Below are 60,948 nucleotides of genomic sequence, written 5' to 3' on the forward strand. Positions count from 1 at the left end.
CAAATAGGGGAGTGGAAAGGGGCAGTAGAGTTCTCTGGTGATAGCTCCTCTTGCCCCTGCCCCTTCTGGTCTCCCACCCCTTGTCTGACTCCTCTAGTCCCAGCCCCGTTGGCTTAGAACCAGAGTCAGGCAAGTGGTGGGTCAAGAGGTGGGTCTGGCAGTCACAAGGGGGTGGGTGGTCCAGGAAGTGATAGGCACCAGGGCAGGTATTACCGACCTGAGCAGGAAGGGAGGGGGAAAGGAAGTATTCTGACGGATATGATATGCGGGGGACAGGAGGTGACAAAACAGAGTGAATAGGGGAATAGAGGCAGGAGGAGGTGGTCCACTTCTTGGAAAGGAAAGAGACTGCTGACTGCACTCTCCTTCCTGGGGATTTCCTGGGGAAACAAGCAGCCAGAGGATGGGGTGAGCAGAAATTGCCCCTGCTTCTGAACCCTTCCTTGCCTTGAGAGTTCACACCCAAGACCTCTTTTCCGAGTTCCCTGCTATCCAAAGCCAAAGGAATAATTTGCTTCTTTTCCCTAACACCACCTCTTCCTCCCCAGCCACTTTCCCCACCCCAGGCAATGGATTTCTCCCAGTACCCTAATTTCCCTATATGCACAATACTGTCTCCACCCTCTCCCTGCCCCAGGGAGAATTAAAAAGAAAAGATTACTAGATATTCCAGGAACCACTGGGTTCTCAGAGCAAGGTGGGGTGGATGGTGGGAGCCAGGTGGGGATTCTCCCAGATTGATACTGGGTGAATCTGGGTTCCTGAGAGCAAGTCTTGCCTATGCTGGGGGCTGGCTGACTTGAGGCTGTGGGAGGGTTTAGGGCAGTTGGGAGTGAGTAGGAGCAGGGCCAAAAGCCTGGGGGAAGCTACTGGGAGCTGGGCCAGGGAAATGGGGAGTCAGGAAGTGGGGAGGGGGAACCCTGGGGGGAAATGGAGGCGGAATGGCTGTTCTGGGCTTTGGAGGGGGTGGATAGTGGTAACTCAGGAAGGGGGATCCTGAGGGAGAGAAGGGACGTTAGAAAAGAGGAGGTGCCACCCTGGATCCACCTTCTATAAAAGGAAAAGTCGTTAACCCCTCCTGCCTTGTCATCTGCCGCCTCCGTATGTTCATTCCAAGCAGGATCATCCTACCTTTGGGCAGTCAAATCCCTGATCACTGTCTCCTTGCCTCCCCCATTGTTCTGCCTTTTTTACTCTTCCCAGCTGTTCAGTTCTATCCTGAGCCATATCAAGCTACCTCTTTTCTTTGTTCTTCCCTCTTGATGCCTCCTTACCTGTTCCCTACCCTCTTTTCTCAGGCAGCTCACTCAGTCCCCTCAGCCCTGGAAACCAGCCACTAGGGCCAAAGGGCAGCATGAGGGAGCCTTGAGAAAAGAGAAGCCATGGTAGGTTAGACTATAAGAGCAGGAATTCTCCCAGGATCGTGATCCTATCTGTGCGTGCCGGCCAGGCCCTTTCCCTCACTCTCTGCCTCTCCTGGGGCTCTGTCCCACCAAAAAGGGAAAGAGACAGCTGAGGGCTCATTGTGGGGTTTGGGAAAAGGCTATGTCATCAGCTGGCCCAGTGCCTATTATCCATTCGGCTGCTAGAGATTCCCCTCCCCTGGGCAAGTCCCTTTTTTTTGGGAAGCAATGATACACCCATCTGAGTCCCACCGACAGAGCTCAGCTGAGTGGCTTAGAGATCAGCCAATCAATTGCAGAGGCTCACCATGCTTAAAAGAGCTGGCGCGGAGAGAGGCTGGGGAGAACCCACAGGGAGACCCACAGACACATATGAACGAGAGAGACAGAGGAGGAAAGAGACAGAGACAAAGGCACAGCGGAAGAAGGCAGAGACAGGGCAGACACAGAAGCGGCCCAGACAGAGTCCTACAGAGGGAGAGGCCAGAGAAGCTGCAGAAGACACAGGCAGGGAGAGACAGAGATCCAGGAAAGGAGGGCTCAGGAGGAGAGTTTGGAGAAGCCAGACCCCTGGGCATCTCTCCCAAGCCCAAGGACTAAGTTTTCTCCATTTCCTTTAACGGTCCCCAGCCCTTCTGAAAACTTTGCCTCTGACCTTGGCAGGAGTCCAAGCCCCCAGGCTACAGAGAGGAGCTTTCCAAAGCTAGGGTGTGGAGGACTTGGTGCCCCAGACGGCCTCAGTCCCTCCCAGCTGCAGTACCAGTGCCATGTCCCAGACAGGCTCGCGTCCCGGGAGGGGCTTGGCGGGGCGCTGGCTGTGGGGAGCCCAACCCTGCCTCCTGCTCCCCATTGTGCCGCTCTCCTGGCTGGTGGGGCTGCGTCTGCTACTGCTGGCCTCTCTCCTGCCCTCAGCCCGGCTGGCCAGCCCCCTCCCCCGGGAGGAGGAGATCGTGTTTCCAGAGAAGCTCAACGGCAGCGTCCTGCCTGGCTTGGGCGCCCCTGCCAGGCTGCTGTGCCGCTTGCAGGCCTTTGGGGAGACGCTGCTACTAGAGCTGGAGCAGGACTCCGGTGTGCAGGTTGAGGGGCTGACAGTGCAGTACCTGGGCCAGGCGCCTGAGCTGCTGGGTGGAGCAGAGCCTGGCACCTACCTGACTGGCACCATCAATGGAGATCCGGAGTCAGTGGCATCTCTGCACTGGGATGGGGGAGCTCTGTTAGGCGTGTTACAGTATCGGGGGGCTGAACTCCACCTCCAGCCCCTGGAGGGAGGCACCCCTAACTCTGCTGGGGGACCTGGGGCTCACATCCTACGCCGGAAGAGTCCTGCCAGCGGTCAAGGTCCCATGTGCAACGTCAAGGCTCCTCTTGGAAGCCCCAGACCCAGACCCCGAAGAGCCAAGGTAGGCATTTCTGGAGTCTGTGTCCTGCGATGTCCTCCCGCCATGTCTGTCCTACTGACCCCTATTCACCCTCTCTCCACCCACTTCCACTTCTGGCCATTCTGCTTCCCTCCCTTCTGCCTGCCTTTCCTCTCTCCATGAGCCTCCTTTCTTGGTAAGACTCAGGCCTCTCCCCTTCACCCTTCTCCTAGCCAGACCCACCGAGGGTTCTCAGAGGTGGGTCACAGACTCTGGGCTGGGAATAACTGCTCCCCCTCCCCACCCCACCCCTTCCTGGCCATGGCATCTCCTACTGACACAGTCCCCAGCAGTAAAGGTCTCCTAACAGCCCCTTGGCCTTGGCTCTTTTCTCTGCCCCAAATTTGATTTTCACCCCCCACTCCCAGCTAAAGGAGTGAGGTTTGAGGCCCTAGGGCTTGGTGTCTGGCTTCTGATGCTGCCTTTAAAATCACTGTGGCAAACTGCAAACTAGGGCAGGAGTGACAAGAGAGGGAGGGTATCCCATACCTCCTTCTGGTCAATCCCCTTCCCACACTGTGGCCAGACTGCGAGGCTGCCTGAGGCTCCATCCTTTCCTCCCTCCCACTCCTGGTCTCCCCCTTCTTCCCTTCCCTCCTCTCTCCTCCCTCTCTAGCTTTAATCCAGACCAGACGCTCCCTCCACACCCGCCACGCTGAGCTCTGGCCCTGGCCCTAGCTGCTGACTGAATCGTTCCGCCAACCACACAGGGCAGACACGTTGCAGCCCAGCCCTCTAGCCCTGGTCCCATAGGCCCCAGCCACACTTAGGCCTGGAGAACCCCAAAGTCCCTCCTGACGGCAGTCCAGGCTGCTTTCACCTCTGGGGCTCCCACAGCCCTGGGATGTGGCATACCCTTCTCCTCCCCTTCTTAGAACCAGCTGCTGACTCCTCAGAGTTACCACAAAAGCCCTGAGATTTGGCGTTGGGGGAAGGGCCCAACCAAGACCCGTCAGGAGTCAGGAATCCCGTGGGGTGTGTGGGGCCCAGCTGACTATGCTGAGTTCCAGACCCAGGAAGTGAGGGATTGGAGAATCGACCGACTCATGGGTCTGAGAGGCTATTTCAGGATCTTCCTCTCCCTTTTTCTCTCCAGCGCTTTGCTTCACTGAGTAGATTTGTGGAGACACTGGTGGTGGCAGATGACAAGATGGCCGCATTCCACGGTGCAGGGCTAAAGCGCTACCTGCTAACAGTGATGGCAGCAGCAGCCAAGGCCTTCAAGCACCCAAGCATCCGCAATCCTGTCAGCTTGGTGGTGACTCGGCTAGTGATCCTGGGGTCAGGCGAGGAGGGGCCCCAAGTGGGGCCCAGTGCTGCCCAGACCCTGCGCAGCTTCTGTGCCTGGCAGCGGGGCCTCAACACCCCTGAGGACTCGGACCCTGACCACTTTGACACAGCCATTCTGTTTACCCGTCAGGTGAGGCCCCAGTGAGCACCGCAGGCCATGCACTGCACAATTCTAAGAAGCGCCACTACATAGACTATAACGCAAATGATGTTCCTGGAGTTGTGTGACATGACGCCTTGCCCCAGCCACACTGCCATGTGTGGCTACCTAGGCCCTGACAGTGCTGGGTCCTCAGTGCCCAGGTCCCCGGGAATCTGGATCTCAACCCAATGGACCCAGGTGTCTTGGCTGTCTTATGCACCTTCTATGGATCCCCCCCTCCCCTCCTCTCCATAGGACCTGTGTGGAGTCTCCACTTGCGACACGCTGGGTATGGCTGATGTGGGCACCGTGTGCGACCCGGCTCGGAGCTGTGCTATTGTGGAGGATGATGGGCTCCAGTCAGCCTTCACTGCTGCTCATGAACTGGGTAAAGTGGGGGTGGATGAGAAAGGTATTAGGGAGGAGCAGGTGGGGGAGGGGTAGCAAGTTCGCCACAGTGTTAATGGGGGTCCCAAGGTATTCTTCCCCCAGGCCTAGGTATAGGGCTATTAACTCCTGTCTGCTCCAGGTGTAGACATATATTTACATTTCTTTTTTTTTGTTTGAGACGAGTCTCGCTCTGTCGCCCAGGCTGGAGTGCAGTGGCGCGATCTCAGCTCACTGCAAGCTCCGCCTCCCGGGTTCAGCCATTCTCCTGCCTCAGCCTCTCTGAGTAGCTGGGACCACAGGCGCCCGCCACCACGCCTGGCTAATTTTTTATATTTTTATTAGAGACGGGGTTTCACCGTGGTCTTGATCTCCTGACCTCATGATCCGCCCACCTCAGCCTCCCAAAGTGCTGGGATTACAAGTGTGAGCCACCATGTCCAGCCTACCCAGCCTACATTTTTCTATTAAATAAATTAGTTGGTCGAAACTACTGTGAACTCTCTCTCTCTCTTTCTCCGTGTGTGTGTATGTGTGTATTTGGAGGGGCAGTCAGAGAGGCAATGGGTGGGGTTACAGTTGGGAATGTTGGCTATAAGGAAAAGTGGATAGGGAGGGACCCTGAGTATATTTTGGGGAAGAGGAGACAGAGAAAGAGACGGGGCTACATACTGGGAGCCCTGAGAGTACCAGAAAGGAAGGGACTGGGGGCAGGGTGAGGTGGGGAATGGATCTGATCATCCACAGCTGCAGCCAGATTTATGATGGAGTCCCTCAGGGCATGGGGAAGGGACCCTCAGATCCTATCAGGGCCTCTGCTCCCACAGGTCATGTCTTCAACATGCTCCATGACAACTCCAAGCCATGCATCAGTTTGAATGGGCCTTTGAGCACCTCTCGCCATGTCATGGCCCCTGTGATGGCTCATGTGGATCCTGAGGAGCCCTGGTCCCCCTGCAGTGCCCGCTTCATCACTGACTTCCTGGACAATGGCTATGGTAAGCAGATGGCACTTACCTTTCCCTGGGTAGCACTCAATTCCTGTCCTCCAGGGCACTCTCACTTCCGCTGCATTCTGCATGGACCAAATTGACTCCCCCAAGTGTGCTTCCTCTGCAGTGTGGGAAGGGGTGAGAAATGCTGCTGTCTTTGTGTAGTTCTCACTTCCTCCCAGAATAAATAGCATAGCTAGAGAAGGCGAATTTTGGCTCAGTAGAATTAGAACTGACCTTCTGAGGGCCAGAACGGTCCGCCACTGGAATGGGCTGGCTGTGAAGGAGGTGATTACCTTGTCACACAGTGAGGTATGCAAGAATAGCAGGATGACTGCCACTAGGCAGAGATGTTGATAAGAAGCAAACTCAAATATTCTATAGTTGGTTAGAATAGGCAGAATTGAGTTCCTATCCTTATTCTGGTTTTTTTTGTTGTTGTATTTTTTTTTTTTAAATACAGATGAGGTTTCACCGTGTTGCCTAGGCTGGTCTGGAACTCCTAGGCTCAAGCAATCCTCCCACCTCAGCCTTCCAAAGTGCTGGGATTACAGACATTGAGCCACCATGCCTGGCCACTTATTCTGTTCTTTAAGCAGGTGTAGATGTGTGACTGTAAGTTAACTTCACCTCTCTGTGTTTGTAGTTGATATGTCAGATAAGTGTAATAGCAGTACCTATCTCATGGGTATTTGCCATGATTGAATACGTGCTGGTCAAGCATTTAGCCAATGCTCATCACATAATAAGCATCTAATAAACTATAGCTGCCCATTAAAGCCTCTTACAGGGCTAGGCACAGTGGCTTACACTGGTAATCCCAATGCTTTGAGAGGCTAAGGTGGGAGGATTGCTTGAGACCAGGAGTTTGAGATTAGCCTGGACAACATAGCATGACCTTATCACTACAAAAAATTCCAAAAAATTAGCTGGACATGGCACATGCCTGTAATCCCAGCTACTCAGGAGCCCAAGGCAGGAAGTTTGCTTGAGCCCAGAAGTTTGAAGCTGTAGTGAGCCATGATCATGCCACTGTACTGCAGCCTGAGTGACAGAGCAAGACTCTGTCTCAGAAAAAAAAAAAAAAAAGTAAGTAATTAAAGTAAAAATTATAAATAAAAAAAATTTAAATACTCTTATAGTCCTAGGATTGTTTTTCTAGGCTCCATCAGGCCCCAGGGAGCCCAAGTTTTCTGCTGGCAATCCTGAATGCTCCCCTCAGCCCATTGCTGACTTTGTGCCCCAACCCCCTTCCCAGGGCACTGTCTCTTAGACAAACCAGAGGCTCCACTGCATCTGCCTGTGACTTTCCCTGGCAAGGACTATGATGCTGACCGCCAGTGCCAGCTGACCTTCGGGCCCGACTCACGCCATTGTCCACAGCTGCCACCGCCCTGTGCTGCCCTCTGGTGTTCTGGCCACCTCAATGGCCATGCCATGTGCCAGACCAAACACTCGCCCTGGGCCGATGGCACGCCCTGCGGGCCCGCACAGGCCTGCATGGGTGGTCGCTGCCTCCACATGGACCAGCTCCAGGACTTCAATGTGAGATCCTAGGGCAGGGGTGGGGTAAAGGGCCCAGGGGTGTGGGGACCAGCCCTAAGCCCGGGAGAGAGTTCACTTATGCCCCACTTCCATTCTGTGCCTTTGCAGATTCCACAGGCTGGTGGCTGGGGTCCCTGGGGACCATGGGGCGACTGCTCTCGGACCTGTGGGGGTGGTGTCCAGTTCTCCTCCCGAGACTGCACGAGGCCTGTCCCCCGGAATGGTGGCAAGTACTGTGAGGGCCGCCGTACCCGCTTCCGCTCCTGCAACACTGAGGACTGCCCAACTGGCTCAGGTGAGGAGTAGGGGTGATGGGAGCCCTTGGGAGGGGACAGTAGAGCAGGAAGGACTGTCCCTTGAGGGCAAGACCAAGGGGGTATTGATTCCCCTGCTGTTGTGGGGTGTGCCTTTAACATCTGGGAATTGTCCTTGGCTGTCTGCAGGGAAGAGCAGAGCTGTGCTGTCTAGAGCTCTCAGGGGCTGGGTGGAAGGGTGTAGGGTGATGTGAGGAAGGAGGGGCTCTGACTGTTTTACCCCCCCAGCCCTGACCTTCCGCGAGGAGCAGTGTGCTGCCTACAACCACCGCACCGACCTCTTCAAGAGCTTCCCAGGGCCCATGGACTGGGTTCCTCGCTACACAGGCGTGGCCCCCCAGGACCAGTGCAAACTCACCTGCCAGGCCCAGGCACTGGGCTACTACTATGTGCTGGAGCCACGGGTGAGGGTCATGACACCCCCAGGCCCTGTCTGTGGTCACACACCCCCCCAGTGCTCCCTCTGCTTTCTGATGACAAAGATCCCCCAAAGTAACCCTGTTCCCACAGCCATGCCAGCCCAGTCCAGGATTCCACTCAGACTTATCTGTACATGGGTATCAGGAAAACGAGCCCCAGACTCCAGATACATGGCCGATAGGTCCCTCTAGCCTATCCTATTTCCCGTGGTTTCTTTTCCTCTGACTCCCCATCTTCTAGTGCTGCATTTGGTGAGAATGGAATGTGTGGCCTTTGGGGCAAGTCCTTGACCCCTCTTCCACGGGCTCCTCTGTCAAATTATAGTGGTGGCCTCATTCAGCTCCTGGACAGCCAGTCCCTCAATGGACAGGCTTCCTGGAGATGACTGAAGTCCCTATACTCCCTCTCTGTGATAGGGTAGTGGGTTGAAGGCTGCACAAAGAAAAACAAGCCCTAGCAGCATTTTGCTCCCTTCCCCCCTCAACCTGAGAATTTCTACAGGCTGGCTGCCCTCTAGTGTCCATTCAGGGACAGTGCAATCAAGGTTTAGGGCTTGGTGCTGGGACCAGACAGACTGCACTTCCCATCTTGGCTCCTCTGCTTGCCATTTTTGTGGCTTTTGGACAGGTTCTTTAACTTTCCTAAACCTCAACGTTCCATCCCTAAAAACCTCAAATAGTGGTGGTGAGATTTACGTTTTTGTTTGTAAAATACTTAGCATGCTGCCTGATTCATACTCAGTGTTCTGAAAATGCTGGCTAGATATTATATGTGATAATAATTATTATTGTTATGATTATCACCCACATGGTGGCTGGCACTCACCCATCTACATCCCCTACTTCATCCAACTTTTCCGACATTGCTTCCCTGATGGGACATGGGTCTTGTTTGATTTGCCAACCCCTTTGGACTTAGGAGGAACCTTCGGCATTGTTCTTTCTCTTTTCCTCAGGTGGTAGATGGGACCCCCTGTTCCCCGGACAGCTCCTCGGTCTGTGTCCAGGGCCGGTGCATCCATGCTGGCTGTGACCGCATCATTGGCTCCAAGAAGAAGTTTGACAAGTGCATGGTGTGCGGAGGGGACGGTTCTGGCTGCAGCAAGCAGTCAGGCTCCTTCAGGAAATTCAGGTTCTTTCACCATTATTCCTCCCTCTACCTTCCTGGACATTCTGGGTCCTGGTGATGCAGAGGGGAACTCAGCACTGTTTCCACTCTCAAAGAGCTCACAGTCTAGCGGGAGATAGAAGAGTAGGCAGCTACAGTGCGGTGTCCCATGTATTCATCCGAGGTCGGAGCAGGGTGTTGTGAGTGCCCTTGTGGGCATCAGGGAAGGCTTCCTTGGAGGTGACCTCTGAGCTGAGTCTCAGAAGGAGGGTAGGAATTAGACAGGTACCAAGGAAGTGGGGCTTGGAAGGGCACCTCAATAAGGGGGCAGTGGGTGTAAAGGTCCAGAGATAAGAGGTAGTAGGGCACATGTGCATGTGGCTCTGATCCAGACTGAACAGCTCACATAGGATTGGGGTGACAACCATCTACACACATGTACACACATACAGTCACATAAACACAGCTCAGAAGGCTGAGGGGATTCAGGTGATCCTGAGCTCCCTGTCTACTCCTTCCACACAGGTACGGATACAACAATGTAGTCACTATCCCCGCGGGGGCCACCCACATTCTTGTCCGGCAGCAGGGAAACCCTGGCCACCGGAGCATCTACTTGGCCCTGAAGCTGCCAGATGGCTCCTATGCCCTCAATGGTGAATATACGCTGATGCCCTCCCCCACAGATGTGGTACTGCCTGGGGCAGTCAGCTTGCGCTACAGCGGGGCCACTGCAGCCTCAGAGACACTGTCAGGCCACGGGCCACTGGCCCAGCCTTTGACACTGCAAGTCCTAGTGGCTGGCAACCCCCAGGACGCACGCCTCCGATACAGCTTCTTTGTGCCCCGGCCGACCCCTTCAACACCACGCCCCACTCCCCAGGACTGGCTGCACCGAAGAGCACAGATTCTGGAGATCCTTCGGCGGCGCCCCTGGGCGGGCAGAAAATAACCTCACTATCCCGGCTGCCCTTTCTGGGCACCGGGGCCTCGGACTCAGCTGGGAGAAAGAGAGAGCTTCTGTTGCTGCCTCATGCTAAGACTCAGTGGGGAGGGGCTGTGGGCGTGAGACCTGCCCCTCCTCTCTGCCCTAATGCGCAGGCTGGCCCTGCCCTGGTTTCCTGCCCTGGGAGGCAGTGACGGGTTAGTGGATGGAAGGGGCTGACAGACAGCCCTCCATCTAAACTGCCCCCTCTGCCCTGCGGGTCACAGGAGGGAGGGGGAAGGCAGGGTGGGCCTGGGCCCCAGTTGTATTTATTTAGTATTTATTCACTTTTATTTAGCACCAGGGAAGGGGACAAGGACTATGGTCCTGGGGAACCTGACCCCTGACCCCTTATAGCCCTCACCCTGGGGCTAGGAAATCCAGGGTGGTAGTGATAGGTATAAGTGGTGTGTGTGTGTGTGTGTGTGTGTGTGAAATTGTGTGTGTGAAATTGTGTGTGTGCTTATGCATGAGGTACAACCTGTTCTGCTTTCCTCTTCCTGAATTTTATTTTTTGGGAAAAGAAAAGTCAAGGGTAGGGTGGGCCTTCAGGGAGTGAGAGATTATCTTTTTTTTTCTTTCTTTCTTTCTTTTTTTTTTTTTGAGACAGAATCTCGCTCTGTCGCCCAGGCTGGAGTGCAATGGCACAATCTCGGCTCACTGCATCCTCCGCCTCCCGGGTTCAAGTGATTCTCATGCCTCAGCCTCCTGAGTAGCTGGGATTATAGGCTCCCACCACCACACCCGGCTAATTTTTGTTTTGTTTTGTTTTGTTTTGTTTGGAGACAGAGTCTCGCTATTGTCACCAGGGCTGGAATGATTTCAGCTCACTGCAACCTCCACCACCTGGGTTCCAGCAATTCTCCTGCCTCAGCCTCCCGAGTAGCTGAGATTACAGGCACCTACCACCATGCCTGGCTAATTTTTGTATTTTTAGTAGAGACGGGGTTTCACCATGTTGGCCAGGCTGGTCTCAAACTCCTGACCTCAGGTGATCCACCCGCCTTCATCTCCCAAAGTGCTGGGATTACAGGCATGAGCCACCGCGCCTGGCCACGCCCAGCTAATTTTTGTATTTTTAATAGAGACAGGGTTTCGCCATGTTGGTCAAGCTGCTCTTGAACTCCTGACCTCCGGTAATCCACCTGCCTCGGCCTCCCAAAGTGCTGGGATTACAGGTGTGAGCCACCACGCCCGGTACATATTTTCTAAATTGAATTCTGCTATTTATGTGATCCTTTTGGAGTCAGACAGATGTAGTTGCATCCTAACTCCATGTCTCCGAGCATTAGATTTCTCATTTGCCAATAATAATACCTCCCTTAGAAGTTTGTTGTGAGGATTAAATAATGTAAATAAAGAACTAGCATAATGCTCAGCATCTAGTAAGTGCTCAACAAATGGCAGCTGCTGTTACTTACTATTATCAAATTTCTGTCCACATCCACTCTCCATATGCACTTGAAGGTGGCAAAAATCTACATCCATGGTGCTTATCCTCAGGGTCCATTCCTTTGGTTGGCAGACCCCTATCCTGGGTTCTGAGAGACCAACAGAGAAAGGAAAATTCTAACCCTCACCTCTGGAGGTTCCCAATCACAGGAAGGAGACATAGTAAGCACGTGGCTACAAATACAATTGACAAGAACATGAAGGTGCAGGATAACAAGAACAAATAACAAGAACAACTACATCAACACAAATGGTGCTTAGTAATAAGGGTGATAGTTGAGGGGTCTGGGTTTCACAACAGTAGAAAGAGCACTGGAGTGGGAGCCAGCAGGTCTGGATTCAATTTGGGGCTCGGCGTCTTATTAGCTGGGTGGTGTTGGGTAAGTCACTGATGCTGAGCCTTAGATTGCTCATATGGGACTAACAGTATCTATTCCCACAGAGTTGTTCTGGGAACAAATGCTAGAATATTTTCAAAATAGTAAAGGTTATAGTTATGGCCATGTGAGAGGTTACCCCTGTGACTACCTGAAGATGGAACGGAGTCTCCAGAATCTGCCAGTGTAAACCCAGCAGAATGCCTAGAAGATGTGAGATTAGAATAAAATTTCATAAAACAAAAACAGCTAGGCACGGTGGCTCACGCCTGTAATCCCAGCACTTTGGGGGGCCAAGGTGGGCGGATTAGGAGGTCAGGAGGTTGAGACCATCTTGGCTACCACAGTGAAACCCCATGTCTACTAAAAATACAAACCCCCCCCCAAAAAAAATTAGCCAGGCATGGTGACAGGCGCCTATAGTCCCAGCTACTTGGGAGACTGAGGCAGGAGAATGGCGTGAACCCGGGAGGCAGAGCTTGCAGTGAGCTGAGATCGCGCCACTGCACTCCAGCCTGGGAGACAAAGCGAGACTCCGTCTCGAAACAAAAACAGGATATGGTTTCGCAGGAAATAGGCAAGAAGGCAAAAAGAATAACCTGGAAAAGGATCCGAGGTGAGGGAGCCAGGTGCCCCCAAATGGCAGAATACCTGATGCCTGAGGAGAGGGAGGGACTAAAACATCTGCATTTTCCCCTCTGGGCAAGGCGCCTTTGCTTGAGAAAGAATTTTGGGCTGGATGAGATGGCTCAGGCCTGTAATCCCAGTACTTTGGCAGGAGGATTGCTTGAGGCCAGGAGGTTGGGACCAACCTGGGCAACATAGAAAGATTCCAACTCTACCAAAAAAAAAAAGATTGAAAAATTAGCCGGGCGTGGTGGCACCTGTAGTCCCAGCTACTTGGGAGGCTAAAATAGGAGGACTGCTTGAGCCCACGATTTCGAGGCTATGGTGTGCTACGATCGTGCCACTATACTCCAGCCTGGGTGAGAGACCAAAATACCAACTCAAAAAAAAAAAAAAAGGGCCAGGCATAGTGGCTCACACCTGTAATCTCAGCACTTTGGGAGGCTGAGGTTCAAGACCAGCCAGGCCAACATGGTGAAACCCCATTTCTACTAAAAAAAAATACAAAAAATTAGCCAGGTGTGGTGGCAAGTGCCTGTAGTCCCAGCTGCTCATGAGGCTGAGGCTGGAGGATCGCTTGAACCTGGGAGGTGGAGGTTGCAGTGAGCCGAAATTTGCACCACTGCACTCCAGTCTGGGTGATAGAGTGAGACTCCATCTCAAAAAAAAAAAAAGAACTTGGGCAGTCCTGCATGTGTCATGGATGGAACAGGGATGGGCAAGGGTGGTAGGTAGACCCTGCAAGAATTTGGAGTTTTGAGAGGCAGAAGCAGGACTGCTAGGGGGAAGGTACTGGATGTGGGGTTGAGGGAGAAACTATAGGTAAAGAAGACCCTGAGGTTGAGGTGGAAGAGTGAAGAATGGGGGAACCAAAGGCACTTCACTCTGCCATAGCAGCCCTTAGCTGGGATGCCAAACACTGCTTGGAATGTGAAGCTGGGATTATGGGGTTGAGGCAGGCCTGGGAGGTTGTAGTGGTTATATGTGCTATGCTCACTGGAGCTGGGCTTTGCTAATCAAGTTCTGTACCAGGCAGTGCCTTATACAGCACCCTGTACTCTACACCAGCCAGCACAGCGCCTGCTTCCTCTGCAGCAATGAGAAGACTGCCCACACTCTCTTCTCTCCAGTAAACACGGTTCCCACTGCTAGGCTTGGCCCCCTGGCCCTTCCTGTGGTCCTCCTACTAACCAGGCTGAAGAAGATGGGGACAAGACAAGAGTGATCTTTACTCGTTTCATCTAGTTAGCAAAATGAGACCACAGATAGTATGTTTATGGACCTTGATACTATGAGTTGATGGTACAATGAGCAGAGTTCTGTGATAAGTAGATGTAAGGTACAAATACAAACAATATATATGACTGTCCTAAAGGGGTTCACACTGCATTCTGGGCAGGGGAGGTTGTATACTGCTCCCACTCCACCTTCCCCGCAAAGAGAAGCAATGGAACAGTAAAAGGGACTAGAAGATAAGAGCCTAATGAGCCCTGAACTGAATGGACTATGAGGGCTATGGAGGGCTACCTTGGGCTGGGCCCTGGAGAACAGGTCATCATGATAGCCCTTCTCACCTTCCTTTAATGTTCACGGAGATACACTTTTTTTTTTTTGAGACAAGGTCTCCCTTTGTTGACCAGGCAGGAGTACAGTGGTGTGATCTTGGCTCACTGCAGCCTTGAACTCTCAGGCTCAAGCAACCCTCCCACCTCAACCTCCTGAGTACCTAGGACTACAGGTGTGAGCTACCACACCCAGCTAATTTACTTTTTTTTTTTTTTTTTTTTTTGGTTGAGACGAGGTCTTATCATATTGCCCAGGCTAGTCTTGAACTCTTGGCCTCAAGGCATCTTCCCGCCTTGATCTCCCAGTGTTGGGATGACCAGTGTGAACCACCACACCTGGCCTTTTCTTTTGAGGCAGTCTCGCTCTGTGGCCCAGGTTGGAGTGCAGTAGCACCATCATAACTTACTACAGCCTTGAACTCCTGGGCTCGAGTGATCCTCCCACCTCAGCCTCCTGAGTAGCTTGGACTACAGGTGTAGATTCACTTTTAAATCACTTTTCTGCCTGTTATTTTAAGAGAAAGCCCTTCACTCACCAAGTAGGGTTCTCACTGGCATAAGTAAGTTTTTCTGAGAATAAGACTGAACTTAGGGGCCACCTCTGTGATTGGGTAAGTGAGCAGGAGCTAGAGTGAAAGAGGGGCAGAGAGAGCTAGCTCATCAAAGAGAAGTGATGGGCATCTCAGCCCTCAATCCCAGGCAAGGCCTGACCCCTTTCTGGAATGGTCTCTGCCTTACCACACCTCCAAGACCCAGGTTGTAGGTAGGCTTTACCTAATAGGAGTCCAACAAGTTCTTGCTAGGGATGAGGTTGTGGGGGGGCACATATCTCCCTGTAAGAGCCACAGTGAGCTCTGTTTCCCATCTGCCTACTTATTGCCCTCATGGGCCTGAGCTGGGGTGTAGATATATAAGGAGGAAGAGAAACAGTAATAACAGGAAGTAAGGAGGCACTGAAACAATTCAAGTATCTGGTCCTGGAGGTGAAAAGAGGAAATGGAAAAAGAAAAGGCATTGAATGACAAGTAAGTGAGAGCCCTGTACCTAGAGAAGTTCAAGAAGAGTTTGGACAACCATTTTATGAGATGGCAAGTGTTGTGCATGAGTATGTGTTTGAGGTGGGGGAAGAAGTTGAAGCAATAAGTTGGGCCAGTTTCCTAAAGCCCCTTCTGCCCCTGAGATTCTCTGCTTCTGTGGTTCGAACAGAGGAAATCTGGGCATTTGTGCAGCCACTATTTTTGTAATGGAGGTGGGATAGCCAGGGTTTCTGGAGGGTGCTGTGGAAAGGGCATTTACACTTCTATTCCATCTCTAGTCCCATTTCTGTAATCGTAATACAGTATTACAGTATTTTGTTTTCTAAAATACCAGATTGGCAGTAAGTGACAAAACTAGCATCTCATTGGTCAGGGCTTGTGGGGGAGGAAGGGAGAAGAAAGTGGATTTCAATGTATTAACATTTTATTGGCTGAGAGGACGTTTCTGAACCAATTGAATACCTTCCCCATCGACTGTTGCTGGGGCCAAGCCAAAATCATTGGCACCACGAGAAACCAGATGACAGCTGGACGAAACCACGAGTGCTAAAAATGCTCAGAAAGAGGGGGGTCAGGGAAGGTGGGGGAGCAACAACACTGAACAACTTCCCCAGGCAGGATCTTACATGGGACAGACCCAGGGTACTTAAGTAGCATTAGGAAGGAAAGGGAGGGGAGGAAGTAGATTTAGTATCCCTCACAGTCTTGGGACAACAAACAGGCCCCATACACCCACACCAACAGTGACACATTGACATACACACATCCAACTTCATAGAGACACACTAGCACATTCTCTTTTTTTTTTTTTCTTTTTTTGAGACAGATTCTCGTTCTGTCACCCAGGCTAGAGCGCAATGGCATGATCTCGGCTCACTGCAACCTCCACCTCCCAGGTTCAAGTGATTCTCCTGCCTCAGCCTGCTAAGTAGCTGGGATTACAGGCATGCATCACCACGTCCAGCTAATTTTTTGTATTTTTAGTAGGGATGGGGTTTTCCATGTTGCCCAGGCTGGTCTTGAACTCCCGGGCTCAAGTGAGCTGCCTGCCTTGGCCTCCCAAAGTGCTGGGATTACAGGTGTGAGCCAGGGTGCCTGGCCAACACATTCTGCTAATAATGTAGATGCAAATAAGTAGTAGGGAGCTGAAAATATAAGAATTTTCACCTGAAAATGGATCTGAAGAGTAAAAGATATTAATTGACCTAATCGTGCATTGAGAATTGACTGTTTATCCCATTTATTTGTTCAATAAATAAGCCAATGGGTTGTAAACATTGTAAACATTCCACAGCGTGTGGAAAGGACATGGATTTTTGGAGCAAATCTAAGCCTTGCTACTCACTTACATGTAATGATGCAACCTTAATTACTCGATCTCTGTAAACCTCAGTTTCCTTACCTACAAAACGTTTGTACTATTACCTGCCTTATAGAGAGGTCCAGACTTAAGAACATGATGATGTAAATGTTTGGCACTGTGTCTGGCTTTTAGTAAGTGGTCAATAATGGCCAATTCTCCTTTCCTTGTAGCTCGTCCTTTGTCTGCTCCCCGACTTCTAACGCCTGCATTAGTGTGAGAAAACAGTTATATCAAGGAACTGTCTAGGTCAGATCTAAGGGCCATTTTGTAAATTTGTGCAAAAAGTTCTGGCTTACATTGAAGGGATGATAAAAGGAAAGACATGGTCCTAATCCTCAGAGAGTTCACAATCTGGTGGCTGAGACAGTCAAGTAGGACAAAAATTTCAGACTTCTGTGATAGGTGCCATGATCAAGGAGGGGCACCTAGCACAGAATATGAGGCCACAGAAGTGTTTCTGGAGGAGGTGTCTGTCTCTCCTTCTAGAAGTATGCAGTAAGGCTGGGCACAGTGACCCATACCTATAGTCCCAGCACTTTGGGGTGCCAAGGTGGGAGGATCACTTGAGGCCAGGAGTTCAAGACCAGCCTGGGGGACATGATGAAACCTGGTCTCTACAAAAAATACAAAAAAACGCAGGGTGCAGTGGCTCATGCCTGTAATCCCAGCACTTTGGGAGGCCGAGGCGGGTGGATCACGAGGTCAGAGTTCAAGACCAGCCTAGTTAGAGAATCTGGTCTCTGGTTCGAGACCAGACCAGGAGTTCGAGACCAGCCTAGTAGATAGATGATGAAATCCCATATCTACTAAAAATACAAAATTTAGCCAGCGCGGTGGTGGGCGCCTGTAATCCCAGCTACTTGGAAGGCTGAGGCAGAAGAATTGCTTGAACCTGGGAGGCAGAGGTGGCAGTGAGCCAAGATCACGCCACTGCACTCTAGCCTGGGCGACAGAGCAAGACTCCATCTCAAAAAAAAAAAAAAAAAAAAATTAGCCAGGTGTGGTTGTGCACGCCTGTAGTCCCAGCTACTCAGGGAATGGGGCGGGGGCTGAGGTGGGAGGATCACTTGAACTCAGGAGGTGGAGGCTGCAGTGAGCTGTGATTGTGCCGCTGCACTCCAGCCTGGGTGACAGAATGAGACCTTATTTCCAAAAAAAAAAAAAAAAAAAAAAAAAAAAAAAAAAAAAGCTGTAAGACTGCAGGGAACCCATGGATGGTGGGAGGGTGTCGGGGGACATGATTTCTGTTTGCTAGGTCAGGTTCAGGTTCTTCTACGTTATACAAAACCAAAGTGAGGTAAAGAGGTAAAGAGAACAGACCAGAAAACCAGAAACTGGAGGATAATATGGTAAGAGAAAGAGCTGAGTGGGAGAGAGATCTGGAACAACAGTGTGGGCTGAGGGGAGTTGGAAGGGATAGTTTTGGGGAGAAATACCATCCAAGTAGAAAATGTTGAATGGAAGAGGGAGAAGAATTTTTTTTTTTTGCAACAGAGTCTCACTCTGTTTTGCAGGCTGGAGTGCAGTGGCACCATCTCCACCTCCAAGGTTTAAGCAATTCTCCTGTCTCAGCCTCCTGAGTAGCTGGAATTACAAGCATGTGCTGCCACACCCGGCTAATTTTTGTATTTTTAGTAGAGACAGGGTTTCACCATGTTGGTCAGGCTGGTCTTGAACTCCTGACCTCAGGTGATCCGCCTGCCTCGACCTCCCAAAGCGCTGGGATTACAGGCATGAGCCACTGTGCTTGGCCGAGACAGAGAATTTTAAAGACACTGGGCTGTCCATTAAAATGTGCTCCTAACCCACTGCCCCTTTCCCGTCTCTGATATTTCCTTGAGAAATTAAGTAGAGATTTAAATTAGTTTTTGATTACTAAACTGGGTTTTTCTATTGTGTTATGTGTCATGACTGGGCCAGTGTGGGCCCCAGGATTTATTCAGAATATAGAAAGACAGGATGTTGTGGTGGAAACCAGCATATTAAAATTTAAGTTTTCAGAAACATAACAGTTCTAGGTGATGACTAAGTCCAGGATGTGGCCAGGGTGAGACAGAGCAGAAGTGAAGGTTCTTGAAAACAGGGAGCTTACAAATTAATGTAAGGGAATGGTCAGAAGATAGTAGATAGGCCTTTGTGGTGGCTCACAGGAGGCTCACTTGAGGCCAGGAGTTCAAGACCAGCCTGGGCAACAGAGTGAGACTCCATCTCCACAAAAAACTAAATTAGCTGGGTACACACCTGTAGTCCTAGCTACTTGAGAGGTTGAGGCAGGAGAATCACCTTAACCCAGGAGTGCAAGGCTGCAGTGGGCTATAATCAGGCCATTGCACTCCAGCCTGGGTGACAGAGTGAGTCTCTGACTCTAAAAAAAGAAGATGGTTAGATAGAGAAGGAGATAGAAAGTGAAGGCTGGGCGCAGTGGCTCAAGCCTGTAATCCCACCACTTTGGGAGGCCAAGGTGGGCAGATCACCTGAGGTTGGGAGTTTGAGACCACCCTGACCAACATGGAGAAACCCCGTCTCTACTAAAAATACAAAATTAGCCGGGCGTGGTAGCGCATGTCTATAATCCCAGCTACTTGGGAGGCTGAGGCAGGAGAATCACTTGAACCCAGGAGGCAGAGGTTGCGGTGAGCTGCAGATCACGCCACGGCACTCCAGCCTGGGCAACAAGAGAGAAACTCCATCTCAAAAAAAAAAAAAAAAAAAAAAAAAGAAAGTGAGGGTCAGTCCTGTAAGACAGGACATGATGGAGGAGCAGAGGCTCAAAGGAAGGGTCCTCTGGGAGAACCACATTTTCTCTCTTTCTGTCTTTCTTTTTTCTTTGAGACAGGATCTGGCTCTATCACTCAGGCTGGAGTAATGCAGTGGTGCAATCACAGCTCACTGCAGCCTTGAACTCTTGGGTTCAAATGATCCTCCTACCTCAGCCCCGTGAGTAGCTGGAACTACAGCCATGAGCCACCATGCCCAGCTAATTTTGGTATTTTTCTTGGAAGGGAATTTTGCCATATTGCCCAGGCTGGTCTCAAACTCCTGAACTCAACTGATCCACCTAACTCAGCCTCCCAAAGTGTTGGGATTACAGGCGTGAACCATGATGCCAGGCCAAGAACCACATTTCAATGATCTGTTTAAGTCTGTCTTTTCCACTACACAGTGAGATTCTTAAAAAATCAAGGCTTTTTGAGTTATACTATATCAGAAGCTAAAAATAATAATAAAAAAAAATAAAAGTAAAACAAACAAAAAATCAAGTTTGGGAGGCCATGGTGGGAGGGTCACTTCAACCCAGGAGTTTGAGACCAGCCTGGGCAACATAGTGAGACTGTCTCTTTAAAAAAAAAAAAAAAAAAGATAATAAAAAAAATCAAGGCTATGTCTTGGCTTCTATTTGTGCTCAAAAGTTTTCCATAGTTCTCACTAATGATCACAAAACCCCTTAAGACTAGAGTTCATTTTACAGATGAAATCCAGAGAGTGTATTGCTCAGTACACAGCCAATGGGTTTCAAAGTTGGTATTGTATTTAAACCCAGCATTATCTCATTTTGAGCCTTCACAGGCACCTCAAACTCATTATGTCTAAAGTTTGTCGTCTCTACCCCTTCCCCAAAATGTTCTTCCTAAGTTTTGTTTCTCATTAAATGGCACCACCCAGTGGTCCAAATTAGAAATCTGGGTGTCCTCTTGGAGTCCAATTCCCTAACTTGGCACATCCAGTCAATCTTCAAGTCCTGTTTGCCTCCTGAAAGTTCTCAAAGTTACTTTCTTTCCTCCAGTCCCACGGGTATTACCTATTCTGCATGAGCTTCATCTTATTCCTGGATTTCTGCAGTAACTTTCTAAATAGTCTCCCTGCCTCCGGTCTTGACCACTTCAATTAGTGCTCCACATTTCCTAAAGTTCTGATCATAGCACTCTCTATTTACAGCACTTTAATGCCTTCTTCTTGCCCTCTGGATAAGACCCAAACTCTTTTAATGTGGTTTGTGGAGTCCTTCATTATTTGGCATTTGCTTACCTCTACAGTCTCATATCTCAACATTCCCTTCACTCTACTGTCCAGCCTTGTAGGCCCAGTTTTAATTTCCCAAACTCCCTAATTTCTTCCTCATTTCCAGAATTTTGCACTCATGGTTTCCTCTGCCTGGAACACTATTCATCTGTTAAAAATTAATTTTCTAGCTGGGTGTGGTGGCGCATGCCTGTAATCCCAGCTACTTGGGAGGCTGAAGCAGGAGATCGGCTGAACCCGGGAGGCGGAGGTTGCAGTGAGCCCAGATGGTGCCATTGCACTCCAGCCTGGGCAATGAGAGCAAAACTCTGTCTCAAAAAAAAAAAAAAAAAAAAAAAGGTAATTTTCAAAAGAAGGTAAAATTATGACCCTTAAACTGTTGAAGAAAAAAATTATTCTGACACTTGTTAAAACAGTAAGGAAGACTACTGCAATAGTCAATGAGCAGAATCAGAGTCAGTGGATGGAAGGAAAATTACATTAAGGCTAGAAGGATTCTTGCTAAACCGACCTAACGGGATCTTTCCTGAAGGCAGGTGAGGGTGATCAGATAGATCAGATATCAAGAGTGGAGAAGTGGGCAGGGAATTATCCCTAAACTGATTTGGCAGGATTCTTGCTATAACTGGCTAGGCAGGCCCAAGACAGAGCATAAGGACAAGACCTAGCCAAAAAGAGGTCTCAGAGGAGCCTGTTGAAAGTTTGGTTAAGGAGATGGTCTTTGTCAATACCAACATAAAAATGAACATATAGGCCGGGTGCAGTGGCTCATGCCTATAATCCCAGCACTTTGGGAGGCCAAGGTAGGTGGATCACGAGGTCAGGAGTTCAAGACCAGCCTGGCCAAGATGGTGAAATCCCGTCTCCACTAAAAATACAAAAATTAGCCGGGTTTGGTGGTGGGAGCCTGTAATCCCAACTACTCAGGAGGCTGAGGCAGGAGAATCGCTTGAACCCGGGAGGCGGAGGTTGCAGTGAGCTGAGATCGCGCCACTGCACTCTAGCCTGGGTGACAGAGCAAGACTCCAACTCAAAAAAAAAAAAAAAATTCTCCTTGAAGACTGGGTATTTGGGGAAAAAAAAAAAGGAAAGGAAAGGAAAAAAGAAGGAAGGGAAGGGATGGGAGGGAGGGAGGGAGGAAGGAAGGAAAGAAGGAAGGAAGGAAGGAAGGAAAGAAAAAGAGAAATAAAATTAAGAGGCCTGATGCTGTGGCTGACGCCTGTAATCCCAGCGCTTTGGGAAGCCAAGGTGGGCAGATAGTTTGAGCCCAGGAGTTGGAGACCAACCTGGACAACATGGCAAAACTCTGTGTCTTCAAAAAATACAATTAGCTGGATGTGCTGTTGTCCCAGCTACTCCTGGGGCTGAGGTGGGAGGATCCCTTGAGCCTAGGAGGTTGAGGCTTCAGTGAGCTGTGATCTTGCCACTGCACTCCAGCCTGGGTGACAGAGTGAGACCCTGTCACAAATTTTTAAATTAAAAAAAAAAAAAAGTAAAGAAAAAGGCCAGGGCCGGGCGCAGTGGCTCATGCTTGTAATCCCAGCACTTTGGGAGGCCGAGGCGGGCGGATCACGAGGTCGGGAGATGGAGACCACAGTGAAACCCCTTCTCTACTAAAAATACAAAAAATTAGCCGGGCGTGGTGGCGGGCGCCTGTAGTCCCAGCTACTCGGAGAGGCTGAGGCAGGAGAATGGCTTGAACCCGGGAGGCGGAGCTTGCAGTGAGCCGAGATTGCGCCACTGCACTCCAGCCTGGGCGACAGAGCAAGATTCCGTCTCAAAAAAAAAAAAAAAAGAAAAGAAAAGAAAAAGGCCGGGCGTGGTGGCTCACACCTGTAATCCCAGCACTTTGGGAGGCTGAGGCGGGTGGATCACCTGAGGTCGGGAGTTCCAGACCAGCCTGACCAACTTGGAGAAACCCTGTCTCTACTAAACATGAAAAATTAGCCTGGTGTAGTGGCGCATGCCTGTAATCCCAGCTACTCAGGAAGGCTGAGGCAGAGATTGCGGTGAGCTGAGATCGCGCCATTGCACTCCAGCCTGGGCAACAAGAAGGAAACTCCGTCTCAAAAAAAAAAAAAAAAAGTAAAGAAAAAAATTAAGAAAAAAATGAACACGTGTTGATTTTACTTAACTCATGAAGAAACTAGCAGATGTTATAATTAATACAAGAGAAAATCTAGAGAACGGACATATTTATGGATCAGGAAAACAGAAATGAATATCAAAAACGACACCAAAACTGCTTTTTTTCCCCACAGTGTGAGGAATAGCAGGTTAATTGAACCTGTACCAGACAGGACAGAATTTGCATACAGATCAGTTACCTACATGAATTGTAAAATAACTCCCATGAAAACAGAATCTTTAAAGCAGAAGGATATGCCATAGACAAGTCCTTCAGATTTCCCATTAGCCGTCACTTCTAGGAAGCCTTTCTAGAATCTCCACGTATGAATGAGTTGCCACTTCTAGGCCAGCATATTTATCACGTTATATTTTATCATATTTATCATGTTTTATATGTTTACATCCCTCCCTCCATACAAGATACACAAGACCATGGGCTTTTTGGGGCGGATTCTGTGAGTTATTCAAGTCTCTGATTGTTTCTTCAGCGTGAACATCTGCTTCTAAGGAACACAATATGCTAGGGGGTAGTGTTTGTCGTAAGGTAAACATATTGCATGTTAACGGAGCATCCATTTTACTCTAATATCTGGGGAAACACAATTTGACTTTAAAGAAGACGCTGTCTTTCCCTCCACATTCAATGTTTCATTGTTTTATTAACTAATCGCTTTTTATTTCCATGCCTGCGGGATACCACGGGAATACAAAAATGCGCTAGAGCGGTCCGCAACGCTGTAGCCTGCGTGAGGAACAATTGATACTAAGTGGCACTAGGCTGCAGGGGGTGCCACTGACACACTGGGAGAGGGCTCAGCCAACCACAAGGTGATAACGAGGTCAGCGGAGCACCAGAAATCGGCTCACTAGCCTCCTGATCAGTCTCGGCCCAGAGGAAAACGAAGGGCTTGAGCTTCTGCTTTTACAAATCTGAGGGGCAGGAAATGAAATCCCACTATCAGTCTGCGTAGTGGAGTTGAGCCCTCGCACCCGCTCCCCAGGGGGTCGCCTACAACGCGTTCCAGGCGGGCAGGCTCGGGACCCGCTCCCTCACAAGCCCCCGGCCACGCGGTGTCTGGGACCTGGTGCCTAGTCAGCCCGGGTGGCTCCGCCCCGAGGCCCCGCCCCATGACGCGAGACCCCGCCCCCGCAGCGCCCGCTTCCAAGATGGCGGTAGCGATGCTTGCCCGGCTGTTGGGGTGGCGGTGACGACAGGCAGCAAAAGACCACGTATGTGCGCTGGGGAAGCGTCGGCACGGAGGCCTGGGATAAAGGTTTGGGCATTCGAGAGAGTGAGAAGTTTTGGGTAACGCCTGGAGACGAGCCTGAGCAGGAACGGGGTCCTAGGTGGAAGTATGGACGGGGGCCGGGCGGGCTCACGTTGCTAGGTAGGGCAAAAGCAAGAGACTGGGATAGGATGGGCGTGCTCCGAAAGAGCTGGGTTTTAACCCCCTCTACAGCGCGGACCACGCCCCTCCAGGTGAGCCCTTCCAGCCACCCCTGTCTCTGCCCCTGCTCTCCCTCTCCCCTTCTCTTCAGCAGTAACCCTCCTCCCCACCCCCGCTAGAAGAGGGGAAAGGTAGAAAAGGTAGAGGACGCCACCCCCACCCTACCCTCCGCCGAGCTCTGGGGCTTTTCGCTTACAGCCCCCAGGTGGTCACGGTCCCTGCACCTGAGGAGCTGGCACCCAGGCACATGAAGAATAGAAGGAGCCTGTTTCCTACTTCGCCCTGGGTACTCCTTAGGCCACTCCACGGTCCTGTCATGACTCTGTCGCCACTTCAACGGGTTCTTGGTCTGGGGGAAGACAATGTTTCCATTAGCTCTCCTGTCCCCACTCCCTAATCTGTCCTGTTGGGGTGGGGGTACGGGGGTGGTTAAGTATGAACCTGACACTTATCATTCCAGGGTAGCACGGGAGAGAGGCGAGGGACCTACCATCTCCTGCTCCTCCTCTTCCTTTCCAACCACTTTCCTTCACTTCGCCTGCTGGGAAACCAGCTTCACCCTGATCCCGATCTCTGGCGGTGCAGGTAGCTAGTTATCCTTTACCACTTCTGTTCCAGCTGGTCCCAGATTCGCTGCTGGAGTGCTGGATGGAGTCTTTCTCTGCCCTCTGTGACATTTCCAATTTTAGATAATGCCTCACATCTCTGTCCCCCCGGGACGCCCTGGAGCCCCCATGATCCCTAAGAAGACAGCTTGAACCTAGGTGAGTCTATCTCTTCCCTTCTAAAATTGGAAGAGGGGTTCTCTAGAGACTCTTCTGAAATGAACATGAGATTTGAATGATGTAAACATTTTTGGGGGTGAGGACTGACAGTAGATGGTGGGAGTGGTTTGGGGGGAGGTAGAGGAGAGCGAAACTTGGGCTGAAGTGACAGGTGGTAGGGTTACTGATGGTTACATTCTATTTTGTTTCCTTGCGTGACTGTGCACCTGTGTGCTCCCTTCTGTGACTTTGTTTTCTGCTTTTTCCTCTTTACCCCGGCACCACCTTCAACCCTACCTACTGACCTCTGCTGGCTTGCTCTCTTCCTGCCTACCCCCAGAATTCCCCTCTCCCTCCCTAGATCTCACCCCCAGGATGTTGCGGAGGCTGCTGGAGCGGCCTTGCACGCTGGCCCTGCTTGTGGGCTCCCAGCTGGCTGTCATGATGTACCTGTCACTGGGGGGCTTCCGAAGTCTCAGTGCCCTATTTGGCCGAGATCAGGGGCCGATATTTGACTATTCTCACCCTCGTGATGTCTACAGTAACCTCAGTCACCTGCCTGGGGCCCCAGGGGGTCCTCCAGCTCCTCAAGGTCTGCCCTACTGTCCAGAACGATCTCCTCTCTTAGGTAAGTGCAGGAGGAAGGAGGTGGTGAAAGGAAGGACAAGGTGCGGGGACAGGGAGGCTTGGGGATAGGGAGGCATGGAGTGGCAGAAGTGGAACTTAGGATAATGGACTCTGCAGGTAGGCTGAGGTTGAGGTAGAGGGCTGAGGTTGAGATAGAGTGGACTCTGAATTCAGAGTTTAAACTAGACTATTGGGTTTCCACTTTCTACTGCTTGCCCCTTTATGGGCTCTTCCTGCCCCAGGCTAGGAATTGTTTTCCTTGTAGATGAGCCCTGGTTTAATTAGTTGCAAGTCTCTTCAGCCTTTAACTATAGCTTCCAACCCTGTAAGACAGGAGAAAGTTATGCAACCCTAAAATAAGAAGAGAAGGCTAGGTAAGGATCCTGCACCTTCCAGCCTTCGTAGAGCTGTCCCAGTGATAGGTAATCCAAGGCATGTGAGATTTCTGAGTGAGCCCTGAGAACTAAGCCCCAGAACCAGACTGCCAGTGCCAGAGGTATTCCCAGACCCTAGTTTGATTCTTTTCTCTTTGCCCCTCCGATCCCTCTACTTGCCATTCCTTCCCAACAGTGGGTCCTGTGTCGGTGTCCTTTAGCCCAGTGCCATCACTGGCAGAGATTGTGGAGCGGAATCCCCGGGTAGAACCAGGGGGCCGGTACCGCCCTGCAGGTTGTGAGCCCCGCTCCCGAACAGCCATCATTGTGCCTCATCGTGCCCGGGAGCACCACCTGCGCCTGCTGCTCTACCACCTGCACCCCTTCTTGCAGCGCCAGCAGCTTGCTTATGGCATCTATGTCATCCACCAGGTACCCCCAATCTCCACCTCATTTTGACTTATTTTCTTCTAAGGAAGCCTCAAGCACATGCCACTCCACTTTCATCTAATGGGTCCCTAGAATAATTTTAAGAAGGCCAGACTGTTAGAGTGTGGAGAAGCACCTGGCACTGCTCTTCCAACTTTGTTAGTCCCATACTTCTCCTTAATCTGCTTAGGTTATTCCCACTGTCCTACACTCTTCTGTGATTTTTTCTTTATTGAATGGCTTGTGCAGAGTTGGAATTGGACACAATAGGGCTAAAATTCTAGTTCCATCACTTGTTACATGTATGACTCTGAGCAAGATACTTAAACATCTAATATGAGGAAAGAGCAGAAGATAACTACCACCTGTTCCACACCACACCATTGTTGGTTGCCAATTGTCAGGATTAAATGTTAGACAGCAGCATCTAAGTATCAGGCCCATACCAATACACAAGCAAGATTTGTCAAATGACTAAGTGGAAAAATGAAAAAGATAGTCTTTCTTTTTTATTCTCCTTGCCCTCCACCCCACTTTGATTTCCCTCTTTTCACTTTTATTCTTTTTTTTTTTTTTTTTTGAGATCTCCCTCTGTCGCCCAGGCTGGAGTGCAGTGGCACGATCTCAGCTGACTGCAAGCTCCACCTCCCGGGTTTTACACCATTCTCCTGCCTCAGCCTCCTGAGTAGCTGGGACTATAGGCGTGCACCACCACGCCCAGCTAATTTTTTGTATTTTTAGTAGAGATGGGGTTTCACCGTGTTAGCCAGGGTGGTCTCAATCTCCTGACCTTGTGATCTACCCACCTTGGCCTCCCAAAGTACTGGGATTACAGGCGTGAGCCATCGCGCCTGGCCTTCACTTGTATTCTTTAGCCCCCTTTTCTCCGTGCCACCTACAGACATAGTCTGACCCCCCTCCATTATCTTCCAGGCTGGAAATGGAACATTTAACAGGGCAAAACTGTTGAATGTTGGGGTGCGAGAGGCCCTGCGTGATGAAGAGTGGGACTGCTTATTCTTGCATGATGTGGACCTCTTGCCAGAAAATGACCACAATCTGTATGTGTGTGACCCCCGGGGACCCCGCCATGTTGCCGTTGCTATGAACAAGTTTGGATACAGGTAGAGGGCATGGAAGGGTACTGGGAAACAGAGAAGCCTACTATCCTGTGGAAGGAGGAGAGCCAAGGGGATTGTGGTTGGGGATGTCTCCCCAGAAGACTCGGGGTATGCAAGGATCTTTCTCTCCCTAGCCTCCCGTACCCCCAGTACTTCGGAGGAGTCTCGGCACTTACTCCTGACCAGTACCTGAAGATGAATGGCTTCCCCAATGAATACTGGGGCTGGGGTGGTGAGGATGATGACATTGCTACCAGGTCAGACTTCCTGCCACTTCCTCCCTCCTGACCCCAGTCTGGGTCCCTGTCCTCTAAGACCACCTCTGGCCGTAGCCCTTCAACACTAACCTTTAGCTCCCTGGTCCTGCACTGAGCCCATTCCTTTCCCTTAGTCTTTTTAGGATACCCAGGTCAGGCTTGCATGCTACTGCCCATTGTGTCATCCTTCAGTCTCCTGGTTAGTTTGTTCTTGGGAGAGGACATAAGATCAATAGGAAATAGTATCGTTGGATTCCAGAACTGGAAAGGGGCCCAGAGATAGCTTAGTCTTGCCTTCTGCTGGAGTTCCAGCCAGGCCACTTCCTATGGGGTTAGGAGAGAGGGGCTCTGCTCCATGTTCCCAGAATCACTTTGTAAAAGGCCTGTGCCATTGGCACAGGGCCAACTCATTTTAAGCATGTGAAACATTCTGACCTTCAGCCTCAGCTGACCCAATTTCATGTCTGTGGTATGAATATTTGGGCTTGGTATGCTGGACCAATTGCCTCCGTTCCCCCTGTGTCCTCTGTGATGACATCTCTGTGAATTCTCATCCTTTGTATGTGTGTGAAATACCCAGTGAATTGTAAATATACATAAGTATTCTTCTAGTTTCTTCCCAGGCCATCTGCACTCCATACTTCTGTGTGTCAGAGGTGGAGTTTGTTTCTTTTAAGGTCCTGATTACCTGGTTCTACCCTTTTCTTTTCTTTCTTTCGTTTTTTTTTTTTTTTTTCTTTTTCTCTAGAGACAAGGTCTCATTATTTTCCCAGGCTGGTATTGAACTCCTGGCCTCAAATGATCCTTCTGCCTTGGCATCCAAAAGTGCTAGGATTGCAGGTGTGAGCCACTGCACCTGGCCTACCTTTTTCTTAACATGGGGGATGTGGGAGAGAAGCTGGGGTAGCTCAGTCACTATTCTAACTAAGATTCTTAGCAACTCCCAGTCTTTTCTTATTCTTCTGACAGAATGGCCTTTCTCTGCGTCCTTCCTAGACTGCAAGGGCAGCTCCTAGGAGCCCTTTAGGAAGCCAAGGGAGTAGGTTGCCAACGGTTTAAAGGCCCTAGGGTGACTGGCACTGGGCCCTGAGGATTTGGATACATCCAGCTTTTATATTCTCTTCAGCCATTTCCTTCTTTCTGTTTGACTTCTGTCCTGGGCTTTTTTTTTTTTTTTTGCCTACTGAGTAATAGTTGTTTTTTTTTGTGTACAGAAACATTTAATCCCTTCCTTGCTTTTCTCTACTCTGGATCCCCCATGATCCCCTCACTTTTCCCATAGGGTGCGCCTGGCTGGGATGAAGATCTCTCGGCCCCCTACATCTGTAGGACACTATAAGATGGTGAAGCACCGAGGAGATAAGGGCAACGAGGAAAATCCCCACAGGTAGGAAGGAAGGAAGGACTGCCTGGGAATTGTTACTGGATCCTCAGGGTTCTTTACCCCTAGCCAGGAAAATCCTAAAGGTCCCTAGATTTCTGGCTGTTTCTTTCTGGGTCTTAGTCTCCAACCTCTAACCCTCAGATTTGACCTCCTGGTCCGTACCCAGAATTCCTGGACGCAAGATGGGATGAACTCACTGACATATCAATTGCTGGCTCGAGAGCTGGGGCCTCTTTATACCAACATCACAGCAGACATTGGGACTGACCCTCGGGGTCCTCGGGCTCCTTCTGGGCCCCGTTACCCACCTGGTTCCTCCCAAGCTTTCCGTCAAGAGATGCTGCAACGCCGGCCCCCAGCCAGGCCTGGGCCTCCACCTACTGCCAACCACACAGCCCTCCGAGGTTCACACTGACTCCTCCTTCCTGTCTACCTTAATCATGAAACCGAATTCATGGGGTTGTATTCTCCCCACCCTCAGCTCCTCACTATTCTCAGAGGGATGTGGGGGAACTGAACTCTGGTGCCGTGCTAGGGGGCAGGGGCCTCTCCCTCACTGCTGGACTGGAGCTGGGCTCCTGTAGACCTGAGGGGTCCCTCTCTCTAGGGTCTCCTGTAGGGCTTATGACTGTGAATCCTTGATGTCATGATTTTATGTGACGATTCCTGGGAGTCCCTGCCCCTAGAGTAGGAGCAGGGCTGGACCCCAAGCCCCTTCCTCTTCCATGGAGAGAAGAGTGATCTGGCTTCTCCTGGGACCTCTGTGAATATTTATTCTATTTATGGTTCCTGGGAAGTTGTTTGGTGAAGGAAGCCCCTCCCTGGGCATTTTCTGCCCATGCTGGAATAGCTCCCTCTTCTGGTCCTGGCTCAGGGGGCTGGGATTTTGATATATTTTCTAATAAAGGACTTTGTCTCGCATCTGCTCCTGCTTTCTGCATCCCAGGCACACTTTGCCTTTGTGCTGCCCCGCATTCTTATGCCTATAGGTGATAGAACAGCCAGACCAAGCCAAGTTCCAGCAATTTTTATTTTCATGAGTGGGAGTTGGGGATCAGCTGTTAGGTTCTGTGCCCAGGACACTGACTGCTGCCTGGCGCCCACTCTCTATACAGTCATTAACAGCAACCCCCTCATAGGAGGCTCCAGCCAGAGTCAGGGGCAACCTGTGTGCACTCAGGAATTGCCTAGCTGACTCTGGAAGGAAAGGATGAAAGGAATGTTTTAGCTGGGGCTCTGATGCCCTTGGCCCTCAGCCCAGCTGTTTTCCCAACTTACCTAGTTTTTGCCAGTGACCTAGTGTATACTGGGGGATGCAGTTCTGAGAAGAGAGGAGAGGATGCAGGGAAAAGTTTATTATTGATGTCCTAGGCCTTGGCTGACATACAGTGACAAATGTTCCAGTCCCTGTCTTCAAGGCCTTCAGTGGAGAGCTGAGGGAAGTTTATCCCAACTTACCTTGTGTAGATGGACCAAGCAGTGGCTTGGCATCTCCTTCAGTCCTAATTGTGTAGCAGCTGCTTCCTGGGCCCTCTGTTGAAACAGCTCCTGAGATAAGACACAGCCGCTCACCTCCAGTGTCTGTAACCAGGAACCTCCCAGCATCACCTAGGGAGGGAATATAGCACTGATCAGTCTGGCCTTGCCTACATTGGAGTACAGAGGAGCCCTCTGGAAATGCCACTAGGCAAAGTTTCCTCCTCCTCACAGTCACTCTGAGGCCAGGGGGGCTCCCATCCTGCTCAGGGAAAGCAACTGAGTCATACACGATTCCCAGGACGCCTGGATCTTCTGAAGATGGCACCAAATGTCCAAATCCCTGGAGAGAAGGACATTCATGCGTCAGAAGGAAAGGGCTCTAGCTGAGCCTGTCTCTCCTTCCCGTTTTTTTTTTTTTTTTTTTTGGGCGGGGACAGTCTCACTCTGTCATCCAGGCTGGAATGTAATGGCGAGATCTCAGCTCACTGCGACCTTCACCTCCTGGGTTCAAGCGATTCTCCTGCCTTAGCCTCCCGAGTAGCTGGGATTACAGGTGCAAGCCACCACACCTGGCTAATTTTTGTATTTTTCGTAGAGATGGGGTTTCACCGTGTTGGCCAGGCTGGTCTCAAACTCCTGACCTTGTTATCTGCCCACCTCGGCCTCCCAAAATGCTGGGATTACAGGTGTGAGCCACCATACCCAGCCTCTCTGTCCCTTTATCATACCTGGACAGGCAGATGGGCTCCTCGGTACTGCAGATTCACCACAGCTACAGACACCGCAGTGATGGCACTCAGGGCACGAGCCAGAGGGGCAGCCTCAGCAGGGAGCAGCTCACTGAGCACTAGAGATCAGGCAGAGGCCTGACTCAGAAGGCATTCCCATTACAGTTGTCAATCCTCTTTGGGATTAGACTCCCATAGAGATGACCAGTTCACGGGCATGGTGTGGTCCCGCTGACCCAGGAAGGTACAGCTTTTGCCTCTCACTGGTAGGGGTTGGGGAAGGGGAAGGTGGCTATCCCATTACCTGAAGCTGGAATGGCACTAATAACGTGGTCAGCCTCCAGACTGCTGTCCCTTAGAGATACCTGAGAGCATGAAAACATTTGAGAGACCCAGAAAATGAGAATTTGATGAGTGAAAAAAGGCACCCATGTGGCCAGGGAGACTGTGTACTGACCCATGATAAGAGATTGGGTGACTGTGTAGACTTCACAAAAAATCATTCCTCTGTGTACTCCAGGAAGTGGACCACATAGGCCAGTGTGGCTGTTCTGAAATGTTCAGTGAAGCTGGGTTCTTTCCCCTATCTCTAAGCCACTTATAAGTACTACTTCTATCCACAGACTTGCATAGGCTCTTTGAGGAAGGTTCACAAATAGGGCCTAGGATTCTGGGGTAGCCCATGTCTAAGTAGCTTCTAAGGCACAAAAACAATGAGGAACTCCAGTCCTATCGGCCCTGGCCTAGTTAAACCACTTGGATAAAGATGGAAACACTGACAGGTTCATTACACTCCAGGGGTTCCCCTACCTTCCAGCGCCCTTCTGCCTGGAGGCTGAGCCCACAGACCGGCTGGCCCCTGAGAACACTGACCCCCCTACTAGTCAGGTGGGTTTCAAGGGCCTGAGGCAACATCTCTAGACCTCCACGAAGTGACCACTGGCTCCAGCGCTCAGCCAAGGCCTGGCGAATGAGTGCTGAGTCTGGCTGTGGGGTCCGCCCTGCAGAGGAAGCAAAGAAGAATCATTGAGGCTGGATGCAGTGGCTCACACCTGTAATCCCAGCACTTTAGGAGGCCGAGGCGGGTGGATCACTTGAGGTCAAGAGTTTGAGACCAGCCTGGCCAACATAGTGAAACTCCATCTCTACAAAAAAAATACAAAGATTAGCTGGGAGTGGTGGCACATGTTTGTAATCCCAGCTACTTAAGAGGCTGAGGCAGGAGAACTGCTTGAGTCTGGGAGGCGGAGGTTGCAGCGAGCCGATCTGAGATTGTACCACTGCACTCCAGCCTAGGCGGCAGAGCAAGACTCCGTCTCGAAAACATCATTGAATAGCACCCCTTGTCCCCACTCCCTCACTTTGGCAGTCCTTAATATCTTCACCCTTTGAATCAATCCCCCCTCACCTGCCCCCAGCAGCAGGCCCAGTAATATGGAACGATGGGTTTGCTCAGCTTGGAAGAGACTGGGAAAGCAGGACCTGATGCTGAGCTCACGGCTGTTGCCTGCAAACACTCCACGGCAGAGACTGTCCATGGCTAGAGACGCCACCTTAAGGGTGAGACTAGGACTAAGGAGCCAAAGAATAATCTACACTGACTGATTTCCACAGCCCCTATTTGGTAGGGAATGGGGGTGGGATAGGGTTTGGGTTGGGGGACATTCCCACTATGACAGAAGGATGGAAGTGAAGGCCTTCACTCCCAATAATGAGTTTTGGGAATTATGAGGGGGTGGGGTATGAAGAGAAGAAGGCATCCCCAAATGATATAGAAGAGCCCCTAGGTGGTAGATTTGAACAGGGAGCTCTGGAGCTGGTTTAGGAGGGAAGAGGTTTGGGGCCTCTGGGCAAGTGTCACCTCAGGTCCAAGGCGGCGCTGGGCAAAACTGTGCACAGTTTCATCAGGCTCTTTGCCCCGGGGCTTGGTCAGCTCCCTCAGCCCAGCCCAAAACAGAGGTTTGGAGAAGGGGGGTGAAGGGCGGAGTAGCCCCCTGCATGGAGAAAGGCATAGTGAGGGGGAAGCTCCTGACATACCTCCCCAGCTCCAGGCGCTGGGGTCATTTCCACTCATTTGGCTTCCTTTTGCTGGGAAGGCTAACAGGGAGATGAAGAAATTGAAGGCAGGTCGGGCACGGTGGCTCACGCCTGTAATCCCAGCACTTTGGGAGGCCGAGGCGGGTAGATCACAAGGTCAGGAGTTCAAGACCAGCCTGGCCAATATGAATCCCCATCTCTACTAAAAATAAAAATTAGCCAGACGTGGTGGTGGGCACCTGTAGTCCCACCTACTCGGGAGGCTGAGGCAGGAGAATCGCTTGAACCCGAAAGGCGGAAGTTGCAGTGAGCCAAGATCGCACCATTGCACTCCATCCTGGGCGAGAGCGATACTCCGTCTCAAAAAAAAAAAAAAAAAAAAAAAAAAAAGAAATGGAAGACATATGAGGATGAGGGCACAGTAAAAGGAGCGGAGGTGCTGGTGTTACCTGAGGCCAGTGGGTAGGGCATGCAGGGCACCGCCCACGTAGAGGAACCTGTTCTGGGCAGCTGGGTGGTCTCCCCGGACAGGCAGCACTTCTGAATCCAAGCCAAGCTCAGAAACCTGCTCTCCACATGCCCTCAGAAGAGGAGAAACTAAGGGAAGGTCTGACCCACCAAACATACTTCCTCCCCTAAACTGTATTCCCCAATGGAAGCCCCCTCCACAACCTCTCCTAGACATCCCACAAGCCTCTCACCAGGAGCAAGGTCCGGGCCCCTAGGGCTCCCGCTGGCCTAATTCCCCGAGGTCCAAGCTCAAAAATAGCACCATTCGGGCCTCGAACGGAACGAATCCAGCCTCCCAGACGCTCACTGCTCTCCACCAGGACTACCTGGCGACAAGAGGGAGAGACACTGCAGCACCGCCTGTAGCCGCCGGCGAGAGGTCAGGAGGGGAGGGGAAGAGGCATATTCAGAGGGCCAGGATCCACCTAGCTTTTGATGGAAATGGGAAGAGCATTAAATAAAGCTCCCTCTGGCACAAGTGGAGCACTCACCTTAGGGGGGCAGGGGGCCCGGCTCAGGTGGTAACTGGCCGCCAAGCCGCTGATGCCTCCGCCCAGCACGACCACGGTCCGGCCCATGGGGAAACCTGGGGGAAAGGGGGCGATATGGACAGGCAGACCGGGGACACTCTGCGCTCCAGAAGCCCCGCCGGTTTTGCGTTCTATCCCCGGCCACTCATTGCTTTAGGGGAAACTAATTGTGCACGGATAGGCTGGTGGAACAGTGAGGTCCCCGTCCAGGGGCCAGGACTCACCCACAAGAGGTAGGGATGAGAGAAAATGAGGGAGAAGGAGGTCGAGGTCCTAAGACCGTACCCCGCCGGCGCTCTGCTGGGTGCAGATAAAGGCCACACCCTCGCTATCGGCCCTCGCAGGGCTCGGGCGGCGGGCAGTACGCCTGAGTTCTGAGGCGCTCTGCTTGCCACACCTCTGTAGGCCAACAAGTGCTTCAAATCCGCTACTCCCACCCCTAGCCTTTTAGGTCTCTCCTACTCTCCGTCCACTCTATTCTCGCGGCATGCGCCTGACCCTTTCTCTCCTACATCTGGATTGGCGGGCCCTGCAAGGCCCCGGATCACGTTCACCAATGAAAACATTGAACTGGCAGAGGCGGAGCGACGGCAGCTGTAAGAGCTGGCGGTTAACCGTGTCAGCGCCGAGCTGGGAGTGAGCGGCCGTACCCGGCACTGCCCTCCTCAGGACCGAGGCGGCGAGCGCTTAATGCTGGAGTTAGCGTTCCCCAGCACAAGCTTCCCAGGTCCAGCTAGGGTGACAACCCTAGAGGGAAGGCCCCAGGAGCTTTGGTCGTAGGGAGAATAGATAGGGACACTGGAGGCCAGTCCACGGGGAGGCGGTTCCATAAACAGCTCCTTGATGTTAGCAACAGACCGGGCCTACGGGAGCTAGGGCCGCCCGGCAACGTACCCAGTGTTTGTCAACAGCGGCACCTTTCCATCGCCGACCGAACCAGTCGCCTCAGAGCCTGCACGCAGCCTCACTCAAGTATGCCTTTTCTCTTTTCCTCCCAGTACTTAACCTTCACTGCTGGGGGACACAGGTCCGGGTCCAGCACCATCCCCGAAACCTTCCCCCTCGGCTCTGAGAGCGTCCCCACCTGTTAGAGAGGGAACTTGGGTCCCATTAAGACTCCAATTTGGCCCAGTTCTCCATCACCCCCTAAGCAAAAATACAAATAAGCACATCATTTTTTCTTAATAAATTTATTCACAAAAAGTGATATTGCAGAGGGTCTGGGGGCTGTACATGGGCAGGGGCTTGGTGAGTTCTGTACATGGGGCTGGGAGACAAGGGAGCCTCCAGGTGGAAGGGTATTTTTTAATAAAAAAAATAATGGAGCTACAACCACCCCCTCCCCCCTCCCCGATTAAAAAGACACAAAAATAGACGTCTCTGAGGTAAACGGGGAGCCTGGGGCTTAAGGGTGTTTAAAGGGCTTCACAGGTGCCAGGGCTTAGAGGTGTCACAGGCACCGGGGTGGCTCCTGCATCAGTTGGTAGAACAGCACGTAGCCCTCGCTGGATGCCACCTGGTTTTCACTGACAGGGGAGACACTAGGAAAAAGGGAGATTGGGAAAGGGTTGTGGTCATTCCTGTTTACTCCCTTCTCCCTACAAGACTGAACCTCAGAGCATCCAGGAAATGATCAGGCAAGACCTCCACCTCTCCTTTCACCTGGCACTCTGCTCTCCTGGAGCTTCATAGAAGGGGAGGGTGTCAGGGCTGAGTGGGAATGGGGCAGGATGTAAATAGGAGGCTATTCTCACCGAGAGTCATTGTAGACATGCCAACCAGTCTGGCACCGGCACAGGGCTGTGTAGTGGCCATAGTGGACGCTGCCTGAGTGGTTGCAAAGGGCATACAGCTGGTATACAGGACTTCCTGCGGGGTTGGAGATGATCGAGTTCTATAATCAGAGCTGTGCCCCCACTCCTTTGGCTACTTAGGACTTTCCCCACCAGACTCACCGGCTTTGTCACTGGCAAAGTCCCCTAGGCTCAGTCGCTGCAGTGGAAAGTCTACACCTACTGAACTTTTTTTGATGGAGCCTCGGGAGGCAGAAAATCGATTCAGATCTAAGCCCTGGTTAAGGAGCATTTGGGAGGCAGTGGGCCTCTGAGGGGGACTTCTTCTATCCTGAAAGCTGTCCTCTCCCCACTCCCAACACACTGGGAGCAGCTTGTGGAAAAGTGGGTGGCAGGCTTTTCCTAAGGAAAATTCAATTCTCTGGAAACATGGAGGGTGAGGAAAGAGAATGTATGGGAGGTATCCTAAGAGAAGTAAGAATCTGAAGATTAGGATATGGAGCACGAGGATTCGAGGGAATCTTTGTACTGTCAACTTTTTGGTACTTCGAGTTTTCTGCCGACATCGGTCACACACCTGAATAAATGGCAAACAGTGTTAGGTTAATATGCTCCTAACCTCAATTGGCTTTTCTGACACCCTGATCCACATACAAATTTAGTATGCTCTTCATTACGGCTGGATCCTCTCGGCTTCTCGCCTTTGCTCTAGGAGTACTAGAACATATCTGAGACTCCAACACAAACCCAGATCCATAAATATTATTCCCCATATTAAGGCATCATGCAATCCCTTTTATCCACATGGAGTCCCCCCCAGGTCTCCCACCCTTACTGTATCCCTTGTGAACCTCCACATACTGGGGCATTCTCCGACTCTAGCTCTTCTTCCTTAGTGAAAAGGTTGAAACAATCCCGCAGAGACACCTTGCCCCCAGCAAATCCTTTCTGGGGGAAAAGGGGAAGAAAGGTCAACATGTTCTGAATTTCCTTTTCCAACTCTTCTCAATCAATCCAGGCTTCAATTCTGCTCCAGAAACCCACAGGGTTCCCACCCACACTCTGGGGGTGGGTAGGCTTGGGTCACAGAGCCCCTGTGCTGTCCACCCCGGAATCCTCTGGAATCCCACCTTGGGGATGGGCAGGGACAGGTCACAAAAAACCTCGAAGGTCGTGGAGCGATACCCACAGGCCTGGCACTTGAGACAACTTTTCAACTGGCCCACAAACAGGTCTAGACAGAAGCACAGGGACAGGAGAAAAGGCCATTGTTGGATGTTATGAGATGATTTCTTGGATTTTCATCTCTTCCTGACCCTTTGCCTGACCCTTCCTTTCCCACTACCAACACTCCTAATCAACTCTTCACACAACTTCACATTTGCATCATCCAGTCTTGTTCCCATACCCCTTGATAGTATCGATTTTTCCTCCCAAGCCTGTACCCCCCTCACACACTAATTTTCCCTCATTGCTTTGCCCCATTCCATACCCACAATCTTGCTGTCCTCTCGCTCCAGGTAACGTTTCCACATTAGGTTGGCTCGGTCATCATCACTACCACAGATCAAAGGAAGTAGGGAGCATCCATGAGACAGCAGGAACACTGGGCACCTCCAGCACCCGCTGAAACGACCCACAGAGCCCTACTCCCCACCCACACCCCTGCTCCTTCCCTAAATTTCAAGGAAAAGTCAAAGGAATAATGCCTCAATGAACTTTCTAGGGAAATCCGAGGTGAGAGGAAAAGAATGTACACAAGGGAAGAATATGCTGTCTTCCTCTACCTGTAAATGAATTATCCCCTTCTTCAATTTGGTGACATCCCTAGCATGATCTTCTGCCTCCATCTGCTCCCTTAGACTCCCCCTCTTCCTTCCTTCTACTCCCACATTGCTTCTCACACTATTTTCTATACTAAAGGGTTTCCCTGGACCCTTCATCTTCAATCGTAATAGTTCAGTTCTATGAAGTGTGAATGATGCTGATAAACTGCTGGGGAGAGGAGGTGTGGGAACGACCCTTACCTTAACTCAGGTTCTTCTAGCAGAGCCCCTCCTCGGCGGGGTGGAGAGGGAACTGGACCATTGGCAAGTATTGGTGGAGCCCGGCGGCCTCGGCGGTTGATTTCAAGGTGTAGCCGCTCCATGAGGAGCTTCAGGAACTCTTGGGCATCCTGCTGGCTACAGCCAGACAGAGTATGGGCAACTGACTCCTCTCCTAGTCCACAAACACTATTCCCTGCCCAGATATCGGTCCCCACTTCCCGGATGAAGAACATCTCAAGGCCCAGAACAATGCTGCCAGGGCCCTTGCTTGGCCCTACCCCCAGACACGGCCAGAGAGAAATCCCATAGCCTCCAGCTCTCCCACCTGTATCCAGAGAAGGAGGGAACATATTTCTGGAAGACAGCTCGGAATCGAGTAGGATTCACAGCTTCGCAGGAGTCAGGGTGCCAGAGGGCACCAATCACATCTGCAAAGGCTGTTGGGATGGGAGTGGGGAAGGGAAACAAAGGTTAATGTCTGGAAGAGGCAAGCAAGAAGTGGCTCAGAGGGTAGAAAATAACCTTTAGGAAAGTAGGCACTGGGAAAAGTAGATACAACTGCCAGATTTAAGGGTTGGGGGCCACCAGCACTGGCAGATGGACCTGTAAGTGGTTGGGGAAAAAGGGACTTGAACAGGGAGGGCAGGAGTTGGTGCCCCACCTTCAGTGAGCTCTTGGGCTCGGCCTCCTCCAGGCACCTCTTGCCGGAAGTCCCTTCTCAGACAGAAGTCCCGAAGAGGTCGAGTGCTGCTCAGACACTGCAGCACAGCATTCAGGAAGCACTGGGGAGCAGTAGGGACACTGCTGTTATCTCTCCATACCACTGCCCAGGAAGCCTTAGAAAAGCTTCAGAGCTTTCCTTCCACATGCCTTCCCCAAGCTCATGGGTTTTCCCCACCCCCAGCACCATTTCACATTCCTTTTAGAGAGGAAAGATAGGAGAATGGCTCTCACCGTGTTTCCCAGGTTTCGAAGGCCAACATGACCAGAGCCCAGAAGCAGTGTGTGATGAGCCTGGAAGGTCAGAGTACAATCGGCAAGTTCCTATATATCCTACCTGGCACTTTAACCTTTCAACAGCATGCTGCCCACTGCCTCCCCCATCCCATGCATGTTTCATCCCCAAACTCTACCCTATTCCCCTCACTAGGTATTCTAGTCTCCCTACCTCACTGGTCATGAGCAGTAAGCCCATCACAGCTGAATGTACCACGGACTCAGCCATGGCTGTCCCACCTGTTGCCCACTTACTCCTCTGCTCAGCTAGCCGACGTTGCAGCTCCTGGGGCAACTCCCCCAGCACTGGCATGGTTGCCCAGCTGCTCACCACTCCCACCTTTCTGCCCCCAAATCCCCCTCCTGCCCCCGTGGCCCCTTCTTGCCCTTCTCCTCCTGGCTCCAATTGCAATCAGCCTAGCTTACTTAGCTCAGAAAATGTGCAACCACGTTTGCTAAGATGTTCTGTGCACGCCTCTCTTTAGCTCCAGAGATTAATTAGGCCTAGGCAGAGTCCCAGTAGAGAAGGTGCAAGCAAGGGAAAGGAAGGGCCTGGGGACCCAAAGAAGAATTCTAAATAGTTGGGCTAATTCCCTGGGGACCGAAATGGCACACCATGCTGGAGAGTCACCAACAACCCAAAAAAGGGTCTAGGAGGCTCAAGGGTATTTAAGCAAGGGAGAGGCGTGTCCAAACTGCTGTAATGTAGGGCTGAGAAAAGAACTTCAGGGAAATGGGGGACAGGAAAGGCAGAGGATGGCAGGAAAGCATAGAGGAACATGGGCATGAAGGCCATGTGTGTGGCAAGTCCTCACCATCTTGTCATCAGAGTAGAAAGGCTCAGAGGACCGGGCGGATATCATGTGGAAGGAGCCATGGGAAGCAGGGGGCTCTGTCCGTATGCTGAACAGGGTAGGGGGTCCAGGAAAGCCCCCTAGGCGGCGGAGAGAAGTGCTACGTCTCAAAGTGGGTGGCTCGGGCCGGAGGGCCAAGCGGCTCAGTGCAGCCCCAAGCTCTCCGGTGCCACGGTGCCCTCCCAAGGCAATCCCCATTGGACGCAAGTCCCCACTGCTCACAGACTTGGAACGGGCTAAGTTGGTCCGAGATGGGAGAGGCAAAGCCACAGCTGGGGGTGGTGAGCCAGGCAGGGGAACCCCATGATCTGCTCGAAGGGGGCCTCTGGGACGAGGGCCTGAGGTCCGTCCCCGTCCCAGCTCCAGTTTCTTGAGCCGTTCATCAGGGGGACCTGGCCGGGGAGGCAGAGGTCGTAACATGGGGTTTGGCCCAGAGGCTGGGTTTCTGCGCTCCTTGCTGCGGGCCCTGGGGGCAAATGGTAGCTTGGATCCCACTCGGGGCTGGATATTAACAGGTGGCTCTCGGGTCCGGCCCAGGCGGTGCTCAGAGGCCTGGGGCATTGTGGACACCACAGGCTGGACCTGGGAGGAAAAGAGAGTGTCAGCATTTGAATATGGGGGGAAATGGAAACCCAGGCTGCTGTACTGAACCCTGCCACACTAATTTTCCCTTATTGCTTTGCCCCATTCCATACCCACAATCTTGCTGTCCTCTCATTTCCACATTAGGTGGTTGTCTCAGTCATCACCACTACCACATCAACGAAAGTGGGGAGCAGTATATACACTGAGGGCAGGAACCGGATCTATCGAATCAGCCATCGTATCCCCAGTACCTGGCATCGTGTTTGGTACAAATACTTAGTATCTATTGGGTAAACAAATGAATGAAAGATAGCAGCCCATGGCTTTGACCCTTTCTATACTCCCGTCCCCTCCCCGCAGAATACAGCTTTACTGAAAAGCCAGTGATAACTCCTATCTCGGCTCTAACGTAACATGGGACCCCATATCCGGATAGTAAAGTAGGATGTGCCTCGGGTCACTTAAGACCTCTAGCCAAATGGTAGCGCAGATGCACGAAAAACAGCCCAAAAGCCCTCCATCCTCAAATCCCTGCCTCTCTGGGCTGCAAATGAAGCAGACTATATGGGTGACTTACGATCCATTCCCTCCCCCACCTCCGACCTCCGACATGGTGTCGAGGTTCAGGAAGCAGTGGTCGGGGATGGAGGACGAACAACTCCTTGACCCTTAATCTCTGCACTTTTCCCACCACAGCAGGGCTTTAGCCGGGTCCGCCCCCCTCGAGGGCATAAAGGCCGAGACCGCTGATTGGCTACGGAATCCGGCGGCGTATTCTCCGCGGTCCAGGGATGCTGTCTCTCCAGCCCAGTTCTCCCAGGCCCCGCCGGGCCCCACGCGCCTTTGTGGAGAGTGTCCTCTCGGGTCTGGAGCAGTCTTCCCTCTGCGCCCCCCCACACCCCGCCATGCCATAACGCCCCGGCCCGTACCTGTCCCCCGGTGAGGCGGCGGGAGAGGCCAGCCGGGGCCAGGCCCCAGTTCAGGGCCACCCCCTACTACCCCCGTGCAGCCCCCCCGTGGGCCCGGCTGCAGCTTTAGCCGCAGCCGTTGCCCAGATCGCTCCCGCCGCAGGGGCCGCCGCCATCTTTGTTGGTCCCGCCCGGCCACCGGCCACCGGCTTCACCGTCTCTCAAAGCGCCTGCGCATCCACACCCGAACTCCTCCCACCCGGTCCCTTGGCGCTTGCGTGAGCCCGCCCCCACGGCTCCGCGATCGACACCATGGAAACGCAACCAAGTTTAGGGTCGCTAGTTCTCAACGTTGCCCAGAGTGGTCTTTAATCCATGACTCCAAAGCAAGTCCCTGAGGTATACGGTGCCGTCGCCCCATCCTATAGCCCATAGGGATGGAGATCTGACAGTCGTAGTATGGCCGCGAGGCTTACAGCACAGATCCTTCCCAAACAGCAGGGGTGCAAGTGTGGCAAGCTGCAGGCCTGGGTCCAGCCCGCAGACCAATGGAGAAGCATCTAGCACTTCACCGAGGGATGGGAAGATCCCTGGAGGGCGGGAAGTGCTGGTCCGGCAAAACCACTTCTTGCAGGCTAACACGGTAGGGCGAAGCAGGGCTCACCACTAAAGGACAAAGGCAGATCTGAGCAGCAGGGGGAACAGTCAACATTTCATTCCCACTCCTGACCAGAGCATCCCCTATTTCCGACTCCCTCCCAACCCAACCCGGCGTAGCTGTTCATGTGCCTCAGGTTTTAGCCCACTTGCCCTCTGTTAACAGTTCCCAATGAGAACCACAGGCTACCAGAGGAAGCAGCTTTTATTGATAGGTTATCTCCAGAAACCAGAAAGACTATATGTACTCACTTTCAGTTACCCCCTATGCCTCCAGGATCGCATGTTGCTCCACCTGGGGGCGGATATAAATTACCGCTAGATTGTCCAAAGCCCAGTCTTTCCCTTCCCTGTGCAGCCTTAGAAACTAAGTAGCAATACTGTTTGGTGTTTGTTTGTTTCTCCCCCAGCAATGCCTGCTGCAGCTACTTAGTAACAACTAGAGGTGGAGGGTGTCCGGGGAAGCAGTTAGATGAGTTAAGTGTGATGCACAGGAAAATAGTATCCTAGCCTATCAAAGGTCCCTCTGCCCTGCCTCAGTGGCTTGATTCTTCATTGGTTGCATTTCTCTTTGTGTTGGATGACGCCCTTCTGAATCAGATCAGGGATTTCCACTGCCAGCCATGGACCCAGCTGCAATACAAGGAAAATCCTGTGAGATTACTACCAGTCAATGCTTCTTGTTCCATTAGAAGCTCCCTCCTCGCAGACAGATTCTGGGGCAACATGCTTAAGGGACATCACTGTTATTCCTTTTATTCTTAGCTGCTTTTCTTGTACTGCTCAGCGCCTAAGCCCCTCTTCCTCCTTTTATGCCAAATACACAAAACTTACCCCCAGAGCCATGAGATGAGCTAGTCCAAATTTGGGCACATTCCTGGCCCACAAAGGTTTGAAATGATCCGTCAGGCATATTTTGCCACCCCTATGAGAGGGACATGAAGAAGGTGTTGACATGCAAAGTTTACCATAAAGCACAGCAGCCTCTTGGGGGCATAGGAAGACTACTAGTGATCAGAATTGAGAACAAGGTCAGCTAAGTACTTTGCTTAGGCTCGGCAGAGGAGGGCCTGGCACCCCACTAGGCCAGCAGACCCTGGGAAAATCTCTGCCTCCAAAGTTCTTCCTTTTTTTTTTTTTCCTTACAACTTTTTTTTTTTTTTTGAGACGGAGTCTCGCTCTGTCGCCCAGGCTGGAGTGCAGTGGCGCAATCTTGGCTCACTGCAAGCTCCGCCTCCCGGGTTCACGCCATTCTCCTGCCTCAGCCTCTCCAAGTAGCTTGGACTACAGGCGCCCGCCACCACGCCCGGGTAATTTTTTGTATTTTTAGTAGAGACGGGGTTTCACCTTGGTCTCGATCTCCTGACCTCGTGGTCCGCCCGCCTCGGCCTCCCAAAGTGCTGGGATTACAAACGTGAGCCACTGTGCCCGGCTTCCTTACAACTTTTTAAGTTCAGAGGTAGGCCGGGCGCGGTGGCTCACGCTTGTAATCCCAGCACTTTGGGAGGCCGAGGCGAGCGGATCACGAGGTCAGGAGATCGAGACCACGGTGAAACCCCATCTCTACTAAAAATACAAAAAAATTCGCTGGGCGTGGTGGCGGGCGCCTGTAGTCCCAGCTACTCGGAGAGGCTGAGGCAGGAGAATGGCGTGAACCCGGGAGGCAGAGCTTGCAGTGAGCTGAGATCGCGCCACTGCACTCCAGCCTGGGCGACAGAGCGAGACTACGTCTCGAAAAAAAAAAAAAAAGTTCAGAGGTACACATGCAGGATGTACAGGTTTGTTACACAGGTAAACGTGCCATGGTGATTTATGCATAGATCATCCCATCACCCAGACATGAAGCCAAGCATCCATTAGCTATTCTTCCTGATGCTCTCCCTCCCGCCACGAAGTTCTTCCTTAAGGCCTTCTTTGACTCTTTTCCATCTCCTATTCAGTCCTACCTGTACATCTTTGCTGTCTTTCCATCCAGCTCAGGAACTGCAATTTCTGGGGCAGTAGTAGGATATGTGATAGGAATCTGGAGAAATTATAAAACCTTAATAAAACAGAATCAGGATAGAAAGGAACTAAAATAATCAGACATACATATTTCTTGGTTAAACTGAAATGTTAAGTAAAACTCCCCAAGCAGCACATCCATACCAGGATTCTGGACGTGGAGATGAGTAAATATAACTTATGCTTGCCTCAAACCTCAGCTTTTCTCTCCCATTTTTAAAGTTTTCTTTGGTCCCTTCAAGAAAGGATAGCTCGTTACCAATCATCTAATCCCTCCCCTTCTACTAACCTTCATATTTCCCACTCTATCACACTCACGTCAAACTCGATGTCAAACTCATATTTCAGGAGGTCATGGATATACCAGCATTTTCCAAACCACCTGTAACAAAGACCAAACCTCAGTCCAATTTGCCTATTCTTCCAATACTCAAATGACATCTTGGCTTAGGCCACCAGCCTGGGAGACTCATAGGATGGGAACTGGGGAACTCTGGAGCTGTGGGAGTGGAGACAGCTAACATGAGACAGGGCAGCTTTAGTAGTGGGCGCTAGGATACCAAATTGCCTAACTCACATAAGACTCCCACCCCACACCTCCCAGGAGGGTCTACCTACCGAGTCCCTTCCTTGTTGGACTCCAGTCGGAACCAATCGTTGTCAGCATTCTTGTTGTTCTCCACATACTGAAAGCAGGGAATGAGGTCTTTGAGAGTAGTTGGGGCCAAGGGCAGTCCCCCTCTCCTCGAAAGAAAAGTATTTTTTTTTTTTTTTTGAGATGGAGTCTCACTCCCATCGCACAGGCTGGAGTGCAGTGGCGTGATCTGGGTTCACTGCAACTTCCACCTCCCAGGTTCAAGTGATTCTCCTTCCTCAGTCTCCTGAGTAGCTGGGATTACAGGCGTGCACCACTATGCCCGGATAATTTTTGTATTTTTAGTAGAGACGGGGTTTCGCCATGTTGGCCAGGCTGGTCTCGAACTCCTGACCCCAGGTGATCAACCTGCCTTGGCCTCCCAAAGTGCTAGGATTACAGACGTGAGCCACTGCACCCAGCCGGTTACTTTGAGACAGAGTCTCGCTCTGCCACCGAGACTGGAGTGCAGTGGCGTGATCTCGGCTCACTGCAAGCTCCATCGCCTGGGTTCATGCCATTCTCCTGCCTCAGCCTCCCAAGTAGCTGGAACTACAGGTGCCCGCCACCACGCCTGGCTAATTTTTTGAATCTTTTTTTTAGTAGAGATGGGGTTTCACCATGTTAGCCAGGATGGTCTCGATCTCCTGACCTTGTGATCCGCCCACCTTGGCCTCCCAAAGTGCTGGGATTACAAGCGTGAACCACCGTGCCCAGCCTACTTTTTCTTAATATGTTTACCTAATTTTTCTAACATTAGCAAAGCTGAAGACAAGGCTATACTGGTAAGTGGGGGTCTGCCCAGAACAGAGAATAGAATGTTTGGGCTCCACTCAATTTAGCAAGCACAAAAGATCTGAAGATATCATCTGGATTCTCCTCTCACTTCTCTGATAGTGTCTGCCCTCAGCCCACAACTCATTTAATGGTAGACTCCTTTCCTTCTAGGTAAGGAACTGGGTAACTCCCTTCCTTCTAGCCTCATATAGTCCGGGTTTCAACTAGCACCCACAGGCTAATGACTCCCAGATTTTTATCTTTGGTCCAGATCTTTCCTCAGAACTTCAGCCTTTAGTATCCAACTGTATGTTGACATTTTGACCTTCATTTCACAGGTACTTCAAACTCAGCATTTCCATCTGGAATTTATAATATTCCTTTGGATACACTTCCTCAATTATCCTCCTGAATTATCAATTTCAGGTGGCAGTATGAGCATTCACCCAAGGCAAAAACCTGGGAATCATCCTTGACCCTCCCTATCCCTTACTACACTAATCCATGATGTCATGCTAATTTTACCTTCTGAATATTCTTCAAATCTATCTCCCCTCTCTATCCTCACAACTGCCTAGTTTAGACTGCCTTTTGTTTCGCTGAGATTAATGACAGCCTCCTAACTTGTCTCTTACCTTCAGTCTTGTCCCTGTTAATTGTATTTTCCCCTTATTGCCAATGTGACTGATCTAAACCCGAATCTGGCCATGTTATTCCTCAGCTTAAAAACATTTAACGGCATCCCAAAGCCTCCAAGAGAAAATTCAGGTGCTGAAATATGTCTCCTAGCTTTTTCTACCCTTCCCTGCCTCACATTTGATGCTCTAACAACACTGAGCTACTTTGTTTCTTCAAACACATCATGCCGGTGCCTGTGCCGTTTCTAGATTCTATGCCTTTGCTCTTGCTGTCCCTTTTGGCTTGAATGTCCTTCTACTCTTATGTTTTATCAGGCTAACTTATGTTTACTCATAGTTTCAGCTCAAGCATTACTTCCTCCAGAAAACCTTCCATGACCAAATGCAAACTGGATGTCTTTCCTTACGCTCTCAAAACATCCTAGCCATTTCTCACTTTATATCTGTCCATATCTGTCTCAGTCTCTCTCCACTTAAACACTGTATTATAATAATCTGGTTTTGTCTGCCTCAGTAAGTTCCTCCTTATTCGGCTTGGTATCTCCTCCCTAGGTTCTACATGCACAGTATTTTTTTTTTTTTTTTTTTTTTTTTTTTTTAGTGAATGAATACATGAGGTAGGAGAACTAGAACTGCTGGTCTTTGAAGCAGGCAGAAACTACAAGGAAGACAAACTTTTTTCACCTTCCTAGATAGATAGCTGAGAAGACAGCCCGTTTCTAACTATGAGCTAAACTCCCCAACTCTCTGTAGTTAACACCTACTTGAATTTTCAGCCCTAATGTGGTTTGAAAGAGTGAAGAGTGAGGACAGGCGCGGTGGCTCATGCCTGTAATCTCAGCACTTTGGGAGGCTGAGGCGGGTGGATCAGGATCACGAGGTCAGGAGATCGAGACCATCCTGGCCAGCACGGTGAAACCCTCTCTCTACTGAAAACACAAAAATTAGCTGGGTGTGGTGGCGCGCGCCTGTAGTCCCAGCTACTCAGGAGGCTGAGGCAGGAGACTCGCTTGAACCCGGGAGCTGGAGATTGCAGTGAGCCGAGATCGCGCCACTGCACTCCAGCCTAGCAACAGAGCTAGGCTCCGTCAAACAAACAAACAAACAAACAAACAAAAAACGTGAAGAGTGAAGGAGAGGACAGAGAGATGCGGACTAGGAGTTGGCGCCCTGAGGATTTTTGTTCACATCCAGGTGAACAAACACCTGGAGCCGGGGAGACACGTCACCTTCCGGGGAAGCGTATCCCAAAAATAACTGCTGCTTTTAGCCGCAAGGTCTGGCCCCACTGTGCACCTCACCTGAGTCTTTTTTGCCCTCTCCCCACCATCCCTTCTCAGTCCCCGAGCCCCGCAATCGTCCCATTTCTATGAATTTGGGCGTTAAACTTAAAAACCGGAAGCGGCTTCCACACGGAGCCTATTATTGAGGACACCTGATTTCTCCCAACCCTTATGCTACGCGTTAGACTGTAGAAACACAACTAACCCGGATAAGGGACTGATATTCCTCCTTCAGTCGCTGCACCCACAACTCACGATCTCGGGGTCCGGCGTTAGTCTTCAGCACCGGGATCTCAGACACAACACGTCGCGTGGCCTCATCCGCCATCTTGGACCAGGGCGCAAGAGAAACGCGGAAGCAGTGTTGCCTGTAGCTTACCTCAAGGCGCCGTCATCTTTACTGTGGGAAGATGAGACGTTGGGTTGCTGTAAGACTTCTCTTTTGAATAAGATCTTTGTTTTCTTGTCACCTAGTTACCCGCTTGTGAGTGCATCGAGAAGAACAGAAAGTAAACAGATTACTCTATCCTATATATGACACCTATCATTAAAATCACCGCAGAAGGCACAAAGGGTGACTTCCGTTCATGCTCAGAGAAGTAATCGCAGAAAACCCGGACACCTTTCTAAACTTGGAAAGCTCTTAGAACTTCAGGCTGCTGAAGGCACTTTTACTTATTTATTTATTTTTATTATACTTTAAGTTCTAGAGTACATGCGCACAACGTGCAGGTTTGATACATAGGTATACTTGTGCCATGTTGGTTTGCTGCACCCATCAACTCGTCATTTACATTAGGTATTTCTCCTAATGTTATCCCTCCCCCAGCCCCGAGCCCCCAACACCAAGGCGCTTTTCAAGGCACTGCCTTCCTAAAACGAGCGATTCGTGTTTCCTCTTCGAAGAACTTTTCCTTTGCTTATATATAGTCCTGCCTCTAGATGCAGTTATCCTGTAGAAGGATGTTTAACTCCTGATAAAGATTAGAAACCATGCAGAATCAAAAGACAAATCCCTGCAAGATTTGCGCCTTAGTCTAGCCATTCACTGAGTCCTAGACTTTCGTGGTTTTTTTTTTTTTTTTTTTTTTGAGACAGTGTCTCACTCTGTTGCCCAGGCTGGAGTACAGTGGTACGATCATAGCTTACTGCAATCTCCATCCCCCGGGCTCAAGCGATCCTCCTGCCCCAGCCTCCCAAAGTGGTGGGATTACTTGTGGGGAAACAATAAATAAATTCCAGTTGGTCTTAAAATCTAAACACATTAATTTTTGAATTTTTTTTTTTTTTTTGAGACAGAGTTTCACTCTTGTTGCCCAGGTTGGAGTGCAATGGCATGATCTCGGCTCACCACAACCTCTGCCTCCTGGGTTCAATTGATTCTCCTGCCTCAGCGTCCCGGGTAGCTGGGATTACAGGCATGTGCTACCATGCCTGGCTGATTTTGTATGTTTAGCAGAGACCGGGTTTCGCCATGTTGGCCAGGGTTGGTCTTGAACTCCTGACCTCAGGTGATCCACCTGCCTCAGCTTCCCAAGGTGCTGGGATTACAGGCGTGAGCCACCGCGCCGGCAATTTTGGCTTTAATTTATATATCCTGTGGCTGGCATGGTGGCTCAAGCCTGTAATCCCAGCACCTTGGGAGGCCAGGGCAGGTGGATCACTTGAGGTCAGGAGCTCCAGACCAGCCTGACTGGTGAAACCCGTCTCTACTAACAATGCAAAATTAGCTAGGCATGGTGGTGCAGGCTTGTAGTCCCGGCTACTTGGGAGGCTGAGGCAGGAGAATCACTTGAACCCGGGAGGCGGAGGTTACAGTGAGCCGAGATCCTGCCATTGCACTCCAGCCTGGGCAACAAGAACAAGACTCCGTCTCAAAAAATAAATAAATAAAACTTAAACACGTTAATTATGGATTTAAATATCTTGTTTGGCCGGGTGCGGTGACTCACGCAGGTAATCCCAGCACTTTAGGAAGCCGGGGTGGGCAGATGGCTTGAGCCCAGGAGTTCGAAAATAGCCTAGGCAACGTGGTAAAACCCCAGCTGTACAAAAAATACAAAAATTAGCCAGAGTGGTGGCGCGCACCTGTAGTCCCAACTATTTTGGGGGCTGAAGCAGGAGGATCTCTTGAACACCAGAGGTCGAGATTGCAAATGAGCCAAGATTATACCACTTCACTCCAGCCTGGGGGTCAAAGTAAGACCAAACTTTTTAAAAATATATTTACTTTATTTATGTTTATTTCACTGTTTATTCAGTGAATCATTCCAGCCTGCGGCAGTAAGTTGTTTGTTTGTTTTGGTTTGGTTTGTTTTGTTTTTGAGACAGAGTCTCACTCTGTCACCCAGGCTAGAGTGCAGTGACATGATTTCGGCTCACTGCAACCTCCACCTCCTGGGTTCAAGCGATTCTCCTACCTCAGCCATCCGGGTAGCTGGGATTACAGGTGCGCAGCACCACGCCCAGCTAATTTTGTACTTTTAGTAGAGATGGAGTTTCACCATGTTGGTCAGGCTGGCTTCGAGCTCCTGACCTCAGGTGATCCACCTCGCTCGTCTCCCAAAGTGCTAAGATTACAGGCGTGAGCCATCGCACTCAGCCTCCAGTACAATATTGAGTGAGAGTGTTGGCGGGGCGCGGTGGCTCACGCCTGTAATACCAGCATTTTGGGAGGCCGAGGCGGGCAGATCACAAGGTCAGCAGATCGACACCATCCTGGCTAACATGGTGAAACCCCATCTGTACTAAAAATACAAAAAAATTAGTCGGGCGTGGTGGCGGGCGCCTGTAGTCCCAGCTACTCGGGAGGCTGAGGCAGGAGAATGGCGTGAACCCAGCAGGCAGGGCTTGCAGTGAGCCAAGATCACGCCACTGCACTCCAGCCTGGGCAACAGAGCCAGACTCCGTCTCAAAATAAAAAAAAAGAGAGTGTTACCAGCAGACATCCTTGTCTCGTTCTGCCTTTAGGGGGAAAATCAATGTCTCTCTCCTTTTTTTTTTTTTTTTTTTTGCGACAGAGTGTTGCTCTGTCGCCCAGGCTGGGGTGCAGTGGCGGGATCTCTGCTCACTGCAAGCTCCGCCCCTCCAGGTTTTAAGCAATTCTCTGCCTCAACCTCCAGGGTAGCTGGGATTACAGGTGCCCGCCACCACGCCCAGCTAATTTTTTGTATTTTTAGTAGAGACGGGCTTTCACCATGTTGGCCAGGCTGGTCTTGAACTCCTGACCTCGTGATCCACACGCCTCGGCCTCCCAAAGTGCTGGGATTACAGGCGTGAGCCACTGCGCCCGGCTGTCTTTCTCCATTAAATATGAGGTTAAGCTGCAGATTTTTCACAGATGCCCTTGTCAGGTTGAGGAAGTTCCCTCCTGGCGTTGATGGTTTTTCTCAAAAGGGAGTTGTTTTTTGATTTTTGTTTTGAGACGGAGTCTCCCTCTGTCACCCAGGCTGGAGGACAGTGGTGTGATCTCGGCTCACTGCAATCTCTGCCTCCCCTCCTGGGTTCAAGTAATTCTGCTGCCTCAGCCACCCAGTAACTGGGACCACAGACGCAGGCCACCATGCTCAGCTAATTTTTGCATTTTTTGTAGAGACGGGGTTTCACCGTGTCTGCCAGGCTGGTCTTGAGCTCCTGACCTCAGGTGATCTGCCTGCCTCGGCCTCCCGAAGTGCTAGGATTACAGACATGAGCCACAGGGCCCGGCTTTATAAAGGAGTTTTTCAAATGCTTTTTCCATGTTGGTTGAGATGATGGTGTGTTTTTTGTTTTTTATCAGCATGCTATATATCTCTTTCATAAAAAAAAAAAAAAAATTGGATATTGGATAAGGCTAAGGCAAAGCTTTGTACTTCTTAACTAGAGATCTCTCTTCTAGGGGAAATAAGATTTATTCCATTTTGGGTGTGGGCACTGTGGTTTGATATAGAGAGCAGAGATTTGGAATGAGGCTTTGCAATTTAATTGTTGTAAAACTTTAGCCGGCGGGGCGCCGTGGCTCATGCCTGTAATCCCAGCACTTTGGGAGGCCGAGGCGGGTGGATCACAAGGTCAGGAGATAGAGACCATCCTGGCTAACACTGTGAAACTCCATCTCTACTAAAAATACAAAAAATTAGCCGGGTGTGGTGGCGGGCTCCTGTAGTCCCAGCTACCGGGAGGCTGAGCCAGGAGAATGGCATGAACTTGGCAGGCGGAGCTTGCCGTGAGCCGAGATCAAGCCACTGCAGTCCAGCCTGGGCGACAGAGCGAGACTCCATCTTAAAAAAAAAGAGTTACTTTAACTCTGTTAACTGTATTTTCTCAACTATAAAATGAGGATAATAAGGCTTATAAGGCTGGGCATGGTGGCTCACACCTATAATCCCAGCACTTTGGGAGACTAAGGGAGGAGGATTTCTTGAGCACAGAAGTTTGAGACCAGCTTGGGCAAAACAGAGAGACCCCGTCTCCACAAAAAGTCTAAAAATTAGCTGGATGTGGTGGTGTGCACCTGTGTCCCCATCTACTTGGGAAGTTGAGATGGGAGGATGACTTGAGCCTGGGAGGTCAAGGCTGCAATGAGCCGTGATTGAACCACTGCATTCCGGCCTGGGTGACAAAGTGAGACTCTGTCTCAATTAAAAAAAAAAAAAAGCTTATATAGTTATAACTATATACGCAATGGCCATTCATTTACATAATAGGCTGTCAGGATGAAATTCAGATAAATAAATGGCAGTATTCAAACTTTTATATGGTAGTGAAGCCAGGTTTACAAACAAAATCTTACCTGGAGTCCCAAATTATAAAAATAATCAATATAGTGCTGCTCTTGTTCAAGTGCAGGCAGAAGACCCCTATCTCTGAGAACACTTCCATGGTAACTACTCATCACACTTTATTAATTGTATAATTGTCTTGGTAGCCTGGAAGCTCAATCAGTGTAGGGATTGTGTATCTATCTTTTTCAATGCTGTGCTTCTAAAACCTAATATAGCGTCTGCCACAGATTAAGTATTCAATCAATATTTTTAACATCAGTGAATATCTTGATACATAAAGTAAGCACCAGAAGAGCTGTCTTTATAAAGCTGCATGTTGTTTTTGTTTCATAGTTTTGGAAAACCACCTTATTTTAATTTTTATTTTTTTTCCTTGAGACAGAGTTTCACTCTTGATGCCCAGCCTGGAGTGCAATGGCTCAATCTCGGCTCACTGCAACCTCCGCCTCCTGCGTTCAAGCAATTCTCCTGCTTCAGCCTCCCCAGTAGCTGGGATTACAGGCGCCCACCACCACACCCAGTTAATTTTTTTTTTTTTTTTTTTTGAGACGGAGTCTCCCTCTGTCGCCCAGGCTGGAGTTCAGTGGCGCGATCTCGGCTCACTGCAGGCTCCGCCCACCGGGGTTCACGCCATTCTCCTGCCTCAGCCTCCCACGTAGCTGGGACTACAGGCGCCCGCCACCTCGCCCGGCTAATTATTTTTTTGTATTTTTAGTAGAGACGGGTTTTACCATATTGGCCAGGCTGCTCTCGAATTCATGACCTCAGGTGATCCGCCTGACTCGGCCTCCCAAAGTGCTGGGATTACAGGCTTGAGCCACCGCACCGGGCTGGAAAACCACCTTATTAAACCATTTAGTAAAGCATAGCACATAATATGTATGATAATACAAAGCGCTGTCTCTGTTATAAACATAGGCCTGCCTCTATTATAGGCATAGTTGCATCTCAGTAGGACATGCCTCTTTTAGAGAAATGTTTATGGATTTAACTTACTATTAAGTAATGCTCACATGAGACAAGAAACTAAAATTGAGAAGACTGGGGCTGGGCGCGGTGGCTCACTCCTGTAATCCCAGCATTTGGGAGGCCGAGGCTGGCAGATCACGAGGTCAGGTGATCGAGACAATCCTGGCTAACACGGTGAAACCTCGTCTCTACTAAAAATACAAAAAAATTAGCCGGACGTGGTGGCGGGCGCCTGTAGTCCCAGCTACTTGGGAGGCTGAGGCAGGAGAATGGCTCAGCAGTGATAACCAGAAATAAAGGAGCTGATGTTTGTAAAATGTTTAGGAAGTGCCAAACACATAATAAGCACCGTATAAATGTTAGCTTAATATTATAATTCTTTTTACCAAGTGATTCTAAGTGTGAACCCAGTTTCTCATAGCATAAGAGACCAAGCTATAATTTACCATAATTCTTTGTTGAAGTCTCCAGGGAGGCGGAACTTGCAGTGAGCCCAGATCGCGCCACTGCACTCCAAGCTGGGCGACACAGCGAGACTCCGTCTCTAAAAAAAAAAAAAAAATGTGTAGTCCCAGCTACTCGGGAGGCTGAGGCAGGAGAATGGTGTGAACCCTGGGGGGCGGAGCCTGCAGTGAGCCGAGATCGCGCCACTGCACTCCAGCCTGGGCGACAGAGCGAGACTCCATCTCAAAAAAAAAAAAAAAAAAAAGGAAGCGTATGTAGGCCTGAGCCTCACTGTTTTTCAGAGGAAGAACTCATTCATGAGCAAATGTTTATGGAGTTCCTAATACGTTCCAGGGATTGGAAATACAGTAGTGCATAGGCAGTGGACTCCCTGTCCTCATGGAAATTATCCTTAAATAGTTATAAAAAGGAATTCAGCCAGGTGTGGTGGCTCACGCCTGTGATCCTAGCACTTTGGGAGGCCGAGGCGGATGGACTGCCTGAGCTCAGGAGTTTGAGATCAGCCTGGGCAACATGGTGAAACCCCGTCTCTACTAAAATACAAAAAATTAGCAGGGCGTGGTGGTGTGTGCCTATAGTCCCGGCTACTCTGGAGGCTGAGGCAGGTGAATTGCTTGAACCCAGGAGGCAGAGGTTGCAGTGAGGTGAGATTGCACTACTGTACTCCAGCCTCAGCAACAGAGCAACACTCTATCTCAACAACAACAAAAAAGGAATCGAAAAGGATTAAATAGCTCAATTCTAGGAAATGTAGGCAATGCAATAGGACAGTTGGGTGCATCGGAGAGCCCCTGAAGGTAGTTGAAAGCCCTACTGTCTGTCATCATGGGAAAAGGCAGCTCCTGGGACAGAAAGAGAAGTGAATACTGGATTAGAGAAATAAACCTTGGATTAGGGAAAAAAGAGGAAGCTTTTCCTCTGTTCTTTTTTTTTTTTTTTGTGAGATGGAGTCTCACTCTGTCGCCCAGGCTGGAGTGCAGTGGCGTGATCTCGGCTCACTGCAACCTCTGCCTCCCGGGTTCACGCCATTCTCCTGCCTCAGCTTCCCGAGTAGCTGGGACTACAGGCACCCGCCACCACGCCCAGCTAATTTTTTGTATTTTTAGTAGAGACAGGGTTTCACCGTGTTAGCCAGGATGGTCTCGATCCCCTGACCTCGTGATCCACCCGCCTCGGCCTCCCAAAGTGCTGGAATTACAGGTGTGAACCACCGCACCCGGCTCCTCTGTTCTTTAAGGCATTGGTCTGGACTCTAATATGCTGGAAAATAACTCAGAACGGTGAAAGAAATGATGGCTCTGCTACAGGGAGGAAGCCACGTTATAGAAGATTAGTGTAGATGGATAGCCAGTTTTGGAAGTTATTCTCTTTTGTTATTACCTTTAATTATCCTGGAGACTTCAACAAAGAATTATGGTAAATTATAGCTTGGTCTCTTATGCTATGAGAAACTGGGTTCACACTTACAATCACTTGGTAAAAAGAATTATAATATTAAGCTAACATTTATATGGTGCTTATTATGTGTTTGGCACTGTCCTAAACATTTTACAAACATCATCTCCTTTATTTCTGGTTATAACCCTGGGGTCGGTTCTCTCATTATCCTCATTTACACGCGAAGAAATTGAAGCACAAGTTGAATGAAAGAAAGCCCTATCACACAGCAATTAAATGGTAGACCTGGAATTCAATCCAAGCACAGCCTGGCTGTAGAAGTCACACACTTAACCAATTGATATACCTTTCTACCATCGCTAGGCCAATATAAAATTAGCAGCAGGGATCTGAGGGATTAGGAGCAGTAGCAGGGGGCTATTGATGGCCCTAAATGGCAGACAGTGATCAATAATGAACCTGTTTCTGAAAACACAAGGAGAGCCTGGTGGTTCTGCATTAAGCACAGTAGAGCTGCAGGGACTCTAAACTCCCCCGCCCTTGAAGAGGCTGAGGTATGCGCAGCACCTTCTATGGTATTGGCATCACCCTTAGGGACTTTGGAACTACAGACTGCGTTTAGCCATTAATGGGACTTCATCTCTACCTCCTCTTTGGGTAGGAGAAACCAATATGGTGACAATTACCATAAAATAAGAAATCCCTATTCTGGAGATATACAAAGTGCTGTCTGAGTAACTATGCCTGAGAGAATCAGATATGGCTGATGGCCTTTGAACTGGAACTCTTAGGATGTTCCAGTTCCTTGCAGGCAAGGAGAGAGCAGGGAAAGCACAAATATGATAAAATGAGAACAAGCTTTTACATATATTTGGTTTTAAAATATTTACTTCTGAATAGATAATACATGCACCTGCCCCAAATTTAAAAAGGACAAAAGAATATACAGTGAAACCTGTTTCAGAGTTTTGCTCTTGTTACCCAGGATGGATTGCAGTGGTGCAATCTCAGCTCACTGAAACCTCTGCCTCCTGGGCTCAAGTGATCCTTTCACCTCGGCCTCCCGAGTAGCTAGGACTACAGCAGGCACATGCCACTATGCTCAGCTAATTTTTGTATATTTTTGTAGAGATGGAGTTTCATGCCATGTTGCCCAGGCTGGTCTCGAACTCCTGAGCTCAAGCAATCTGCCCACCTCAGCCTCCCAAAGTGCTGAGATTATAGGCATGAGCCACTGCATCTGGCCTACTATCTTTTCAGATGTTTAGTATCCATTTGTATTTCCTGTTCTGTATGTTCTTTCATTATTATTCATTTATTTTAGAGATGGAATCTCTTTATGTTGCCCAGGCTAGTCTCGAACTCCTTGGCTCAAAGGGACCCAGCCTCTCAAGCAGCTACATACAGGTGCATGCTACACCCAGCTCTGTTCTGTAAAGTCTTACCTCTCCCCCTTTTAAATTATTATTCATTTTTCTTTTCTTTTCTTTCTTTTTTTTTTTGAGATGGAGTCTTGCACTGTTGCCCAGGCTGGAGTGCAGTGGCTTGATCTCGGCTCACTGCAAGCTCCGCCTCCTGGGTTCATGCCATTCTCCTGCCTCAGTCTCCCGAGTAGCTGGGACTACAGGTGCCCGCCACCACGCCCAGCTAATTTTTTGTACTTTTAGTAGAGACGGGGTTTCACCGTGTTAGCCAAGATAGTCTTGATCTCCTGACCTTGTGATCCACCTGCCTCGGCCTCCCAAAGTGCTGGGATTACAGGCATGAGCCGCCGCACCCGGCCTATTATTCATTTTTCTTACTGATTAGCTTTATTTTTTTTTTTTTTGAGACGGAGTTTCGCCCTTGTTGCCCAGGCTGGAGTGCAATGGTGCAATCTCAGCTCACCGCAACCTCTGCCTCCCAGGTTCAAGCGATTCTCCTGCCTCAGCCTACTGAGTAGCTGGGATTACAGGCATGCACCACCACGCCCAGTTAATTTTGTATTTTTAGCAGTGACAGAGTTTCTCCATGTTGGTCAGGCTGGTCTCGAACTCCTGACTTCAGGTGATCCACCCGCCTTGGCCTCCAAAGTGCTGGGATTTGGGCGTGTTACAGGCGTGAGCCACCATGCCCAGTCTTTTTTTTTTTTCTTTTTTTTGAGATGGAGTCTCGCTCTGTTACCCAGGCTGGAGTACAGTGGCACAGTCTCAGCTCACTGCAACCTCTGCCTCCCGGGTTCAAGTGATTCTCCTGCCTCAGCCTCCTGAGTAACTGGGACTACAGGTGCCCACACCATGTCCAGCTACCTTTTGTATTTTTAATGGAGACAGGTTTCACCATGTTGGCCAGGCTGGTTTTGAACTCCTGACTTCAGGTGATCCTCTCACCTTAGCCTCCCAAAGTACTGGGATTACAGGCATGAGCCACTGTGCCTGACCTGATTTGTATTTTTTTAATATTAATATTAAAGAGATTAGCCATTTGTGATGAGTTGTAAATATTTTTCCCAGTTTGTTATTTGTCTTTTCTTTTGTTCATAGTATTTTAAACAATGTGAAAAATTTTCACATATGAGGTTATCAGTATTTTGCTTGTAGCTTCTGATGGTGGTGTCACCATAACAGTCTCGATTATTTTTTAAAAATTTTCCTCAGGCCCGGCACGGTGGCTCATGCCTGTAATCCCAGTACATTGGGAGGCCAAGGCGGACAGATCACTTGAGGTCTGGAGTTCGAGACCAGCCTGGCCAACATAGTAAAACCCCGTCTCTACTGAAAATACAAAAATTAGCTGGGTGTGATGGCAGGTGCCAGTAGTCCCAGCTACTCGGGAGGCTGAGGCAGGAGAATCGTTTGAATCTGGGAGGCAGAGGTTGCAGTGAGCTGAGATTGTGCCACTGTACTCCAGCGTGGGTGACAGAGCGAGACTCAGTCTAGAAAAAAAAAAATTTCCGTTAGTGTTTTTACCCCCAAAAATTACAATGGCTTTATTATTTGTTTTAGCTTATTTGAACAATAGAGAAAAAAAATTAACCCAAAAATACCACCCCAAGAGATTTTAAAAAGCCACTATCATTTTAGGTACATATTCTTCCAGACATCTCTATGTACACATTTCCATTCTTCTAAATCCTTTCAGTTTAATTTACTGTTCTAGGTTCTTGAGATGGATGCAAAACTCACAAATTCTCAGCTTTTCTTTCATCCTAAAAGTTTTATTTATTTATTTACTTACTTATTTTAAAAGAGACAGGGGTCTCCCTATGTGGCCCAGGCTGGTCTCAAACTCTTAGCCTCAAGCAATCCTTCTTCCTTGGCCTTCCAAAGCACTGAGATTACAAGGGTAAGCCACCACATCCAGGCTCTTTTTTCTTATGTGCTCTTAAGACTATATATTTTCCTCTGAGCACATTTTTTTCTTTTCTTTTTTCTTTTTTATTTTAATTTTTTTTTTTTTTTGAGACAGAGTCTCACTCTGTCACCCAAGCTGGAGTGCAGTGGCATGACCTTGGCTCACTGCAACCTCTGCCTCTCGGATTCCAGCGATTCTCCTGCCCCAGCCTCCCGAGCAGCTGGGATTACAGGCACGCGCCACCATACCCGGCTAATTTTTGTATTTTTAGTAGAGACAGGGTTTCACCATGTTGGTCAGGCTGGTCTCAAACTCCTGACCTTGTGATCTGCCCACCTCGGCCTCCCAAAGTGCTGGGATTAACAGGCGTGAGCCACCGCGCCCGGCCCTTTTCTTTCTTTCTTTCTAAGACAGAATCTCGCTCTGTCGCCCAGGCTGGAGTGCAGTGGCGCAGTCTCGGCTCACTGAAACTTCCACCTCCCAGGTTCAAGCGATTATCTCACCTCAGCCTCCCGAGTAGCTGGGACTACAGGTGCCCACCACCACGCCCGGCTAAGTTTTTGTATTTTTAGTAGAGATGGGGTTTCACCATTTGGTCAGGCTAGTCTCCAATTCCTGACCTCAAGCAATCCACCTGCCTCAGTCTCCCAAAGTGCTGGGATTAAAGGTTTGAGCCATGGTGCCTGGCCTGCTTTGTGACATTTTAAATTATCACTCAGGTCAAAATATTTTCTAACTCCAATTGTGATTTATTTTGTGGGTCATTTAAAAATGTATTCAGCACACTACAGCCTTAAACTCCTGGAATCAAGAGATCCTCTGCCCTCCAAGTATCTGGGACTGCAGGCATGTGTCATTGTGCCCGGCTGTATTTAACTTGTAAACATAGGGACTTCCCAGTTACCTTTTTGTTACTGATTCTAGCCTCACTGAAATGTAGGCAAGAAACATACTTTGCATCATTTGAAGCCTTTGAAATTTGTTGAAACTTGCTTTATAGAACAATCTTTTTTTTTTTTTTTTTTTTTTTTTTTTTTTTTTTTTTTTTTTTTTTTTTTTTTTTTTGCTTTTATAGAACAATCTGGTCAGTTTCTTAAATGTTCCAAATGTGCTTGCAAATAATTTGTAATTTGAAGTTGTTGGGTATAGTGGACTCTATACGCTTGTTGAATCAAATTTGCTGCTTGTGTTATTTAAATTTTCTATATCCTTGCTGATTTTTTCTTATTCTTTCTCTGTCTTTTTTTTTTTTTTTCCAGAGAAAGAGATGGTCTCATTTTGTCTCTTAGGTTGAAGTACAGTGGTGCCATCATAGCTCACTGCAGCCTCAACCTCCTGGGGTCATGTAATCGTCCCACCTCAGCCTCCTGGGTAGCTGGGACTACAGGCATGCACCACCATGCTCAGCACTTTTTTTTTTTTTTTTGAGACGGAGTCTTGCTCTTGTCACCCAGGCTAGAGAGCAGTGGCGCGATCTTGGCTCACTGCAACCTCTGCCTCCCGGGTTTAAGCTATTCTCCTGCCTCAGCCTCCTGAGTAGCTGGGATTACAGGTGCCCGCCACCACGCCCAGCTAATTTTTGTACTTTTAGTAGAGACAGGGTTTCGCCGTGTTGGCCAGGCTGGTCTCGAACTCCTGAACTCAGGTGATCTGCCCGCCCCGGCCTCCCAAAGTGTTGGGAATTACAGGCGTGAGCCATGGCGCCCGGCCCTAATTTTTTTTTTTTTTTTAATTTTTGTAGAAATGGGGGTTTCCCTATGCTGCCCAGGCTGGTCATGAACTCCGGCCTCATGCAATCCTCCCATCTCAGCCTCCCAGTGCTGGGATTACAGGCATCAGCTACTGCACCTGGCCCTTACTGACTTTTTCTATCAGTTCTGAAAGAAGTATACTCTATTGAGAGAGGTGTGCTAAATCCCCTACGATGATTGTGAACTTGTCTATTTTTCCTTGTAGCTCGGTGCTGTATATTATTTGAGGTTTTGTTAAGTGCATACGAATTTAGAAATGTTTTCCGGCGTTGGCTGAAAGTCATCCCCGGTTTTGGCCGTGGCTGCGGGTGAGATTCGGCGCCCAGAGCCTCCGGGGGCCTCAGCTCACCGCGGGCTGCCCCATGTGCGGCGGTGAAACCCAGGCCCCGACAGGCGCCGCGGCCACCCCCCAACCCGGGTGCGGCCGCTCGCGTGGTCTGACCCCTGACTCCTGACCCCGGCTGCAGACCCCAACCCTGTTTTTCTCTCCGCAGGACACTGGTCCTCCCACGCCTGAGACCGACGTTGCCAGGACCGCGGGGTCGGGGGGACTCGGCTGTCCCTCGTCTTTCAAATAAAGCTGTTTGTCTAAAATAAATAAATAAATAAATTAATTAATTAATTAATTTTTTAACTTCCTGGTAAATTAAACTTATTATTATTTTTTTTTTTCCGAGACGGAGTCTCTCTCTGTCGCCCAGGCTGGAGTGCAGTGGCGCGATCTCGGCTCACTGCAAGCTCCGCCTCCCGGGTTCACGCCATTCTCCTGCCTCAGCCTCTCCGAGTAGCTGGGACTACAGGCGTCCGCCACCACGCCCGGGTAATTTTTT

General features: G+C 50.1%; 5 protein-coding genes and 1 non-coding gene across 15 annotated transcripts; 3 read left to right on the forward strand and 3 right to left on the reverse strand.

Moving 5' to 3' along the window:
- The first annotated feature begins 1,723 nt into the window (after positions 1-1,723).
- Positions 1,724-11,400, forward strand: ADAMTS4 (ADAM metallopeptidase with thrombospondin type 1 motif 4). 2 transcript variants are annotated; one of them, XM_030824071.1, is made up of 9 exons: positions 1,724-2,803; positions 3,918-4,241; positions 4,509-4,641; positions 5,468-5,638; positions 6,891-7,177; positions 7,286-7,472; positions 7,720-7,895; positions 8,867-9,042; positions 9,544-11,400. In XM_030824071.1, the coding sequence occupies exons 1-9, from the start codon at positions 2,171-2,173 to the stop codon at positions 9,968-9,970; spliced, it is 2,514 nt and encodes an 837-aa protein (XP_030679931.1). In that variant the 5' UTR covers positions 1,724-2,170; the 3' UTR covers positions 9,971-11,400. The 2 variants fall into 2 exon arrangements, with proteins under 2 accessions (XP_030679931.1, XP_030679932.1); XM_030824072.1 differs by having other exon boundaries at positions 9,705-10,158.
- An 11,858-nt stretch (positions 11,401-23,258) lies between these two features.
- On the forward strand, positions 23,259-29,899 carry B4GALT3 (beta-1,4-galactosyltransferase 3). 2 transcript variants are annotated; one of them, XM_030824079.1, is made up of 8 exons: positions 23,259-23,804; positions 24,641-24,786; positions 25,127-25,414; positions 25,984-26,219; positions 27,150-27,340; positions 27,472-27,594; positions 28,877-28,981; positions 29,120-29,899. In XM_030824079.1, the coding sequence occupies exons 3-8, from the start codon at positions 25,162-25,164 to the stop codon at positions 29,391-29,393; spliced, it is 1,182 nt and encodes a 393-aa protein (XP_030679939.1). In that variant the 5' UTR covers positions 23,259-23,804; positions 24,641-24,786; positions 25,127-25,161; the 3' UTR covers positions 29,394-29,899. The 2 variants fall into 2 exon arrangements, with proteins under 2 accessions (XP_030679939.1, XP_030679940.1); XM_030824080.1 differs by having other exon boundaries at positions 23,700-23,804; positions 25,148-25,414.
- A 90-nt stretch (positions 29,900-29,989) lies between these two features.
- Positions 29,990-34,778, reverse strand: PPOX (protoporphyrinogen oxidase). 5 transcript variants are annotated; one of them, XM_030824073.1, is made up of 13 exons: positions 34,487-34,778; positions 34,224-34,318; positions 33,924-34,058; positions 33,672-33,787; positions 33,047-33,179; positions 32,594-32,738; positions 31,996-32,186; positions 31,490-31,550; positions 31,186-31,304; positions 30,687-30,797; positions 30,437-30,586; positions 30,257-30,299; positions 29,990-30,175 (listed from the first exon to the last, which is right to left on the reverse strand). In XM_030824073.1, the coding sequence occupies exons 2-13, from the start codon at positions 34,308-34,310 to the stop codon at positions 30,033-30,035; spliced, it is 1,434 nt and encodes a 477-aa protein (XP_030679933.1). In that variant the 5' UTR covers positions 34,311-34,318; positions 34,487-34,778; the 3' UTR covers positions 29,990-30,032. The 5 variants fall into 5 exon arrangements, with proteins under 5 accessions (XP_030679933.1, XP_030679936.1, XP_030679935.1 ...); XM_030824076.1 differs by having other exon boundaries at positions 33,672-33,819; positions 34,487-34,749; XM_030824075.1 differs by lacking the exon at positions 30,687-30,797.
- Positions 34,779-35,436: 658 nt separating this feature from the next.
- USP21 (ubiquitin specific peptidase 21) lies at positions 35,437-41,688 on the reverse strand. 4 transcript variants are annotated; one of them, XM_030824083.1, is made up of 12 exons: positions 41,468-41,688; positions 39,915-40,535; positions 39,058-39,117; positions 38,765-38,885; positions 38,429-38,540; positions 38,083-38,238; positions 37,548-37,612; positions 37,186-37,289; positions 36,917-37,003; positions 36,218-36,632; positions 36,017-36,131; positions 35,437-35,803 (listed from the first exon to the last, which is right to left on the reverse strand). In XM_030824083.1, the coding sequence occupies exons 2-12, from the start codon at positions 40,512-40,514 to the stop codon at positions 35,713-35,715; spliced, it is 1,926 nt and encodes a 641-aa protein (XP_030679943.1). In that variant the 5' UTR covers positions 40,515-40,535; positions 41,468-41,688; the 3' UTR covers positions 35,437-35,712. The 4 variants fall into 4 exon arrangements, with proteins under 4 accessions (XP_030679943.1, XP_030679944.1, XP_030679941.1 ...); XM_030824084.1 differs by lacking the exon at positions 38,429-38,540 and having other exon boundaries at positions 38,083-38,428; positions 39,915-40,033; positions 40,176-40,535; positions 41,468-41,657; XM_030824081.1 differs by lacking the exon at positions 38,429-38,540 and having other exon boundaries at positions 38,083-38,428.
- A 602-nt stretch (positions 41,689-42,290) lies between these two features.
- UFC1 (ubiquitin-fold modifier conjugating enzyme 1) lies at positions 42,291-48,100 on the reverse strand. Its single transcript, XM_030824091.1, has 6 exons — positions 47,645-48,100; positions 44,726-44,793; positions 44,426-44,489; positions 44,050-44,126; positions 42,938-43,028; positions 42,291-42,736 (listed from the first exon to the last, which is right to left on the reverse strand). The coding sequence occupies exons 1-6, from the start codon at positions 47,765-47,767 to the stop codon at positions 42,656-42,658; spliced, it is 504 nt and encodes a 167-aa protein (XP_030679951.1). The 5' UTR covers positions 47,768-48,100; the 3' UTR covers positions 42,291-42,655.
- A 12,286-nt stretch (positions 48,101-60,386) lies between these two features.
- Positions 60,387-60,513, forward strand: LOC115837825. The gene has a single exon (XR_004032871.1). It is a non-coding gene; the product is annotated as a small nucleolar RNA ACA64 (small nucleolar RNA).
- Positions 60,514-60,948: the final 435 nt, after the last annotated feature.

The sequence above is a fragment of the Nomascus leucogenys genome, chromosome 12 (assembly GCF_006542625.1).
Source record: "Nomascus leucogenys isolate Asia chromosome 12, Asia_NLE_v1, whole genome shotgun sequence".
Lineage (NCBI taxonomy): Eukaryota > Metazoa > Chordata > Mammalia > Primates > Hylobatidae > Nomascus > Nomascus leucogenys.

What these genes read in the sequence shown, in the direction of transcription:
- UFC1 (XM_030824091.1), bottom strand. Translation starts at nt 47,767, where the DNA reads ATGGCGGATGAGGCCACGCGACGTGTTGTGTCTGAGATCCCGGTGCTG. An exon ending in TCCAACAAGGAAGGGACTCG is followed by an intron (nt 44,490 to 44,725) that starts GTAGGTAGACCC and finishes TCTTTGTTACAG; the next exon opens with GTGGTTTGGAAAATGCTGGT. An exon ending in AGTTTGACATCGAGTTTGAC is followed by an intron (nt 44,127 to 44,425) that starts GTGAGTGTGATA and finishes TAATTTCTCCAG; the next exon opens with ATTCCTATCACATATCCTAC.
- PPOX (XM_030824073.1), bottom strand. Translation starts at nt 34,310, where the DNA reads ATGGGCCGGACCGTGGTCGTGCTGGGCGGAGGCATCAGCGGCTTGGCG. An exon ending in GCCCTACCCACTGGCCTCAG is followed by an intron (nt 33,180 to 33,671) that starts GTAACACCAGCA and finishes TTCTCCATGCAG; the next exon opens with GGGGCTACTCCGCCCTTCAC. An exon ending in AGCGCCGCCTTGGACCTGAG is followed by an intron (nt 32,739 to 33,046) that starts GTGACACTTGCC and finishes CTCACCCTTAAG; the next exon opens with GTGGCGTCTCTAGCCATGGA.
- ADAMTS4 (XM_030824072.1), top strand. Translation starts at nt 2,171, where the DNA reads ATGTCCCAGACAGGCTCGCGTCCCGGGAGGGGCTTGGCGGGGCGCTGG. An exon ending in CACTGCTGCTCATGAACTGG is followed by an intron (nt 4,642 to 5,467) that starts GTAAAGTGGGGG and finishes CTGCTCCCACAG; the next exon opens with GTCATGTCTTCAACATGCTC. An exon ending in CTTCCTGGACAATGGCTATG is followed by an intron (nt 5,639 to 6,890) that starts GTAAGCAGATGG and finishes CCCCCTTCCCAG; the next exon opens with GGCACTGTCTCTTAGACAAA.
- B4GALT3 (XM_030824079.1), top strand. Translation starts at nt 25,162, where the DNA reads ATGTTGCGGAGGCTGCTGGAGCGGCCTTGCACGCTGGCCCTGCTTGTG. An exon ending in AGAACGATCTCCTCTCTTAG is followed by an intron (nt 25,415 to 25,983) that starts GTAAGTGCAGGA and finishes CCTTCCCAACAG; the next exon opens with TGGGTCCTGTGTCGGTGTCC. An exon ending in GCATCTATGTCATCCACCAG is followed by an intron (nt 26,220 to 27,149) that starts GTACCCCCAATC and finishes ATTATCTTCCAG; the next exon opens with GCTGGAAATGGAACATTTAA.
- USP21 (XM_030824081.1), bottom strand. Translation starts at nt 40,514, where the DNA reads ATGCCCCAGGCCTCTGAGCACCGCCTGGGCCGGACCCGAGAGCCACCT. An exon ending in AGAGGACAGCAAGATTGTGG is followed by an intron (nt 37,290 to 37,547) that starts GTATGGAATGGG and finishes GCTTCTGTCTAG; the next exon opens with ACCTGTTTGTGGGCCAGTTG. An exon ending in CTTTGCCAGTGACAAAGCCG is followed by an intron (nt 36,132 to 36,217) that starts GTGAGTCTGGTG and finishes CCAACCCCGCAG; the next exon opens with GAAGTCCTGTATACCAGCTG.